Source organism: Capsicum annuum, chromosome 10 (genome assembly GCF_002878395.1).
Source record: "Capsicum annuum cultivar UCD-10X-F1 chromosome 10, UCD10Xv1.1, whole genome shotgun sequence".
NCBI classification, from domain to species: Eukaryota; Viridiplantae; Streptophyta; class Magnoliopsida; order Solanales; family Solanaceae; genus Capsicum; species Capsicum annuum.
The window spans coordinates 179911654-179973628 of record NC_061120.1 but is presented as its reverse complement, the minus strand read 5'-3'; the positions used below and the strand labels follow the sequence as shown (position 1 = coordinate 179973628).

The 61975-nt window shown below is 33.1% G+C and overlaps 2 protein-coding genes and 2 long non-coding RNA genes across 4 annotated transcripts; 2 read left to right on the top strand and 2 right to left on the bottom strand.

Annotated features, from left to right (window-relative positions):
• Positions 1-1482: 1482 nt before the first annotated feature.
• On the bottom strand, positions 1483-8469 carry LOC107843390. Its single transcript, XR_001666345.2, has 2 exons — positions 8070-8469; positions 1483-1724 (listed from the first exon to the last, which is right to left on the bottom strand). It is a non-coding gene; the product is annotated as an uncharacterized LOC107843390 (long non-coding RNA).
• An 8954-nt stretch (positions 8470-17423) lies between these two features.
• On the bottom strand, positions 17424-21465 carry LOC107844950. The gene is made up of 3 exons (XR_001666639.2): positions 21275-21465; positions 19673-19752; positions 17424-17667 (listed from the first exon to the last, which is right to left on the bottom strand). It is a non-coding gene; the product is annotated as an uncharacterized LOC107844950 (long non-coding RNA).
• A 1384-nt stretch (positions 21466-22849) lies between these two features.
• LOC107843389 (DEAD-box ATP-dependent RNA helicase 38) lies at positions 22850-30297 on the top strand. The gene is made up of 8 exons (XM_016687657.2): positions 22850-23348; positions 24052-24345; positions 25427-25654; positions 26069-26134; positions 27209-27625; positions 27801-27912; positions 28863-28948; positions 30016-30297. The coding sequence occupies exons 1-8, from the start codon at positions 23118-23120 to the stop codon at positions 30076-30078; spliced, it is 1497 nt and encodes a 498-aa protein (XP_016543143.1). The 5' UTR covers positions 22850-23117; the 3' UTR covers positions 30079-30297.
• Positions 30298-33265: 2968 nt separating this feature from the next.
• Positions 33266-34516, top strand: LOC107844942 (RING-H2 finger protein ATL52-like). The gene has a single exon (XM_016689263.2). It carries the CDS (start codon positions 33432-33434, stop codon positions 34188-34190), a length of 759 nt encoding a protein of 252 aa, XP_016544749.1. The 5' UTR covers positions 33266-33431; the 3' UTR covers positions 34191-34516.
• The last annotated feature ends 27459 nt before the right edge of the window (positions 34517-61975 follow it).

Genomic DNA, 61975 nt, shown 5'->3' with positions numbered 1-61975 from the left:
TATATTTTAGCTAGAAATCGAACCGTCATTCCTACGTCTGTAAACTCTAATCCCATTATTTACATTTGAATACATATGTTATGATCATTATCCTAGTGAGAATACTGCTAATAAGGAAAAAAAATTTATAGGAATCACTTAGAGCAAAGTTGAGCTAACAGTCTTTGATTCGGTCAAATTTTTGTATTTGATTCTACAAGGGTCAGTTTTAAACGTGTATAACTTTTGACATATATGGAATTTTTTAGCACAATACCCACCAAATGATAGATAATTGATTTAGCTTTTCAACTATACAATTTTTTTCTTAATCCAAAACTCGAGTAAAAAATTATGACCATTTTCGTGAGAAACGGTAAGGGATAGCGATAGCCCCGCGCCACTAGGGTTATTCCACCGGACTAGGGGTTGTTTGAAAGTTGTTTAAAACTTGTGCCCAAAACTTGTTTAAAAGTTTGAGTTATATGATTTGCAATTAGGGTTCATATCCAAGTTATCATGTTTTGAGTTTACGAAATTATAATGTGATTGAAGTATTAAAGTCCATACTTGTTCTCATCTAATTATGTCTTGACTTAAAATTTTTCTATTAGGATTTGAATACCATGAGTTTGATTTGAAACATTGATTAAAGATTTCCAATTGAATTTTAAGCATGATAATGTATTACAAGTTATATGAAAGAAAGTATGAGATTTAAGGCTTAAGTTTAAGGCTTAAGTTTAAAAGAAAAGTTTGATCTTTTGATTCAATGACAAGGCTTGAAATCCACAATTGTTTACCATACATATGATTTAAAGCAAAGAAAAGCATAATTGGTTTCCACAATACTAACCCTTATGCTATCTTAATGTGGATTTCCTAAAGTATGAGCATATAAGTTTTCTGGGAGTAGTATTTAGCACCGAGAAGGAAATGCGGATGAGCCTATCCATAACTCCTAGAAACTACAAGCCACCGTAGGTTTAAGTCCCAATATGGGTTAAGTTCAGTGATCACTAAGATTAAGATTCTATTCCTATGGCAAGGGTAGAACAGTTCCCCCCAACATGGGTAAAACGTTGGACTCCATGATAAATCACATGGTTTATGTCGGTTAGAAGAACCTCCCCAAATAAGAATAATAAGTAAAGCTTTTAGAAACTAAGTGTTATGGCTCACTAAGTTTATCCTTATACTTCATTACTCATGTTTATGATTTTTGCAGTCTCTATTTTATTCAATCTCAAGACGAGTCATTTACACTTAGCATGCATCATTGAAAGTGTATATGAATATTTATGTCACGATCCAAAATAGGATCATGACCGGCGGTAAGGAGGTTAAGACTCCAAAGCAAGCCTTGTCAGAATTCTATAGAAAATCGGATAAAATTTCCCCTGTTTTTGGGCCTATCAAGAAAATTCCCTAACCTTAAATCAACAATACAACAACTCAGCATCACAAACAATACATCAAAACACCAACACAATCCACCAAAAACCATCAAAACCCATTTACCATTAAATAACAATAAGAAATCCACTTCCAAACTATGAGAAGAAGTCGATAACTTCACCAAATCAAAATACTGAAATAATACTCAAACTCTACAGAAATGACTATAGAGCAACTCTAGGAGTTTCAAGGAAAAGAACATAAAATAAATAAATTATTGCCCACACGAACAAGTGCGAGACTCACAAGGAATATGCCACTCGAATACTCACCATCACTTGTGTACTCTGTAAAAACAATAGCGAGGAGTGAGACGCTAGCTCAATGAGTAATAACACTTAACCACAACCATTTTAGTAGGGACAAGTCATAAAACATCGTGAAATATATGCTCTTTCATAAAACAATAATGATAAACCGTATCACTTGTTTTGTGTAAACAAAATAAACTAAAAGTTCAGTAATAAATTCAATAAGCATCGTATAATATCAAATATTATATATTTGGGAGATTTTCAAGAATGAATCATGTAATCTGTGTGGTATTCTACGTTAAGAATAGCCAATAACAGTGGACCCCTCAGAAAGGAGTCAAATATCATATCAATAGGTCCCTACTCGAGGGAGATTAGTAACAGTATGCTAGTTCTACCTTTCCACTAGCGAGGGCTGTAACAGTAATCTGTAAATACAAGGTGCACTAGGTCTAATGATCCCGCCGTTAGCTACGGGATTCAAATCAAGGTCTACTCCCATTTATACTCTTTTGTAAATAGTAGATATTCATATAAAAGCATTTTTCAGAATAGTACATAACATTTAAAATTCATATCATGTTACATGTAAACTTGAATAAAACACATGTCAAGATACTTATTTTCAATATCATATCAAGTAAAGAACATGTCTCACGTGCAAATTTCAAGCATTCAATAACACTTGCTTTCATCGAAAACATGTATAAATATGTAATTTAAGAAATACAAATCTTGGGAAGCTACTACTCACAGTACACGTGTCGGAATACCAAAATTGTCACCTCAAACGCTTTGTATCACTTTCTGGGATCAAATCTTGAACCCAATAAGAACCTCTTAAGAATTTTCTTTTTTTCGTTGTTATAGCTGTGCAGAAATTTTGGGCGTTGGTTGCTGTTTTGTTGGTTGCTGCTGTTGTGCGATTTGCACATTTAAAGGCAGCTTCGCTGCCTATATGCAGCATAAAGGGCAAAGCCCTATATTCTTTTTCCCGTTTTCTTATTATAATTGCCTCATGGGCTTGACCCACTAAATTTTCTTCTATTTTTCTTTTTTTTAAAATGGGCTTAGCCTATTCTAATATCCCTTTATATTATTTTTTTCTTTTGCACTATAAATACTCATTAATTAGTGGAATAAGATATTACATTCTCACTGAAACAAGTTAGGATACTTGAGTTGCGTGTCATTTTCAGACTCTCAAGTAGCCTCTTCAATGATCTGGTTCTTTCATAAACTTTCACGGACACAAACTCTTTTGATCCTAACTTTCTTACTTGTCTATCAATAATCGTCATTGGTTCCTCTTCATAGGTTAAGTTCTTGTCCAACTGCAAGGTCGGTACTTCTAGCACACGAGAAGAATCTGATACACTTCCTTAGCATAGAGACATGGAACACCAGATGGATAAAAGACACCTCAAGAGGAAGTGTCAAATGATACGCCACTCCTCCTACACGCTCAAGTATCTCATAAGATCCTATATATCTCGAGCTCAATTTACCTCTTTTCCTGAACCACATCACACCTTTCATAGGAGGGAATCGCAGGAGATATATATATATATAATTGTGAATACTAAAGTTCTTTTCTTATTCACAAAGATTTTGAGCTGTGAGAAACCACAGTTTGATTAATTGGTCCTTGCCATTTGTCAATGGCGTCCCATAGCAAATTTGATCCCAACAAATTAGCATCTCCAACTTCAAACCATATAATAGGAGAGTGATATTGCTTAGAATACTAGGTTTTATATGAATCTATCTGCATGCTTGACAATAATCGTTGTAGGCCAGTTAAAATAAGGATAGATAAACATCCCAACTACCATATCGAAAATCAAGAATCCAAGTTCTTAGCATATCAGATTTGCATAGTATACTCAGAATGTTTGTATGCATCTGGATGAATTGAGGTAAGATCTACCCGAGCACTAAAGTTTCTTAAAAAGATTTTCAAAATCGTGAAATAAGCAGTGATTCTCCATTAGATATGATGATACTGGAACCATATGAATCAAACAATTTTGTTCATGTATTCCATATATTCTACTCCACCATAGTAGTCTTTATTGATAGAAGTGCGTTGATTTTTTTTGTTGGTCTACACTTATCTATACGGAGCATAATCAAAGGGTTTGAGGTTGTCAATTGCAAAATTCCCGGTAAGTCTTACCATTTCCACTTCAGCAACTCTATCTATTGTAGTGGGATTGCGAGTTGTTGATGCTCGGCCTTGGCCTATTGACAAGTCAAACAACTAGAAACAAAGTCACGCACATCCTTCTTAGACTTCTTTCCACCAATATAATGTATTCGTATCATTGTACAAAATAGAGAATTAGGAAGTGAAGTGTATTAAGAGTTATGTGATTCCTCCAAAACAATCAACCTCAACCCATCTGTGTATGCTACACGTAACTAGTTAATTGGAGAAAGCCATATCTTTTAATAGTCATATCCTTGTTTTTTGTCCGCTAGGACTTTATCTCGATATTTACATAATAGTTCATCCTCAAATTAAGTGTCCTTTAAGAGCTCTATCAATGAATACTTGGCCATAACTGCAGCTAACAATATCTATGAATTTTCATATCGGGTCTGACATATTTGCAGGACGTATATATATGTCAAATTTGCCATAAGTTCTACTCAATACATCAACCACAATATTGAACATAATGTTGATCTTTCCAGAATGGTACATAATAATAAAATCAGTCTTTGATTGATTCCATCTACCACCTCTGTTGTCGAAGATTCAATTCTCTCTGTTGGAAAAATACACTTAAATATTTTGTGGTCTGTAAGAATCTCATTAGTATAGTTGCATAAGTGGCACCTCTGAATCATTAGAGCAATCACTGTTGCGACCATCTTCATATTATGAGCAAGGTAGTTTTTAAAAAAAAAAACTCAAGGCTCGTTTAGATGTCTTGAATCCTAAACTACCATACATGAGAACACATCCTATTCGCACCCTCAAAGCATCAGAGAGCACTATGAATCCTCCCAAAACTGATGATAAGGCTAATACTTGTATGGTAGTCGAACATATCTTGAGCTTCTGGAAGCATCTACTCATATTCCTTCATCTGTTAAAATTTAACATTTTTTTCTATGTAGTTGGGTCAGTGGAGCTACAATTCTAGAGGAACACTATTCCAAGAAAATGCTGCACAATAGCATGTCAAACTCGGAAGTTACTATTTCGTGTAAGAGAAATAGGCTTGTGTCAGTTTTGAACTACTTATGTACCCTCAGGACCCGCCATGATCCCATCATTAGATACAACATACCTAAGCAATGCTATAGAGTCTGGCCAAAATTTGGACTCAGAGAGTTTAACGTGAAGGTGGTGTCTCAAAATGTTTGTACCACAATTCCACCTTATAAGATCTCTGTTCTACTCAACTATGAGAGTATACAGAAATATTACCATACACACTATTACAAATCTGTCTAGGATGGCTTGCACACACTCTACATTTAAGTCCACAATTGCATGTTGAGCATTGGGCCAGTCCGATAGACATCTCATAATGTTTGACTGAAGTATGAAGTTTGTCTTAGTAGTAATCATTTTCTTTGATAGTAAGCTGATAATAACCAAACTAAAAATCATTCTTGATTAGTGTATGACTTCCAGTAAGAAACAAGTATGACATCGATATGAGACAAGAAGAATCTATTATGACGTTACTTAGTTCAAAAGCAGGTAGTCAGAGCCTTCTTTTTTTTCTTCTTCTTGGGTTATGTCTTCTTTCTTCACGATCAATGAACACTACAATGATACTCTCAGTCTAATAAAACCTTTATTTAATATTTCCTATAATTATTTATTCAGTTTTCAACTCCCCTGATGTCATACATTATAGGGGTATTTTATGGGTTGCATGTCACACGCCAAATCAGTACAAAAATCCATTTATTGTACTAGTAGGTCTAGGTAAATATATAGGAAAGACATCACGAAAATCTGTCACTATCCTTACCATTTATACACTAGATACCTCATCGCTCGTGCTCTTTAGTAACTGTTGAACCTTCATAACTCAAATCAAATCCCCTAAGTTTCAACCTTGTACGAATCCCTGGTTCCTCTTTTGATAACTTTTCATATTTTCAACGTCTTTAGCAGTATCAACTAGCTTCCAGTAGGTAGAATTTTTGCACATGAGGTTGCTGTGTTGCCTAAAAGGCTAACCAACCCTTCAAAACTTCTAAACTTGAAATGCTTAGTAAGAAAATAAGGAGCATATCGAGGCTGTTGAGAAATTCTGGGGGTCATTTAAGCTACATTCTATCATCTGAATGATTTCTTTCATTTTTTTTTTGTTAACTAGCTATCAAGTTATATGCTTTCACGATCAAGAAACAAACAATCCACAAATAACTTAGGGAATCACATCGCGGCAATAGTGTTGCTCCTGCCAGCATCCTTAATAGTACAATATCATAACATGCATGGTAATTCGTCTGCAATGTCTAGCTCTACGAAGCTCACGGTAGAATGTTCCATAGCTCACAAAGCTTTAAGTATATTCACCCAAGAATATTTTAACGACCCTTCTGGAATTGTCATATATGAATTTTGGTGGCTTCAACCTCTAGATTTCTCCAAGGATACGTCTTGGTCCTCGACAATCTAAATCCATATAGGTGCCTTGGGATGCTCTTGGGCCCTATTATGTTGTCTGATTCCAAACTGTCCATCAAGCTCTATAGCTTTTCACATCGAGATAAACATCTCAACGATAAAAAGCTAACACCCTTATTGTTTGGACCAGTACTAATTCCACTGGTGGGCTATATTACATGTCTATTTTTTTTATTTGGGGGTTACAACTTCCTCATTGTGGCATAACAAACCCTTCCATGGCCCAGCCAATTTCAGGTCAGTTGCCCTTAGTTGGAAGAGACGATGAATTTTCAAAGATGATATTTTATAACTCCGAACCTCTGGTCTAGATCTTGCTATAGCATTATCAGTTTCAAATCGTATGGTAACTAGAAAAACAAGATAGATTCAACTATTAAACACTAATCGTCACACACATATGGAGGAATAAGAAAGAAAGGCACGACACATCCTATCACGTCCTCGCAAAATCACGATTATATAAATGGCCTGCAACATAACCATAATTGAGATTTTACTACTAACACGTGCTCCATTAGTCACAGGAATAACCTAGGTTCTCTGATACCAACTTTGTCACGACCCAAAATAGAATCATGACCGGCACTAAGAAGGTTAAGACTCCAAAGCAAGTCTTGTCAGAATTCTATAGAAAATCGGACAGAATTTTCCCTGTGTTTGGGCCTATCAAGAAAATTCCCTAATCTCAAATCAATAATACAACAACTCAACATCACAACCAATACATCAAAACACCAACACAATCCACCAAAAACCATCAACACTCATTCACCATAAAATAACAATACGAAATCCACCTCCAAACTATGAGAAAAAGTCGATAACTTCACCAAATCAAAATAATGAAATAATACTCAAACTCTAAAGAAATGAATATGGAGCGACTCTAAGAGTTTCAAGAAAAAGAACATAAAATAAATAAACTATTGCCCACACGAACAAGTATGAGGCTCACTAGGAAAATGCCACTTAAATCCTCTAACTAACAAAATCCTCACCGTCACCTGCATTCTCTATAAAAATAATAGCAAGGAGTGAGACACTAGCTCAGTGAATAATATCACTTAACCACAACCATTTTAGTGGGGACAAGTCATAAAACATCGTGAAATACATGCTCTTTCAGAAAAGAGTAACGATAAACCGTATGACTTATTTTGTGTAAACAAAATAAACTAAAAGTTCATTAATAAATTCAATAAGCATCATATTATATCAAATATTACATATTTGGGAGGTTTTCAAGAATGAATCATGTAATCAGTGTGGCATTCTACATCAAGAATAGCCAATAACAATCGACCCCTCAGAAAGAAGTCAATTATCATACCAGTAGGCCCTACTCGAGGGAAATCAGCAACTGTTTGCTAGTTCTACCTTCCCACTAGCGAGGGCTAAACAGTAATTAGTAAATACAAGATGCACCAGGTATAACGATCTCGCCGTCAGCTACAGGATTCAAATCAAGGTCTACTCTTATTTATACTCTTTTGTAAACAATAGATATTCATAACATTTAAAATTCATATTAAATCATGTTACATGTAAACTTGAATAAAACACATGTCAAGATACTTATTTTCAATATCATATCAAGTAAAAAACTTGACCCACATGCAAATTTTCAAGCATTCAATAACTCTTATTTTCAACAAAAACATGTAAAAATATGCAATTTAAGAAATACAAATTATGGGAAGGTTACTACTCACAGTATACATATCGAAATACCAAAATTGTCGCCTCAAATGCTTCGTATCACTTTCTTGGATCAAATCTTGAACCCAATAAGAACCTCTTAAGAATTTTCTTTTTTTCGTTGCTATAGCTGTGCAGAAGCAGACCCCACTAAGTGGGAATACACTGGGTTTGTATAGCTGTGCAGAAATTTTGCACGTTGGTTCCTGTTTTGTTGGTTGCTGCTGCTGTGCGATTTGCACGTTTAAATTCAGCATAAAGGGCAAAGCCCTATATTCTTTTTTGCCCTTTTCTTATTTTAAAGCAGCTGTGCTGCCTATATGCAGCATAAAGGGCAAGTCCTATATTATTTTTGCCCTTTTCTTATTTTAATTGCCTCATGGGCTTGAACCACTAAATTCTCTTTTTTTTCTTTTTTTTAAATGAGCTTAGCCTATTCTAATATCCCTTTATATTATTTTTTTCTTTTGTACTACAAATACTCATTAACGAGTGAAACGAGATATTACAATTTAATTATTATTACTTTTATGCATTTACTCCATATATTTATTATATTTCAAAAGTACTGATCACATATATGTTTATATGCTACATTATCTTATAATGTAGGTATCAATTATATACCACATGTCATAATCAGACAATTTGCAGCTTTCAGTCAGCAGGTGATGAGTTCTTATGATTTGAGAACTTGAGTCAACTATAGTTCTAGTAGCAATTTTATTCATTCATATTGATTAGGGATAGTTGGGAGTCACATCCCGGCTATCTATAGTCAATATTGGAAGAGGTTTTACAGACAGTCATTCAGAGTTGATGTATTTAATTTTAGTTTTGTTTGTATAACCAAAGTGTAAATGTTTTAAACAGTCTTTTATTAAAAATATTTAGCAAAGACATTTCTTCCGTTTATTTCTTCCAAATTTATGTAACATATTCAGTTGCTCACGAGTTATGCAAGTATCATGGGTTAGCACCGTGTGACGTCCATGGGTAGTCTCGAGGCGTTACAAAAAGTCAAGGCATTGAAATGAGATTTATAGCCAACACATTATGGCCTTGTACTATTCCGATTTCATGAGCGTTTTTTAGAATAAGCCCAATTCTCATAAAAAGTAGCCTACCTCCACACTCACATAAGTGAAATCTATCGACAGTGTTCCTATAATTTTAGCACCCCACTCATACAAGCTATAGATTTTTATTAAGAGTTTTTTTAAAAATCAACCTCCACAATCATTACAGGAACAAATGCACTCATACCATAGGGAGGGATAAAAAGTAGTGCATTTTTCACAAGAAGTCATCATGTGAATCATTTTTTCCATTGAACCTGGTTGTAGGATCTCTAGTCCCCAGGTTGGGTTTCCTCACATATAACTTAGGAATTTATAGGCTTCAAACCTATCCCCCTCTATATGTGCCAGACATTTTCTCTTGCTAAGGCCTTAGTTAATGGTCTACAAGATCATCACAAGATTTGACATAATCAACACTAATGGTACCATTTGTCAAATATGATCTCACATTACTGTGTTTTCTCCTTATAGGTCTGGATTTATCGTTGTAATAATAATTTTTAACTCTATCAATTGTAGTGGTGCTATCACAATGAATTAAAATAGGAGGAATTAGTTTTTCAAAATAAGGTGGTTGAAATAATCTCTCAACCAATTAGCTTCCTCACTAGCTGAAGCTAAAGCAACTAATTCAGCCTCCATAGTAGAGTTAGCAATAATAGTTTGTATTTTAAATTTCCAACAAATAGTATCATCACCCAAAGTAAAAATATAATTAGTAGTAGATAAGGAATCATCTGATAAAGTGTGTCAATCCGCATCACAAAATCCTTTAAGTACAACAAGATATTTTTTTATAGAGCAAACTACAAGTTTTTGTTCCAATTAAATATCTCATTACTCTCGTTATAGCATGTCATTGTTCGTTACCTGGCTTGCTAGTAAATCTGCTAAGTACACCTACTGTATATGCAATATTAGGCCTAGTACAATCAGTCGCATATCTCAAACTTCCAATTATGCGAGCATATTTATTTTGATTTATAACATCATTTTCACTTTCAACAGAAAAAAAGTGAACACTAGAATCAGAAGGAGTTACAACATGCTTGCAATCAAGGAAATTATATTTTTTTCAGACTTTTCTCAAGATAATGTCTGGTCTAGAAGATTTCATCACATGTCCTAGTAATTTCTATTTCTTGACAAAAGTTTGCCTCACAAAGATCTTTCATATCAAAATGTCTTTTAAGAATATTTTTAGTCTCTCCAATAACATTCATGTAAAAGCCAAAGATTAATAAATCATCAACATATAAGCAAATAATAACATGTGAATTTTTCTAAGACTTATGATATATGCACTTATCACACTCATTTGTTTTAAAGTTATTATCAATAATGCAGAAATCAAACTTTTATGTCATTGTTTTGGTGCATGTTTCAAGCCATATACGCATATAGTAAGTTTACACATATTACTTTCTTGGCCAACATCAACAAAACACTCAGATTGTTTCATGTAAATCTCCTCATTTAGGTCTCCATTTTAAAAAAATCTGCTTTTACATTTGTTTGATGAATTTATAAATAAAAAATTACCATAATAAGAATTAAAAGACTAGTGGATGTAATTCTAGTTATCGGAGAAAAAGTGTCAAAAAATCCAGGCCTTCTAGTTGCTTAAAACTTTTAGTCACTATCCAAGCCTTGTATTTATCAACAGATCTATTCAATTTTAACTTTTTATGTAAGACCTATTTACATCCAATTGTTTTACAACCCAGTGGTGAATCACCTGGTTTTCAAGTTTTATTGAAAATTAGTGATTTCATTTCATCATTTACAGCTTCTTTTGAAGCATAGTATCATGGATAAAACTTCTTTTAAAGTGAGAGGGTCATTTTCAACATTAAAAATATAATAATCAAGACCAAAATCTTTTTCTGATCTAGCTCTTTTACTTCTTCTTAACTCAAAATCGTCATTTTCTTTATTTTTCAAAATAAAAGTAGAAGAACAAGTTAGTGATAAAGTATTTTCTTTAGTCCTTTCACCTCCACTATTTTTAGAATCAAAAGCAAATTTATTTTCATGAAAAATAGCATCATCTGATTCTATTATTATACCTTCTTCAAGATTAAAAAATTTATTGGTTGTATTATTTGAAGTATAACCAAGAAAAGCACACGTGGTGTATAACCAAGAAAAGCACACGTGGTAGCTTTTTAATCCAACTTAGAGATTTTAGGATCCATTAACCTTACATAGGCTAAGCAACTTCAAACTCTTAGATATCCTAAATTTGGTTTATGACCTTTTCCAACTCAAAAGGTGTTAATTTGATCTTTTTATGAGGCATGCGATTCAATATATAACAAGCAATCAAAAGAGCTTCACCCCAAAAATTTAGAGGTGCACTTGACTCAATTAGAATGACATTAGTCAACTCAATCAAAGTTCTATTCTTTCATTCTGCTACATTGTTATATGTTGGAGAATAAGGAGGAATAGATTCATGAATTATACCCAATGATCTAACAAAAGAATTGAACTCATGTGACTTATATTCACGCTCTTTATCACTTCTAATTCTTTTTATTTTTCTGTTAAACTGATTTTCAACTTCATGGAAAAAAATTTTGAAATTCCCAAAAGCATCACTTTTATATTTCATTAAGTAAACATATATAAATTTAGACAAATCATCAATGAAAGTGATAAAATACTTATTTCATCCACGATATCTAATAAATCAGTTTTTCTCTAAACATGAAAATGAGGCTTTTTGTGATTTTGGATTTACTACAAGCCTCAAATTTTTTAAAATTATTTTTGATCATTGAAATTAATCCTAAACTACTCATGATTCACACATAACGATCATTAATATGATAAAAACGAGCATGCCAAAAATTGGAGAAGAAAGCATATAAACAGAAGTAGATGTTCTATTCATTTCTACATTCAACTTGAACATTCCATCACAAGCATATCCCTTTTCTACAAAAAATTATTTTTCACAATTACATATTGGATAAATTCAATAATCTATTTGAATCTTTGCTTTATTATAAAGAAAATTAGACATCAATTTTTTTCATGGAAGAAGTACAAAGTACATCTTTTAATATCAATACCCTTTCAGAAGTAAAACTCAACTCAAAATTTTCCTTTTCAAGCACTTTTTTTGTGTGAGAATCTCCAAGCATGATGATTTTAGGCTCTCCAAAAGGAGTATAAATTCTAAATGTGAGTCATATCACCATGCATCAACATTCTCCATCATGTTTACATCTATTATCCCTGTCACAAATGATTCTTCGGTAACTTTTGCTTGAGGTGAGACCCACATTTCCAAGATTTACAAAATTGAGCAATATGCTCACTCTTGCCACAGATAGAGCATAGTCCTTTTTCTTGAACATTTTAATTTTTTTCTTGGTTATTTTCACTATTATTATCCTTGGAATGTCTACCGTTAATTTTTCTTGAATTTTTTCTTCTTAGACTTCAAAGAAGTGTTTTTGTTAGTTTCAAGAGCAATATTATTTGAAGTAGATAAATTTACCTTTGATATGATATTATTCTCTTTTGTTTGCAAAAGTGGGTCTTGGCCCTTTGTCTCTTTTTTCATGCGGATTCTCATTATCAAAATCTCTAGAGAAGAAGTTTCCTTTTTCTTGTGGCACATATTTTTTTAAAATTCCTTCCAAGAAAGAGGAAGTTTATCTATTATGCCGCAAATAATAAAATTATCTCCAATTTTGACTTTCTTGGACCTAAGCTCTCCAACAATCATTATGAAGTCCTGAGCTTGGTCTATCATTGATTTATTGTCTACCATTTGAAAATGAAAAATCTGCTAAACAATATATTTTTTCGCTCCCGCCTCCTCGATATCATACTTACTTTACAATGTTTTTCAAATTTTCTTTCCAATAGAGTAAGTTCTATCATAATAATCATAAAAATTATCAGAAAGACAATTAAGTAAAAAATACCAACACTTGTAGGAGTCACCATCATACTTTTCAACTTTCTCTTGAAGAGAAATAAGTTCATCACCATTCATGAAAAAGTTATCTACTTTGTTTGGATTCTTCTCAGTTAACACATAAGAAACATTAAGAAGACTCAAGTAGAAAATTACTTTACTCTTCCACCTCTTAAAATGAGTACCGTTGAACCGAAATAGCTTGTTAAGATCTTCCATCTTGACATCCGTAATTTTTTCAATTGTTGCCATTAAATCTCCTTAAAATTGTTGGTGAAATTGTAATAAAATTTCTACTAACAAATACAAACAATGAAAATAAAAAATATCTTTTTCTTGGTTGAGGTGCGTATATCTCGCTCTCTTTAAGGAGATTTAAACTCATGCAACAAATGGTTTAATCAGACTAGTAATATTCTTCTTGACATGTCCCCTGCAGGATACAACAACCTTCTCACAAAGTATAACTCAACAAACTCTGGACAAGAGTTTAGTTCAAAGCTTCACCAAAAAGAACACCGCTTTCAATTAATAAACTCTTTTTTTTAACTTTTGTGCACTCTGTATTTTGTTGTACTTATAAAAATAATGCAACACTACACTATTTATAGGTGAGATATTCATCGTTGTAATCAATGGAAGAATAAATAAGAAGTTAAATAGAATAAAGGTTACAAGGTAATGATGCATAGTTACTACGGTACTATGCTTTGTTTTGATGATTTAACAAACTTGCAGAGGGACCAGATGAAGAACCAGATACCCATATTAGGCCGATCTCAGAAGGAATAAGAGAATCAGGTTCTCAAGGGAACAAGTTGTAACTATTCCTCAGATGGGTCTGATTTCGTAGGGCCCAGGTTGATATTATGATGTACTCATAACCTTGTTAATTGGTAACTTCTGAAGGAGATTTTTCTTAGTTCAGCATATGTATTTTAGTTGGTATAAGGACATAGAAGTACCAATCTGGTGTATGAAACTTGTGCTCTTAATGATTGACAAGCTGCATGTAGGGACCTGGTCCCTAAAGAGCGTAAGCATACAGTCAACTGTACATCCAAAAAGTCTTGTCCTACAACTGTTTGGTAGAATTTACAGGTGGTTGGTGGCACAACAATAACTTTCTAATCTCGACTAATGAAAAATATCCTAGATTTTTCCTCCTATTAGCTTCATATATATAGGTCATTATGTGGAAGAAAAAACTAATTTTTGCATAGTAAAATTTCTCATCTTCTTGCAAAGCCATCACAAAATTTCATAAGACAAAGCTCCAACAATCAAAAGACCAATTTGCTACAACAGAATATGTCTTTAGGTCTAGGTTGTTGAGTCTTTATATTTTGCTCTAACGTTGTAAACCTACTCCTCTTTTGAGAAGCTTGTGCGGATATTTTATTTTCTTTCTACTCTTGTAGATTTGAGTTGTGGGCTAAAGTTAGCCATTGTAGTATTAGGGGCTAGAGTTAGCCATGGTAGTACCGTTGTGGGATAGAGATAGCCTTGGTTGTCTTTACAATATAGTTATTATAGAGAGTGCTTACAATAGAGTTGTTGTAAGGGTGGGGGATTAAGAGTTTAATTCCTAGGTTGTAATCTAAAAGTTGCTCTTATTTTAGTGAAGTGGTTAAGAAATTCTACTGTGATTTTACTCCATTGAGAAAGAGGTTTTCACGTAAAATATCTTGTCTTCTTTACTTTTGTTCTTAGTCGTTGAACTTGGTGAGGGACCAAGTTCTTATACTGTGGTGAACTCATATTGAACATTTTCTGTTATTAAACTGGTAAGGGACCTGGTCCCTAGTATTGTGGTGGACGCACGCAAGTCATCACAATGGTGAAATAATGGATGAATTAAGAGTATGAAGTTATATGAATCTCACAAAAATGATGACTAAATTCATCCATCTAAACAAATAAGCTAATGCAACAACCTATAAATTACGTTATTGGCCTTTAAAAGCAACTAACTTCAAAATGTAATTGGCATAAAATATCTTAGTGAAAAAATAGTCAACTGTTTCATAGTGCTTTGCAAACGTTTGATGTAAATGGTGACAGATCACCCACTTTATTGGAGTAAAGAAACAGCCAATGATTGCTAGACTTTAAGGAATATAGACTTCAAAATCACTCCACATTTCAATATCATAATTTGGCTTCTTACTGCATGGTAATGAGGCATTAAAAAAAATTATTATTAATATTAAAATATCACAAAACTAGCAGAAAGTCTGATAGAAATAATTGCAGGTCCTTAAGTCCACACTGTAGGGAAAATAATTTTAAAAGATCAGTGCGATGAGGTAAGGAAACTCCAAGCTAAACCCACAATAGCGAGAGACTAAAATTAACAAATGAAAATAAATTGTAGAAAGAAAAAATATTTGAAGCAGTTAGTGTTGTTATTGTTATTTCAGCTAGTGTGATTCACAAGCTACGAAATGAAAACCAACAATTCCATCAAAGCAAAGAAACAAAACTCATAAATGTACTGAAAAATTGAGATGAAAAGGTATTCTCTATATATATGTGTGTGTGTTGATACATGACTTCACAAACACATCTATATCACCACCAACATAAAATTGAAAAACCCACAATATTACAAGAATAAAAGTAACAAATTTGGAGAGTATCAGAGCAAGAATTGTGTCAAAAAGAAATCAAATAAAATACAAAATAAATTGTTGCACGTATATTGAAGTAAAAACCTTGTTTCCAAATACTAAAAAGGTGAAGATCAAAAAGGTAAATTTTTCTTCCGTTTAATTACACCAAAATACATATGAACAGAGAAATTTCAAAAGAATTATGAAGTTGAGATTCAAAATAAGCTCATAATAATGAAAGACTAAAATTACCAAACTCAAAAAAGTTGATTCACTCGGAATAATACGACTTTTAAAGATATTTCTTCCGTTTAATTACATCAAAAATATATATGAACAAAAAAAAGTCAAAAGAATTATGAAGTTGGAATCTAAGGTAACCCTACAACAACGACAAATTAAGATTAACAAATTCAGAAAGTTGATTCACTCGGAATCATACAATTTATATAGATCAAAAAGGTAAAACTTTCTTTCATTTAATTACACCAAAACACAGATGAACAAAGAAAGTTCAAAGCTATTTATTATGTTTCTTTGATTCTAAATCAAAGATTAATTTCTATTCTGGAAAATTCAACAAATAGCATACTGAAAATGTAAAATTGGACAGCAAAAACACAAAATAACAAAAAAAAAATGGAGTTACAACCACCAGATTTCAAATGAAGGAATTTCAAGAAAAAAAAAGATAAAAAAAAACCACATATCTTTAGCTCGAAGAGGAGAAAGCTAAAAGATGAAAAGTAGAATATGAAAGAAACAATATGTGAAAAGCAAAAATTTTCATAATAGGAATAAACAGATACACAATCTCAATTTAACCAATTAGCAAACCATTAGACTACAAGTATTTTAAAGTCACAAATCACCTCATAGAATACCGTAGAGCATGTTTTCAAACTAATTATAGTAATATAATTACGATAAAAAATTTAAAGAATTATTACATGACAACTGAAACATCTTTGAAGTGGTAAAGCGGAGACTCAAAATACAAATTGATCAAACCAATTAAAGCCACAGAGATTCAGATTTTGGGCGGAAGACATCATCAGACCCCTCAACTTGACACCATCTTTCTTTTGGCACCTCAAGTGGACATTGTTCTTTTTAAGCACCTAAACCAACTACAAACTATGTCATTTTGGAACCTTTCATTGACATGACAAAGTGAGTGTTTTACAATCGCGTTTTGACACATGACAGTCTTATTTTAGTTCATTTTTTATTTAATTTTATCATCTTTTTCTTTATTTTTTCATCCCATTTTCTTCCATCATTTTTTCAAGCTAACTCTTTAAAAAAACTAATAAAATTGAGTTCTTAATTCAAAAATGGAGAGTAAAATATTGTATCAATATGATAATTAACTCTTAAAGAATATTATTAAAATATAATTTAATCTGCAAAGATTCACTTCCAAGCACCCATCTTGTAAAGTATCTATGTTTTCTTCCAAGCAACTCCAAATCGTATTTATGTTTTCTTTCGTTAAATAATTTTCTAACTGAACATTGGCCTCCTTCATATTGTTTTAGTCATATGTATGAAATTCGTGAAACTATTAATGAGGATCTATCATCCTTAGAGAATGAGGAGGTATGTTTATCATTCTTGAAAAAGTCAACCTCCATTAATGTCACGATCCAGACTAACGGATCGTGCAGGCACCTACGCTATTCTAAGTAGGTAGGAGAACCCTTATTACCCAACTAAAAATATGCGGAAGACTTTTGTTTTTAAGGAAATATAAAGTAAATTAAATACTAATAAACAAACTTTTTACAAATACTTCTTACAAATGTCCTTCACTATCCCAAGACTTGACCAGACATGTACAAGAGCTACCTATTACAACATAGACTGACAATGAAATAAATAATACAAAGACTCTAACATCTGCCAGGAAGAAAGTGCAGAAGTTAGTGCTGAATATTGTCATCCATCTAGTAACTGCAACTAACCTGCATCCAGTCTACACTCCAAGAAGGAATGTAGAAGAGAAAGGTCAGTACAACCACACGTACTGGTACGCATCATCGGCCGACTGGGTTAGTTCATATAATCATAAAATAGAATTACGAAAAATAAATCATAACATCTTTAATGGAATATAATTCAACTAAGGTTGTAATAATATTATTACTTTACCTATATAAGTTACAACATTCAACTACTTTTTCAACTCCATCAATATTACATTTATTACTAACATACTCTAGCCTCATTAGTTCACACCATCAACCACAATCCAACACTAATACATCACTATTCCTCTTTATCACCTTATCTTTTTCATTACTCATATTCATAGGAACAAACCCGCAATCATAGACAACCCACACAAAACTCTCGGGCTAACAACCAAATGCTCTATGATAATATTAAAAAATAATAACTAGCCATTCTGATAAGCTACGATTAAAACACGTATAAATGAAGCAAGTCAACCAACATATAAGTAAGTACAAAGTTTCACTTTTTCAAATACATATCACACAATCAAATACCCAATGAATCAATAATACAACAATAACAAATCAAACAGTGCTCACAAACAACCCACATAACCATCAAGAATATCAACCATACTGTAAACATCCACAGACTCAACACAAATATGTACACACATGCTATGGGACTTATTTTTGCCCAAATAGTCATGACCTACAGGGAATAATCTATGTTCATATACCATACCGATGTGGTACCCGATCCAACATATACATATCCATACTGGTACCCAATCCAACATATACGTATCTGTACCGACGTAGTACCCGATCCAATATATACATATCCACACCGGCATGGTACCCAATCCAACATATACATATCCGTACCAGTGTGGTACCCAATCCAAAATATACACATCCATACCGGCGTGGTACCTAATCCAAAATATACACATCCATACCGACGTGGTACCCGATCCAACATATACACATACATACCGGCATGGTACCCGATCTAATATATACATATCCGTACCGCCTTAGTACCCGATCCAATATATACATATCCGTACCGGCATGGTACCCGATCCAAAATACACATATTCGTACCAACGTGGTACCCGATCCAACATAAATAAGTATTATCGATATCTAATTTACACAACCTCACAACATACAACACAATGTACCAAGTTTATAAGTACACTTAAAGTCATAAGACAATTTCATCGAGTAAATTTTCAATAATCATTTATACACACATCAACAATCCAAACATCAACAATTTCAAGTATGTTCGAATACCAATCAACAAGTATTCATAGCATTACTTTAAGGAGTTATCATTATCAAACAAGCCTCTCATAGGCACAATTAATAAATCACCATTATCATCAATTTAGCCTCTCATGGGCATCTAATAGATATAGTATTTTAATCAATATCAAAACAAAAATATCATAAGATAAATCACAATTTAATTCTTATGAATACAAGTCACTATTGGAGCCTTAATTACTCATTATTTATTAAAAATATCATTATCTTCTTAAATACTGCAATTTGAGTTCTAACATCACCACCTATAACTAACACATTCACGCTTATCATTATCCTCTACCTTTTTCCACATAGTACAATCATCACACTAATTCAAGTCATCTATCCCTTAGATATTACTATGCTCATCAATATTCGATCTTAGCATGATTCTCCTCATCATATTGTTGCACAATACATACAACCTAATACCATTACAACTCAACTAGGTTCATCACTAGAACAACTAAAAAAATATCATGTTCATATACTACGTTTATAACAATCGCCTTTCGGGCACATAACACAAATATCATAAATATTACATAATCAATCAATAATATAGTTTTGGAGATTAAAGTTAAGTACTCGTGTCTTTATCCACCTCAACTCCATGCCCACGGGCCTAGACATGCTTTCTCCCATCAATTCTAAATTATGAAAATATAAAATAGCACAATCTTTTAGTCATTAAACATAGTCTACCTGGACGCCAAGCTTTTGGAAGAAGCAAACTGCAACAAGGATGCTCTTACTTTCTTTCATGGCTTGGAACATTCAATCATCTAAAAATCAAGCAATTATAAGAGTAATTAAATATTTACTCTTCAAACAAATATCTTTGGATTCAAACCCACTAATTCTACCCTTAATTCAAGGTCTACATCATTTTCCAAGGTCAGTTAGCCATTAATTAGCTCTTTCAAGCTTAACTCGTTTCCATTAATGGAGTTTTTATGCTAAAGATCTCATTTTTACAGAATTCAAGGTTCCTAACCATCAAAATTCATAATCTAGTTTATGAAATTCATGTTAGAAATCTTTAATTTACAATTTAGGATCAGCTCTACGTCATATTAAAAACACCCATGAGTATTTCCCAAAAGAATTCCACCATTAAAGTTTTTTCTAAGGATTCTAAGATGTTAAAGGATTAAAAGACGAAGAAAATAATGGAAAAATTTACCCCAACGAAGGAATTTCACCTTAAGCCTTGGAAAATCACCTCTCTAGGGTTGGAGAATGAAATTTGGGGGTTTTGGACTTAAAATACGGTTGAAGCTGATTTAAATACTATCAGAATTTTTGCTACAACGAAATCCAGTTTCAGCTCGGACAGTGCTCCGTAAAATAGGCATAACTTTTTACTCCAAATTCGTATTGAGGAACGGTTTATTGAGTTGGAAAGAGGACTCATAGATCTTTAATTTGATAGGTAATATTTTATGAGATATGATCGTTTGAAATTGAACCTAATAAAAATCTATAGTGAAACTGTATCGGAAAGAAAGTTTTAAACTTAACTTTATGTTAGAGATATTGTATGACCTTAATTAATAGCTAAAGAAATTTCAAACTAAGTTATTGATATTAGAACTCACGAATAATTAAAATTCATCAAGCTTAAGTCAATCTAGACACATCCGAAGGCTAAAATCCTCACCGAAAAAATTTGAGGTGTCATAATAAATAAAATATTGGCTATTTTAGACCCTAGTTAATATTGAGCAATAAAAATTAAGAATTTTTATGAATTTTTTATGAATAATTTAGTAACGACGAAATGGGTCGTTACAATTAATGGAGGTTAAGCTCAAAGAAGGTTGGGTGAAAAAAATATTTTTTTTTTGTAATTATTTGATAAAAAAATTATGTGTCATTAATTCATTGGACATCTTGTCATGTGTTTTGGTCTTTTTTTGTTTTTAGAAAAATATGGGTGCATATAATGATGTGTCAATTTAAAATGAGTTGGCACAAATCAATTGGTCGTTTTAATCCACTTTAGAAGCGCCTGCAATCCATGCTCCAGAGCTGGTGCCAAAATGACACAGTTTGTAGTTGATTTAGGTGTTTAAAATGAACGTTCACTTGAGGTGTCAAAGTGAAAGGTGATACCAAGTTGAGGGGCTAGTGATGTATTCCGCCCGGTCTTTGAGAAAAAATTCAAAGCAAAATTAAAATTGAAGAAAATAAAGCAAGAACATGAAAAAAATGATGCATGATTACGTACACTATTTTTTTTTTTGTTTTTTCAATTTAGATGTAAGAATAAAGAAAAATAGATAAAAGAAAATAGGGAAATACCTGTGAGCGAAAATCAACTTGGAAGTACAACAAGAGAAAGGTATAAAATGGATTAGAGTGTTTAGTTTATATGTTATTGTTTAGAACAGAGGAATTGAAAATGGAAAGAGGAAAAGAAAAGAAAGGAGAAGAAAGAAACGCAAAGCAAGAGAAAGCTCAAGTGTACTTTTTGTGACACGTAAAGGCACTTCAGGTAAATTAATAACACGTGTATATCATCATAAGCATGTTGAAATCTAGCCTTATCAGCTAAATCGAAATATCATCATAAGCGTGTTGGAATCTAGCCTTATCAACTAAATTGAAAAGACAAATATGTCCTTAGAGCATAAGCATGTTGAAATTAGTCCTTTCTAATGTAATAGTAATACTAGAATGCATTAATTTTCTGTGCATGATGTTATTTATTGAAATAAATTTTATATCTAGAAATAAAATTATAATTTAAAATAATGGGATGAGATTCCCCCAATAATACTAAATAGTTACTTCAGATTGTACCAAATACCATGTTATTTGGTAAAATGTAAAAATTAATTCATGCAATAATCATGTGTATTATTAGTATCTTATTTGGTTTAACTTGTGTATATCTAATGTTTGCACTAGTTATATACTCTTTTATATATATACTAATATCTCAAAAAAGGAGTAGCCCAAAGTACTAAAACTCCTGCTATGCACAGGATTTGAGAAAGAGTCCGACCATAAGAGGTCATTTTGTATGAGATATAAGGTATAATAGTCTCACGATGAAATATAGGATTATTTTTTCATGTTTGATTGGAGATATTAGTTAATTCCGAATTATAGTGATGGGATAAGTTATCTCATATATATGACAGGATAAATAATCTTAGAATAACGGATTTTAGAATAACTTTTTTCCAATCAAACGACATGTAAGGGTCTATTGTACGCAATCTTACTTTGCATTTCTGCAAGAGGCTGTCCCCAAAGCTTGAACAGGCGAGCATTTAACTTTATTGGTTACTCTAAGGCTCCTCTTTATTATTAACATCTCAAAATTTATGATATTAGTAATGCAATGAATGCTAATGTAAGCACTAACATAATTAAAAACACAATACCTCTTAAAACCTTTTAAACATTTTTTCGTAAAAAAATATATTGCATGGAATGCATGTTTCAAATCAAACGCTCCGTATAAAAAAAATTTCAACATAACTAATATAACAACAACAACAACAAACCCAGTGTATTCCCACCTAGTGGGGTCTGGGGGTAAGATGTACGCAGTCCATACCTCTATCTCTAAAGAAGTAGAAAGACTGTTTCTGATAGACCCCCGGCTCAAGTTACGAGATACCACACAAACTCATAGTAAAGCACAGAACTAGATTACATAACATAAATGCGGCACCCATAAGTATTAGAAAACAGAGGACAACACACAGATTCGTAATAAAACATGAAACACGAAATCATAACAAGAATAAAACCCCACCAAATAATTCCCTACACTAGCGACCCAAACCAGCCCTAGTCTTCTGCCCTAATATAATTATTATTAATGCACTATATTTTACATTATTTTTTACACTTTGTCAAACTAACCTGAACGTGTTTCTAGCTTTTTCCTGCTCTTGCAACAGACAGATGCAGAACTTTTTTTCATTAAACCCAAAACAATTATATTCTGCCATGATAATAATTTAAAAATAAAAAATCAAACAAACTAATGATAGTCGGCAATCGGCATCACCAAAATTAACCAAACAAACAAACAAAAAATTTAGCCGAAACTCATATAGGCTACAGCATAGTAATATATATTTACTCCCCGTTCTCCTTTTCACTTTCCCACTCCCTTTCTCTTCCAATGGCTGACAATTCTAGCACCACCGCCAACACCGTCAGTAGCACCGCCGCTTCTACGACGGCGGCAAACCCGCCGGAATCGAAAAGCTGGGCTGACCAAGCCGATGAGATCGATCAAGCCGAACAGCTGTCTTCCGCCGCCGCCGACATAGACATCGGATCTCTACATGTCGATGAGTCCAAAACAGTCAACTCCACTCTCTCCGACCCTGACGATTCTCGCATAGAAGCAGTGCGTTCGCTTTTCCTAGCTCTTATACTTCCTCCGTCTCAATTTATGCGGATTTCGAGATTCAAACAAGCCATAATTTTCCATATATCGTTTAAATATTTTGATTTGAAGATTTCGTGCCCGAATTCATATTAAAATGAAACTGATTGACTCTCGAAATTTGAACTATGACACATAAATTGGGATGGAGGAATTGGTTTTTTCTTGAACCAGCTGATTTTTTTTTATAATTGTAGCTGTAGGGTTTTGATGAATGAAATATAGGTCGGTCGCATCTGGTCATATTTCATTTAAATATTTTGCTTTGAAGATTTCATGTTCGAATTTAGGTCAAAATTAAACTGTTTGACTTTCAAAATTCGAACTGTGTCTTGTAAATTGATATAGACGAGTAATTTTTATTGAGTGAGCTGATTTAGGTATAGTTGTAGCTAAATTAGAGAGTAACAAAATTATGACTTGTTTGAATCTCAAAATCAAAACCGTGCCACATAAATTGGGACAAAGGGAATATTTTTTTATTGGACAAACTGATTTTTGTGGTAGTTGTAGCCAATTTAGGGTTTAACAAAATTATGACTTGTTTGGATCTCGAAATCAAAACAGTGCCACATAAATTGGGACAAAGGGAGTAATTTTTTATTGAATAAGCTGATTTTGTTATAGTTGTAGCTAAATTAGGGCTTTAATGAATGAAATATAGGTGACATCTGGAGACACTTTGTATAAATCAGCAAAGAGATTTGAGGATTTGAATTTATCTCCGGAGTTATTGAAGGGATTATATGTAGAGATGAAGTTTGAGCGTCCCAGCAAAATTCAGGAAGTTAGTTTGCCTATGATTCTTACGCCGCCGTATAAGAATTTGATTGCTCAGGCTCATAATGGTTCTGGTAAAACTACTTGCTTTGTGCTTGGGATGTTGAGTCGGGTTGATCCGAAACTTGCTGCTCCTCAAGCTCTTTGTATCTGTCCAACGAGAGAATTGGTTATTCAGGTTTGATAAAATACTAGTATCTTTTTTGTTCTTGATTTTTGTTTTCCGTATATAATGGTGGTGTGTATTCTAATATGTTTTAATATCGGTTGCTACACTTGTTATGTGCATTGTTATTTTGTTGTTCCTTTCCTCTTGTACCTCTTTGCTTTTTGAGCGGAGCAATGGTAGTGGTATAGTCTGCATACATCTTACCCTCAGCAGACCCCACTTGTGGGATTACACTGGGCATCATGTTGTTGTAATGGTGGTGTATTGCTATGACATGTTCGTTGTCGTTATTTCTTTCTCTATACTATTTTTTCTTTGAGCTAAGGGTCTATAGGAAACAGCCTCTCTGCCTCCAAAGTAGGGGTCTGTGTCCACTTTAACCTCCCCAAACTCGATCACACTAGGTATGTTGTATATAATGGTGGTGTATTGGTGTCCATCTTGTGCGCCCTTGCGACTTATACATAGGGTACCTGGACCTTCTTACTGCTAAAGAATTCCTCAACCCTGTTAAGGGTTGGGCAGATGGAAACAAATCAAGTAGCCTTTGTTGTTAGTTTTGGATCTAGATCTTTGACCATCATCATTGACCTAGGCACATCTTTGGGTGCAATAATAATGTTGGCATTGGAGAGTAAATTTCTTGCAGGACCAATTACTTCAACTTTAATGTATCAAATTTTTAGCTGTTAGAAAGTTTTGTGCAGCATTATGCGTGTCAGATTATGCATGTGTTTAGTTATTTATCTGCTTCACTAGATATGTATTTTTTCCCAGAAAGTTACGTGCTACACTACATATTACACTACATATATGTATTTTAGAATTTTTACTCATATTGCATGTTTATAATGTTCCTTGTAAGGTTATATCGTGTGTATGTTCCTGCATATAGTTTTTGAGATGGTTTCAGAGGTGATGTGAAATATTCATATTTAATTTGATTGTTTGCCATCTAGAGTGGTGGTTTAAGTTGTTCTTTTAATGGAAATTGTATAATCAAATGGAAAGTTGAGGAAAGAACGATCCTTTTTAGTGTTTTTTACATATCAAAGAAAAACTTGAGAAGGTTTGGTTTAAAATGCTGCAGAATATGGAAGTGCTAATGAAGATGGGGCAGTATACTGGCATTACATCAGAGCTAGCTATTCCGGCAGATACTACCAACTATATTCCGCTTGCAAAACGGCCACCCATTACAGCACAAGTGGTGATTGGCACACCTGGAACTATAGGCAAGTGGGTGTCGGCAAAGAAACTGGGAATGAGTTGCATGAAAATTCTTGTTTTTGATGAAGCGGACCACATGTTGGCAGAGGTAGTCAATTCTCTATCAGCTCTTGCTAGTGTTCCTTTGATTTTGCCCCTTCTGTTGATATTTATTGTTGTACATGTATTTTTCAAATTATTTAAATCACTTTTTTTTTTGGTGTTTGTTGGTGTAAAAAATGGATTTAGCCTTTGGTTTCTTAGATGGGCGGTAGTATTTGAGGATAATGCGCTAATTTTCTAGTTCCAAACTTCGTCTTTAGGGATTTTGCCCTAATTGTTAAAAAGTTGTGCTTTGTCCTTTTATAATAAGTTGTTCAGTCTCTCCAAAGATGTTGCAGCATCCGTGTTGGATCCTCCAAAAATGCACTACTTAATTACATTTTTGAAAAGTGTGAGCAATATAGCTTTTATCAATTCTCAGTATCTGATTGCTTATGGATGTTTCTTTTTGTGTGCACAGAGTGGTTTTCAGGATGATTCTGTAAGAATAATGAAGGCAATCGTTAAAGCCAACGCTGACTGCCAGGTTGGTTATAGTTTGGCCTTTGTGCTTTTTAGATTTTCAGGTCACCTGATGGTGGAATTTTCTTCGAGGTTTTTGCTGCTATGAATTGCTTAGTTTGTAATAAGTGTCTGAAAAGCTTTAGAAAACTTACATGCAAAGTTGATTCTGTCAAATGGTTGAGCCTTAGAGTGGCACATTACACTTTTACCTAATACAAAAGTTAAAGAGAAACTTTTGCGGCATACACAAATTTAGCATGTCAGAATCACAAAGCAAATTGTATACTTACTTTCCAATAATGATGGATCCCAGGACAACTTACACACACCTATGCTAATTTACCTACTTAGTAAATTGTTTTACCAAAGGCTTAGACAGATAGGAAAAGACCACCTCATTTTTCTGGCCTCTACTGGGGTTTATAAACCCAGGTCTCCCATTCACCATTCCAGCTTCAATGGTTGTTCGTTCACACCTTTGGTGCATCAAATTATTTTACAACAGTAGGTCCCAAACAAAGTTGAGGTCAGCTATATGAATGTCTGAAAGGATAAACAGCTCCTAGAAAATTATAGGATGCAAAGTAGAAGTGCTAGCATGAATAGAACATTTCCTCAAGTAACTGGTATGTCCTTGATGGAGCGTTTGCCAAATTCAATGATCCAAAACCGACCAATAAAATTTGCTTTGAAGTACAACTGACAATGCACATGGCAGTCGCAGTTGCAAAACAATAAACAGAAGCAAAATTGCTTTTAGTCTTTATCTCACTAGTATAAAGAAATAACGGCTTCTTCATATTTCCTCTGTATGTACGCATATGGGATAGGGAGTGGGAGTAGAACATCAAGCAATATCTAAATCTTCACCATTCTCTGGAGAGTACCGAGTATAGCCTGAGGCTTAAATTGAGGTGCTTTCATGGAGCTGCCTGGGTTTGTTTTTAGGTAAGAAAGGGCTGTGATGAAGGCTGTTAATGGGTCTGTGCTAATTTTTGTTTATAATACGTTCTTCCTGATAAGCGTCTCCCCATTGGATAATTCTTCAGGAAAAAAATTGATGTTGAACTTTTCTTTTCATCATCTTAATTTGCAGGTGCTTCTTTTTTCTGCAACGTTTGGGGAAAATGTCAAAGCATTTGTAACAAAAATTGTTAAAGATCTATTCGTGAAAGATTACAACCAAATGTTTGTGAAGAAAGAAGAACTTTCACTGGATTCAGTGAAGCAGTATAAAGTACATTGTCCAGATGAACTTTCAAAAGTCATGGTAATTAAAGACAAAATACTTGAACTAGGACAGAAGGTGGGGCAAACAATTATATTCGTTGGTACAAGAAACAGTGTAAGCATGCTGCATAAATCATTGGTTGACTATGGCTATGAAGTGACAACAATTCAAGGTAATCTTACGCAAGACCAGAGAGACAAAGTAATCAAGGAGTTCAGAGAAGGATTGACCCAAGTTCTTATATCAACTGATATTCTTGCTCGTGGATTTGACCAATCACAGGTAACTTTAGATTTGAGGCTTTCCAGTTGCCAGCCATATATTATTACATACAAATTTGTTTCTTCTGGATGTGAAACTTGTTGTTTAGCAATGGTATTTAATCTTTTCTTTCTTGATTTCTGTCTTGGTGGCTAATATTTAGAAAATCTTAAAAGCTATGAAAATCTGTCTGCAGGTTAATTTAGTGGTTAATTATGACCTCCCTGTGAGACATGGGAATAGATCAGAGCCAGATCAGGAGGTATACTTGCATCGGATTGGTAGAGCAGGGCGTTTTGGACGCAAAGGTAACGTGTTCCCACTTTTCTTATGCATGATTCCCAGCTATTGTCAGTCTCGTAGTTATCACTCTGACTGTTTATTTTATTATGATAACATGTTTTATTACAAATTATTTATTACTAGCAAAAGAGAGTTGCACGGTGTCCATCATAAGAAGTATGTTAGTGTCTGGTGCATTTCTCGAGCATTAAAAATTATATATATGATATGGAGGTGAAGAAATGAACAAAATAGACTCGAAATTAGTAACATATCAATAAATACAAATGGATGTATATTTAGCCTGTAAGTTTTGAAAAATTCGGTCTTGAAAAGGGGACTTTAGTCTTGAAAATTAATTGAAAGGTTGTAATCATTTTAGGAGCTCACCATGATGATGCCCCCTTTGTAATCATTTTAGGGGCTCACCATGACGAAATCCCTTTAAGAACATACAGAAACCTAAGGGAAAAAGCACTTCAAAATGTGTATTCTGAAAATTTCTAGATTGCTTTTGTTAGTGTGAAATTCCCTAGCTTACCAATTGAAATAAAGAACCTTTAACGTGATGAACTGCAATAAATTGACATTTGCAAAATAAACGCTCTCTTGTAGTAGCCAATGCTTATAGTGTCGTGTCATCTGGAAGTGAAAGACAAAGTGAAAGACAATGCTTATTTAAATACAGAGACCACTTGACAAGATAGCAACCTAGTAGTTTTCTAGTTTCATTAGGAGATGAACAAAATGGATGATACAATGTGCAAACCCTGCCAAATAGTTAAACGATGACTTGATATGTATTTGTTGCCCGAAGGAAAATAAATCAAGAGAGAACAGACAAGATGGTGGCTTGATGAAATAACAAACTAGTGCTGAGTCATTTTGTGATAAAAAGTGACTGCTAATGAGCCGTATATAAATGTTAAATAGGTTATGTACCATGGTGTAATATGACTTCCCTCGTGTTGAGCAGGTGCCATATTCAACTTGCTGTGTGGTGACCGAGATGATATGCTTATGTCAAAGATTGAGAATCATTTCAACCATCAAGTGACTGAGGCATGTATCTGCTTTTTACATTGCTTCGTTTCGGGCTCTGCTTTGTTTCTGATGTTTAGGATCCTGCCTACGATCTTTGTAGGATTAGGTCATATGTGCATATAGGTTCTTTGTATCTTGCTGCTTTTGTTCATGGCCATGGTCTTCTAAACGAAGGCTGGAAATAAAGGAGCACGATTAACTATAAACAGAGTTGGCAGTTTGTGGCCTTAAATTGCCCTCATTTAATTCAAGAGATTGAAAAAATCTACCTGTTTAGAATTTCGTTACTATGTGTGGGGTGGGGTGGATGGGTGGTTGCAGGTTTCTCACAATAGTAAAAACTACTGTATTCCAGTAGATACAGTTCCAAGTTAAATTTTAATGCAGATGCCATTTAAGATGAACAATACATTTAGCATTATGGTCGAATGCACTATTTGTAGTATGTCTGTTCACAGAAAAAAAAACCTGGCACATTTCTTGCCTAAAAAAAAGGAAAGGAAAAAGAGAAATCTTTCGGATAAAAGAAGGGCATAGTTCCTTTAAGGTGTTAAAGAATAGCTCTTTGTTGAACTGGGGTGGGGTGGGGTGGGGTGGGGTGTAATGGGTGGGGGTGGGGGATTCCTTTTTTTTGGTTTTTAGTAGAGTTGTTTATATGATACACATGTTGTGATCCGGAAATATTTTAAACTAGACAGTGTATTAGTACTTTGGTCAAAGTGGTGGTCAATCACCATGCTATTTGCTAATATATTTACAAAGACAGCATTCCGTATTTGCCTTCCCTTATTATTTGGCTGTTCAGGTTTTGGTTCCATGGGTTTGAATTTTAAGATCATTCAATGACCATGACTAGTCATGACTTGTAAAAGTGCTATTTGAGAAAATATATAGATTGCTTATGAGGTATGGTAAGACTCGAGAGAGAAATATTCAACTCAGTAGAATGCCAACATAATTGAGCTTTTAGTGGCTGGGAATTGGTGCATACTGCATGAATTATGTTGCAGTTTCTGTTTCAATATGGTATTATCCGTTGGAAACATTAGAGACTCCAGTTAAATTGTTTCATGTTCGATATGCAGATTCCCTCATGGAGGAGCGACGAAGATTTTGAGAATGCTCTGAAGAAAGCTGGTTTGCTCTAAAGCTGAGAAGAATCTGCTGCCTGTTGGTTAGCAGATCTACGGAGGTGGATGTGCTCGATAGATCATATTTATTGAGATGCTTCCTTGATTACCCTACTTTTAAGAACTACTGTTTTGATAGAAGCATCTATGTTTTACTAAAGTGGCGTCAGCAATATATTGTAAATTGATGGCATATTTTTAATGATAGTCTTTTCAGCGTGTGTTTTTTCTTCCTCATCTTGGTAAATTTGTTCGACTTTTGAGTAAAACCTTAGTCTTTTCAGCGTGTGTTTTTTCTTCCTCATCTTGGTAAATTTGTTCGACTTTTGAGTAAAACATTACTGGTAATGCTGGAAGTGACATTTGTACCACTGCTGTGGCCTAGAGTGCTCCTGAAAGGCAGAAGTTGCTATTATTGTTCTTCTAATTGATTGCTCTTCACTGGCCATTTTTAGCTGTCATTATCCTCATGTGTTTCACTGTTGCTCATTCGAGGAATTGATTACAGTAACTATCTTGAAGTTTGGAACTTCTGCTACTATTCCAAATTTTAAGCAGATATTTTTGTTCAAATATATGAACCACTTCCTATTCTAAGAGGCAAGTTTCTTCTTATAGTTCAATTTTTTTCGGCGACATATGTAGCAAGCTTAGCAGGACCTCTCTTCTTCCCATCAAATCCAGTAGTTTTAAAATAAGAGCAAAGTATATGACTGATATAAAGAAGAATCAAGTACTCCCTCCGTTTCAATTTAGTGGTATCATTCGACCTATTGAGGGAAGAATTTTTTTTATTTTTTTTTTGTTTTCTTTACTAATACTATACCCTTAAATGCTACTTTTGGTTTGTCTTTTCTTGTTAACTGGGACCTAATAAGAATAAAATGGAGATTGTACTATTCAATAGTTGTCCAATACTTTTTGAAACATATTTAAAAGGAAAATGTACCATATAAATTGAGACGAAGTAAAAAGAAAAATGAGTCATATACATTGAGATGGAGGAAAATGAGTCACATGAGGAAGTAATACTTGGTAAATAAAATCATGACAATAACAATCATTGTGTATGACCACGTGGCCATTGGATTAATTTCTGGAACAAATAGTCATGACTAAGATTATTTTCCTTGTTATGTGTGGTAGATGGATTGAGTGTTATTTTGTTACTATTTATTGTGCCTTATATTCCTATTACAATTATTCTTGTCTTGAGTCGAGGGTTTATCACAAATAATATCTTTGCTTCATCTATGAGATAGAGGCATGAATTGCATATACTCTAATCTCACTTTGTGGGAATACAATAAGTATGTTTGTCTATGCTCCCATTTTGATTAAACTACTTTTCCCGCATAGTTTGACGAAATTTTAGGCATGCAAGTTACAGCAAAGTTATGAGGAATTTATGTATAATTGTTATTATTATGTTTTTAAACTCTACTGCAAGGAGTGATAGCGGCAAGCAAGAAAGAGGAATGAATTCTCACCTGTGATTCAATCTAAAAAAGGGTATTGAGTAGGTCATCCAACTTTAAGCTAGTCAATTTATAATTTGACTCTTTAGTGTAAAATTTGAGCGAGTCTAACACGAGCTATAATTCGAGATCTAGATGTCTAATTAGTACATCTCTTAATGCTAATCTAATCCATATACAAACACACACTGGTTCTATACATCAAGATCAACTGACCTACTAGTAGAAAAACATCCAAAGATGACAAATTAAAAGGTCGCTAGCATTACATTCACATATATGATATTCTAGATGCATAAAATTAATAATTCTTAGAACTAACTGTCTCTTTATGTTCGTGTGGACATTAACTTCACTGTCTATCAGAGGTCTCATATTTAAGTTTTGAATATGAAAAAATTCCATTAGAAAATGATTCCTCCTTAAATAAATCTTACACGTTTGTATATATAGAAGATATATATAATTAAACTTTGAAATAACTCAGTTTATTGGAAATATTTACAACTACCCCACCTAAAAGTTACCTAATTTTTTTTTCTCTTTCCTTTTTTTTTTATCACTTTTTGTGAGGAATGAGGGGGAACCGGGGGAGGGGCATGATCAACAGATTAATAGTTGAGGAGATTAATAGTTCATTGACGTTTGTAGTTCTGGCACTATATCAATTTAATTTAATAAATAAATAGCCTAATGTGTGACTTTATTTTCAAACTTATAAAGGTTCATGATCCAATAATTGAAAATATTCATTTCTCGATTATCTTTCTCTGTTCTACACGTGATTTGAAGTTTAGTCATGAAATTAGTACTAAAATAATGGGCATTGTTGCATGAGAAAATATTAAGTACCGTTTAATAACATATAAAATCATTAACATTAAGTTGAACTATTCAACATATACTGTTTAGGTTTATCCCCCTTTGTTGGGTTTACTTGTTCGAGAACCCGTTAAGATTTGTTTGACATAATTCTCAAACTACGGATGTGGCAAAACAAAAACGTATAACATAAGGGTGTGTTTGGTACGAAGGAAAACGTTTTCTTGAAAAATTTGTAGAAAATAAATGATTTTCTTAATTATATTGTTTGGTAAGTAAGCCAAAACTAGTGAAAGGGTGGCGGAGGTAGTGACGAAGTCAGAAATTTCATCAAGAATGTTCAAGATTTAATAAATTTATATGAAAAATAATTTTTGACTTATATACGTCATATAATTTGCTATATATGTAGTATAATTTTTTGATAAACACGATATTCAACTAGCCACCCTAACTACATGTGGCTACGTGGGGGACGGCGGAGGTAGTGACGAAGTCAGAAATTTCAATAAGAGTGTTCAAGATTTAATAAATTTATATGAAAAATAATTTTTGACTTATATACGTCATATAATTTTCTATATACATCTATAGACATAGTATAATTTTTTGATAAACACGATATTCAACTAGCCACCCTTCACTACATGTGGCTACGTGGGGGGCAGCGGGGGGGAGGTGAGATGACTTGTTTTCCCTATTTTTCCATATTAGGAAACTCATTTTCTAAAAACCGAAAACCATTTTCTGCAAAATGTTATTATACAAACCAAACATATTCTTGCTTTTACTAGTTTACTATAATTACTTCATAAATGGATAATTAGAAGAAATTTAGGTCTTCAACTAACATACTATAAACTAGTTCCACTTTCATTCTTATCTCAGACCTTGTCACCCTCTCCTTAAAATCAGACATCTTATAAGATCACAACCAAATTATATTAATCATTCTTAATCACAAATTAAACCACCATGGAAAGCCTAATAGAACCTTCTATCTCAACTTCAACATATTTTTAGATCACAACCAAATTATAATCTTTCTTGATCATCACAAATTAAATCACCATGGACAGCCTAAGAGCACCTTCAATCTCAACTTCAACATATTTTTATGCCCCTCTAATTATCTCCATGATAGGCATAATTTCCTCAGCATTAGCATTATTAATATACCACTTGGTCTTAACCAAATATTGTCTTCTAAGAAGTAATTCATCACAAACATTAAACAGTATTCAAAGATCAACAAACCAAGAAGCTGAATTACCCATAGGAGTAGACAAAACAGTCTTGGAAAAAATCCCTATCATATCTTATAATGCAATTCATAAAAAGGGCAAATTATTTCGTGTAGATCAAACTGAGTGTGCTGTTTGCTTGGGTGAATTGGAAGATAAAGAATTGGTTCGATTGTTGCCTAATTGTCGACACGCTTTCCACGTACCGTGCATCGACAAGTGGTTCGTGGAGCACTCGAGTTGCCCCATTTGTCGTGCTCCAGTCACGGACATAGAGACACGTGTCATGTATTTATTGGATCTACTATCGGAGATTAACTTAAACGGAGAAAATGTTTCTTCTTCTACTACTACTTCAACTTTACAACCTCATGACGTGCTTCGACATTGTGTATCGATGATAATGTCTAAAGAGAGGAGATCAACAACATTGCCACCACAAAAAATTAGGAGATCATTGTCTATGGATTTCACTAATTATAATCACGAAGAAGATTATTCATCATTAAGGAGCAAATCGTCCAAGTTATTGAGATCATTGTCTCGGCTTGGTAGGGGAAAGGGAAACCAAATTATTCCCTACTGATCTTATGCGAGGCAAAAATTATTAATTAGGTGAGTTTCTCTTCATTTGTTCAAGTCTTGATGAACAGAATTACTCGATACCTATATTAATGGAGGTAACATATACCTATGAAATTAATTAAGGTATGCACAAGATTATTCGAACAATACAATACACACCAGATGATTCGAACATTACAATTGTCAAAATACATTATTCATTCTCTCTCATTTTCTAATTAAATAATACTCTGTCAAAATACATCATTCATTTTTTTTTTTGGTTGAGTTTTTACTCTGTTTTCTTTTTTAAACTCTTCTTCGTTTATCAAGGAAGTGTGTGAGCTTTTTTTTTTTTTAGCCTCCCAAATAATGGCAAATTCTGATTGATGCTTGTGATATTTAGCTAATCACTTTTAGTTGTTGATTAATTGAAATGTCTACGTCTAATATTATTGCTTGTGAATTTAATGAATTATCAATCATTATATAATTTATTATTCATGAGTTATGTTAGGTTTGTATTGTTACTTCGTATATAAGAGTGTTGATCGTTCTAAAAATAGTAAAAATGTATACTTTTTATTATATAAAGAAACCAAAAATTAAATTTTAATTAATTAATGATTAATATTTTACAATATTTTTTTGTGTTGAAATTGTCTCTCTTAGATTAAAAAAGATATGCTAATGTGTTTATAGGTTGAACAGACTCTTCCACCTAATATAGTCTTTTGGGTTGGTTCTACTACTCACTTTATAACAATTGATATCATAGCATGTCGGCCACAATACTTCTACCCAAAACTCAGAGTGATGGTTTGGTAGAGTATCATGAGTGATGAATTTGACCAAGAAGGGTGACAACCATAATCAACTAGTAGAGCACTAGGAATTATAGCTTGGATTCAAGAGGGGTGTCAGTCGTGACAAATTCGTCATACCGAATATCTCGGTCTTAATGCTACGAAAATTTATAGAAGCCCTTTCCTCAAAAGACTTCTGCAATCGACGAGAAAAACTTAACAAATCATATATTTAGTATCAAATGAATCAGTGGGTTATCACAATTTGTAATCGTATCCTCTTTGGAATGGGTTTATGTGATATGTGCGAGGCTAAAATTCTTTTTTTTTTTTTTTTTATGTTTCCTACTTACACGAGCTCATATACTTATTTTTCTATCAATCCGTCATATATATACCCCCGCCCTTCTCCGCCCTTTCGAAAAAAAACTAGTCGTGGCCAATTGTGCTGGATGGGTGTGAGGAGTGGTGGTCTGAATCAAATAAGTGATGCTAGTAGTGATCAATCATGCGAGGATGATTATTTGTGTAATATTTTTCTTTTGTTAATTAAAAAGAGAAAACTTAATGAGTGTAATCATATAAATTTAATTTGAATTAAATTCAAGATATATTAGTGCAAACAAAATATTATGGATTAATATGATTGAGTTAATTATTGTGAAAATTATCCATACCATTTTAGGAAGGTTTATTGCATGTTATAACTTTACTTTTTCATAATTGCAAGTTGTAGCAGTTTTGATAAATTATACTTTATTAAAAACTCAAAAGTACTCCTACATCTCTCCTCTTTTTACTCTTCTTCCAAAATATAATGCAATCTCCATCAAATTTTGTGGTAAAAAAATGAACAATTGATTTCCACCATTCTCACTGTTAGTTTCTTACTTTTAGGGTGAAAAAGAAATTCCATGTTTATCTCTCTGTGGTCTAGATAATACCTCCAACAATTATACATCTATTCATCTATAATCTCTACATTTGAATTTTTTTATCAATTGATCCCTAGCTGTTTCAATTTTTATGTTTGATTTTGTGCTTATCTATTTTATTTTTCTTGTGTGATTCAGTTTTGTGTCTTTTCTCATTAATTTTCATCGAATCATGTTTCAAATTCTTAAGTTTGATTTTATTCCTACAAGAGCTTAAGATGTATAGATTGTGTTGTATAAAAAATATTTATGAATGATAATAAATCAAATTTATGTGAACACAAGAATACCCGTACTTATTTCTATTTCATATAATTAAGGAAAAACATTATCAAAAATATTATTCATTAAACAAAGAATTATCGTGTATAAAGTGGTATAAAAATTATGAGGATCAATTTGTATATTCATTTCATACATTAAATTATTTTAAAACATGTAAAAATATAGAGAACTTATTAACAGTTATAAAAATATTCACACCAATTTTCACCCCAAAAAATAGGTGTAATTTCAGACCTTATTAACAGTTATAATAGACTTATTGATGACATGAACACCAACTTTTATATTTATTTCATATACTAAATTATTTAATAATGTATAAAAATTGAAAAAAAATTAACTTTTATATTAATTTTAGACCCTAAAAATTGCTACAATTTTCAACCCAATTAATAATCACAATAAATTTGTCAAGACATGAACGTCAGTTTGTACATGTTTTTTTTTCATGTGAATGATTATAGAATAAATTAATGTATTGATTCATATCAATAACACAATAATACACAAAATAAAAAGTTTGCATACTAAAATGGCTTTAACACGAACATAAACTTTTTTACACCATATTTCATACTACAAGTACCTAAATATATACAACACTCTATGCCAACTTTGTACCTCAATTTAACCATAATATTTTTTTCTTTGAATATAAATCAAAAATAATACCATCGAAATGTACCATTAAGCCTTCCACTTTTCATAAAAACAACACATAATACATTCGCATAGAATTAACAAAATAAACTAACAACTAATTTATGTATAAAATTAACAAAATTTTTTATCATATATTTGTGCAGTAAGGCTATGATATTTTGTATGACATCCAAGATCATATATATTTATGATTTTGGACGAAAATGAAGAAGTTTATTCTTCAAGAAGAAGATGAAGTTTAATATGTTTGAATTATGAAAGATTAGAAAAAGAAAAAAAATTGAGAGAGATATATGGAGATGGTTAATATCCTATTTTTAGTTGTCAACATTTTTTATGGGATGTTGTTTTTCTTTATTTTCTTTTTAAAGAAAAAAAAAAGAAAAACGTTTTTATCCCTTTTTATATTGTGCCTCAATAAGTATATGTTTGCTGATTGTTGAAGAACTAAGAAGAATAACAGATTCAATTTGAAAAAGGAAAGAAAAAGTTTCAAGAGAGAAATTAGGGGTCATTAATATCTTTTTGTTAACTGATGTCTTTTTGTAAGGATAGATTTTTTATTTTTTAAAAAAATTATTTTTTCTTTTATTATTTTATTTAAAAAGTTGCTATTTATTGCAATCTAAAAAATATTGTTATGATTTGCAATTAAAAATAATATGAATTTAATTGATGGTTCAATTTTAATTGGGCTTATCCATTAATTTGGGCTACAAATGATTAAGATCACTTTGATAAGCCTAAGATAGCTAGAGGCCCAATTTGAGGCCACACGTCAAATGATATGGCATGCCAAGGCAAGTGAAGGAGCCGATTGAATCATTCCACATGTCAAAAGGATGTAACATGCCTAGCCAAATTCAAGGTCAATAAAAATTCGACACAAGTAAGTTGACCTGTTTTAACCAATCAAATATGGTCATATCACTTCAACCTGATTACTATTCATGACTCTTTCATTTCCACAATATAAATAGGGGTCTCATAATTTAGAAAAGGAACCACGAATTCTAATAAGAAGCAAGAGTGAACTCATGGATTAAACGCCATAAATTTCTCTATAATCCCTAAGTTCAAGTATTCAATCATCAAGTTCATCAAGATTCAAGATCAAGACCACCAGATTCAAGATCAAGCTCAAAAGCTCTTGAATTCAAGTGCAAGTCAAGATCAAGTCAATAAAGATTCAAGATCAAGACCACGAGATTCAAGATCAAGCTCAAAAGTCCTTGAAATCAAGTACAAGTCAAGATCAATTTCATCAAATTCACAAGTCGAGATTAAGTTCATCAAATTCAAATCCCCAAGTCAAGATCAAATTCACTATATTCAAGATCAAGTTCAAAGACCTTTGATTTTATATTTAAAAAGGAAAATTAGAGGATTCATAGAGATCGTAACACTCACATATTGAAATCAAATAAAATAATTATTGCGATATTTTTTATCTCGATTATTATATTTTCTAGACCCAAATTTATTATCAATAAATTTTAACCCGCCCAGTGGGATAAACTCTACCACTCATCTTAGCTTTTCCAAAATCACAGTTCAAGAATACTGAAATGACTTCCACGAAGGTCAACTCCCAATCTACTGCCTCTAAGGCTACTGATTCCAAGTTCTCCACCGAGGTAGAAAGTATCCTTGGTGTTACTTTTGGAAGCTTTGAAGCTGTCACAATGAGCAAGCCCAGCATGATGGGGCAACAAACACACTAAGTGTCATCCGTATCAACTCTAGTTTTCGAATCTTCAGGCCCAAAAAGAACAAGGTCCCCTACAAGTACTTCAAAAGAAGGAAACAGTATGGCAGAAAGAAAAAGAAGACTCTAGCTCTACTTGATCTCTCTTATTAAAAAAACTCTAGCATAAAGAATGATGGTCATTCAATTAAAGTATCATCTCCACTTACCCTGTGTGAGCTGAGCACTTCAAAGATTAACTTATGTGAAAATTTGTGCCATTCTCCGACATCTCCAATAATTATGTAAGTAATAGTAACTGATGCCTCATCTAAGTAGGAGCATCTTGCAAACCAAACAAAGGTGATTAAAGGTCTAACCAAATTTATGAAAAATCAAGACACTCAGATTGATAATTTGGTGGATAGAATGGAAGGCTTAATAGACAGAGATTCTATCCATGCACCAGGAAAGACTCCAAAAGTTCATGAGATACAACATTCTACAAAACAGGCACCACTTACTAAGGAGGTGTCAGCCTCTTTTGAAGGAATGATCCCAATTGAGCAATTGAAAGATTTCATCAAAAGGGCCTTTAGAGATAAGTACGAGATTGCCGCCATGTTTTTTCTAACATACACCAAACACTATACGGCTAAAATTGAGAGCTTTAAGATGTCTGGCGGCTATCAACCCCTCAAATTTCAACAACTTGAGGGCAAAGGAAATCCAACGCAATATGTACCTTACTTTGTTGATATATATAGCAATACTAGAACCTACGGTAACTATCTTGTTAAGCAATTTGTCTGCTCTCTAAAGAAAACCGCCTTCGATTGGTACACGTACTTGGAGACCAATTCCATCGATAGTTGGGAGCAACTGAAGCATGAGTACTTGATCACTTCTATATCACCAGGTGTATAGTAAGCATGGTATAGCTCACAAATACTCATTAAAGAAAGGATGAGATGTTTATTGACAGTGAGCATGATAGAGCTCATAAATACTCATCAAAAAAGGATGAGCTGGTTATTGACTTCATTAATCGATGGAGAAATGCATGCCTAAACTTTAAAGATAGGCTCAGTGAAGCTTACACAATACGGATGTGTATCTGTGGGATGCACTAGGAGATTCTTTATATCTTATAAGGAATCAATCCAAAATCCTTTAAAGATTTGGCTACCCATGCTCACGACATGGATTTGAGCATGTCTTCTATCGAAAAAGAAGTAACGCTTATCCATGACCCTCGAAAGGGACGACAAATAGGAACCCAAAAATATGGAGCAATTTTGTTCCTAAAAGCAATAACAAAGAGTCCATAAATGTCAATGTATCTCATGTAAAGTTCACCATAAGGTGATTTAGAAGCAAAGCATGAAAGTAACTTCTTTTTTCAAGCACATCCAAATTAGAAGTTAACTTTAAAGGAGATGCAAGAAAAAGAATATCCCTTCCTTAATTCTGAACTTTCTACAAATTTTGATGAACTTCTCGAGAATAATCTCATTGATATGTCAGAAATAAAACAACTTGATGAAGTTGGAAAAATTAATAACCTAATTATTGTAAGTATCATAAGATTGTGGGTCACCCTTCGGAGAAATATTTCATCTTCAAGGATAAAATTATGCAACTAGCTAATGAGAAGAAGATTGTCCTTAAATGATGAGAAAGTCAGTTCTAATTAAATTTTCATGACTTTTTGCTAGGTCAATCCAGTCCAAATATGTAACTTCAAAGAGCATAATGAGAAGCTATTGGAGTATAAAAAATCTCCAATTAATGAAGGTTGGATTTTGGTGACTAAATGGAAACGCAACAAGATGAGTATATGAAAGAAGTCATCCGCGTAGCCAACTATAAGAAGGATGTTGAGAAAATCAAGGAAACAAAAATTAGTTGAGCTTTTGAAAAAGGCGAAGGTAATTAAGCATCATCACTAAGAACCACAGTGTTTTGTGACCTTGGAAGAATTCTTTCCGAGTTGATTTTGTGCAAAGACCGCTCAAGACAACCTTAAGGAATCTTGTTTCAATTTTGGTAAAGGAAAAACAAAGGATGAAAGCCTATCCATGGAACCTCATTTATCTTCTGAGAAGCTCACTAAACTTCTTCTTCAAGAAGCACATGTATGTGATTAAATAATCATATCTATATATGCTGATCTCCTATTTGGTGAAATAATACACAACCATCCGTTGTATATGGTAGGTCATGTTTTAGATAAGGATTTAAATAGAATCCTGATAGACGAGGGGTCTAGAATCAACATCTTATTTATTCACACAATGAAGGAACTTGACATCACAACTGATGAGCTTACTGAAAGCTATTTGATGATCCAAGAGTTCAATCAAGGGGGTCATAAGGCCATAGGATCCATAAGTTAGAGATAAAAATGAATGATTTGCGATCAAATGTATTGATACATGTAACCAATGCCAAAAATTCATACAATATATTACTTGGTAGGCCTTGGATGCACGAGAATAGAATTGTTTCATCTTTCTACTACTAGTGGTTGAAGTATCTTAAAGATGGAGTGGATCGAAATCTAGCTGTTGATCACTTCACTGGAGCTGAATCACACTCATAAATATAAAAGTTCTACTTGAAGAATTATGTTGTGAAGGAGAAAAATATTAATGATGTCACAACAACCAAGTGTGATAATCTTGCACCTAAGAAGGTTGAGGTGGTTGTTAAAAAGGTTTCCACTAAAAAGCCTTTCTCTACTTTGAATAAAAGGAGCATCCCATGCTAAAAAAAAGGCAACCCCTGTACTGTGTTATGTACCAAAGGTAAAGAAGGAGGAAGGTCACTCATCCAATATCCAAGATAATGTACTAGGAAGGATAACTCTTTTAATCAAGCGAATCGATCCAATAAACTTTTCTGCAAAGCTACTAGAAGAATTTATGGCTCAAAATCCACCGAGAGATATGATACTCCCTACGAAGTGTATGAAAGAAGGCTTTGATCCAAACACTTACCAGTTATTTGTAAAGACTGGATAAAATATTACTGAGTCATTAAAGTTGGGAAAACTCCCATTAGAAACTACTACCAGGTAAGCACATGAAGGCTTAGGATATATGCCATCACCGCCAGTTTGCATCTCCATTAGAAGGAAAGTTAGCAACTACATCGCTATGGAAGTGGAGTCCACTGCTTCCAACGAAAAGCCTTTTCTATTTGGTCGACTTGAAAAATCTACCATAAGAACTTCTGTGTTCCAGAGGTTGGGTCCACTGAAGAAGAAGATCAACAAGCATCGAAAAAGTTATCAAGGCACGATAATGCACTCTTCACCTAGAATCTAGAAGGATTTCCAATTTTTTTCCTTCTAGAATGAGGCTACAAAAAAAACTTATGATTTCATGTGGAAAAGTGCTAAAGACAAGGACTCCTATTGTGGCTTATACCAAGGAACGTGAGAAAGATGAAGAAAATCTAGGTTCTTTATATCATAGTACAACCCAGAGTTAGTACGGCACCTCATCTCAAATGAAGGTTGATGAAGATTTAGAATATATTTCCCGGTGTTTCCATATATATATCAATGACAATGATCCTCAAGAAAAGGAAGATTATAACGATCTAAAAATTTGATGAAATATGTGAAATTTATGATTTTGTGTGATTTGATTATTTTACCCTCCCGTAGTTGTATTATGGTATTTTTGAGGTGTGGGCGTGATGGGCATAGTTTTCGATGCATTTTGGTACCATTTATGCAATATTGTGATTTTTTATGCTTCGAGAGTCTTATTTTGGACTTACGAGAATATCTTTTGATCCATGTGACAGATAGCCGAACGACTACGTTAGCAGCCCTAGAATATTAATTTTATGCTGGGTAGACCTTTGGTTTCGGTCTCGGTGCACCCAAACTCATTTTGACCTACTGGTCGAAAAATTAAAAAGATGGATGTGCGATCCATATTTGGTCGAAATGACCTCGAATGGAAAATCCATCTTCACCAGCAGATCCAAAATATCGATTTTAGGGCGGTAAGATGTTTGATGTAATTTTACAAATTTTAAATCTCATTTTAGCCCTCGGTTTAGAAAATTGAAATTTTGGGTTTTGAGGGTCAACTTTTTAAAACGATGTTTTTTGAAAATCTGACTTTGCCTATGAGTTCAAAACGTTGAATTTAGTGTAGTGACATAGTTTGTTTTCATATATCATACTCCAAACGAATTTCGAACACCCCATTGAAGTCCGGGTTGGACTTAAAAGGATGAAAAATTTGGTGCATAACAGATTTTTTGCTATAAAAATAGTTTTCCCCCCTTTTTTGGTCTATTTTATTCTTTTTCATCTTGACTCTTGAGAGTTAAACCCTAAAATAGTATGAGGGTTTAAAAGTGAAGTTTGTGTGAGCTTGGAAAGCTCTATTAATATTTATCTCTTGATTTTACTATGGATTTAAGGTAAGAATTTACCTTTTTTTAGTAATTTCTTGATAAATTTCTCAAAACCCTAAAAATCTTTGGACTTGATTTTAAACCTCAATTTCACTTTTTTTCACTTGAATAATGTTTTTGTCTTATAATTACTAGTTTTTCATCAGTTTAACCTTCAAAACAAATCTAATTCTTGATTTTAACCCGGATTTCAAAGATTTTACCCGATAAAGCTCAAAGATGTTTTTTCTTCGATTTGAACCTCATTTTTTACTCGATTTAACTTGAGTTTTCATCTGTAGGTTTCTGAAAATATTAAAAATATATTTTTGCAGTAAAGTTTTAATTTTGCCCTTTATTTCAGAAACCCACTTCGGGGGTCCGTTTTGATCCCAAACCAAAAGTAGTCAAAATGGGTGTCGTTGGTTTTTTTGTTTGACCCATAAATTTCATATTTGATGTTTTTAATGAAGCTTGAAATTGTTCGTGAAAAGTAAGGTCGTGAGTTCGAAGTGTAGCGGAGCGATTTTGGCTTTTGAGGTAGGTTATAGCTTAACTCTTTCAAACTGAGCTGAATAATAAATGATGATACAAAATATATGTTAAGGGTGGGAACTAATCATGAAAAATGTCTGTCTATATGTTGTGCTCGTGTGAGAGCCTATATGTGATGTAATCGTCGAAATTGAGATATTATGTGATATGTGTGACCGTGTGGGGTCCTATATGATATTAATAGCCTTGATTACATGTGAATAATTGTATTGTATTATGTAATACCTCGTACTATTCTTAGCTCTGTTCAGCTTTCAGTTGCATGCATAAGGGGCGTAAGGCCTAAAAATTTCACGAAGAGCTGGGGACTTAGTCATTTTCAAGACCCCAAAACTTTGAGGATTTTATTTTTGGTCTTTCTGACCCCGAGATGTTGGTTTTTAAGTTGATTCATGTTCATGGGTGTAAGAAGTGTGTCTCAAAGAAGTTTTGGATTTTTCGGACAAGGTTTGGGGCTTGTTTAGATCACGGAACCAGAGGGTCACCACAATAAGGCCGCGACACGACAATAATCCCAAACTTATGTTTACCGCATCGTGGTGAGTGAATTATATGACCACGATTAGACCACGTTGCGGTAACGTTATTGCATCCAATTTTTTATTTAAATGGTTATGGGGCAATTGGGTCTTTTCCCCTTCAACCAGTTGTTCATAACACGACTTGAGCATCAGTTAGGGAATAATTTTGCCCTTCTTCTTCAATTTTTCTCTCAAGAAAACTCTCTTGTTCTTCCAAGAACAAGAATTCAATTCCTTTTTCCCCAAGAAATAAATAATTCAGGTTCCCCAAGTTCAAGAACCTTTAAGAAAACATCAAGAATAACATTTTTTCTTTAAAGTTAAAAGTTTAAGGTATGTGGGGTGTTCATTCATAGGTCCCTTTCACCCATGGAGCCCAAAAATTAAATTTTCAATCATATAATGAATTTTTCTATTATTATGGTATTTTATATTGCTTAATATGGGTTTAATTCATGTTTTCATCGTGATTTTAATTCAATTCAACCCATGTATGATTTCATGCAAGATTTTGAATTGCTCATGCTATGAATTTGAGTTTTCCATGCTTTATTCAAGTGAATTCCATGATAAATACTAAATTTATGATTCTTAACAAACATTCTCATGTTTAAATTCATGATCCCCACTTGTTTGATGGAATGTATATGCTTATGATTTTTGAACCATGATCCGTTACTACAGTTTTAAGCTTGTTATTACATTCAGTGATCATTCCGTGCTGGTGGGTTATGAATACCTGATACCTAAGTGTTTTTATAAGAATTCAGATTATTTCAGTAATGATTTAGTTAAACCATGAATTCTATTATTTACTTAGTTGATGTAATCATGATAAGCACTATAAGTTATGAAATCATGTTCAGTTAAGCTTAGTTCAGTTCAATTCCAGTGTAAGTTCAGTTGGGAGTAGAATTTAGCACTGAGCAAACTCAGGGATGAGGGCTCACCTGACACTAGAGGTTATGACCCTTAGTAACAATTCCCGAGTTACAGAACTATATAGCCAGCGTAGGTTAGAGATGTATACCTGCCAGTTGAGGGTTGACAAGGTGTTTACCTACCAATTGAGGGTGGCGCATATCTCATTGGAGCACATACCAGCTGAGGGTGACTCATTAGTTCTTCGGGACACCAGTTTAGTGGATCCACACAGCCAGTGTTAGTACCCGTGGTACGAAACTGATACCCTTCCAACTAGGGTTACAGGTTGGACCCCGATTAGCTCAGAGTGGGGCATGTCAGTTATATGATACCTCCCACAGTCTCAGTATAGTATTCAGTGTATATTCAGTTTAGGTTTGCTTGACCAAAGCCTACATATTTACAGTTACTCAGTTATACAGATTTCAGTCTTACAGTTTACAGATTATTTCAGAAATATATATATGTTTGGTCTTACATCCTCAGATATTACAATTTTTATGCATTCATGATTAGTTATTTTATGTTGTTCAGTTAGTCCTTATCTCATATGACTAGTACCCCATGCATTTCATCCAGACCTCATCTCATATACCAGTACATTCACAGTACTGACCACATACTCTTCTTTGCGCTATCATGTCTTATACCATAGGTTTGAAGGATTAATTTTTTTACCATAGTTAGACAACCAGCGCTACTCAGCAGCTGTAGTGGTGAGTCTTCATCTATTGAGGATAAATTATCTCTTTATTAGTACATCAGTATTTTATTATGTTCAGTCAGTCGGAGTTAGTTGGGGGCCTGTCCTATCAAATCCTTAATCAGTTAGAGGTTTTCAAATAGTCAGTTAGACATTTATTTATTTTATCAGTCTTCTCAGTATTATCAGTTGTTTTAAGTTGACGGTTAGATTTCAGTATTTCATTAGATGTTTCATACTTGTGGCTGAACCACATTTTTAGTATTCAAATTTGCATTACTTTAGTAGTTTATCTTCTGGACACCTGTATGATTATTATTTTATTTAGTGCTTACAGCAGGTACCAGTTCATGGGTTAGCTTGTGGTCACTTATGACCGTAAGCACCGTTGTCGCGGCTAAGGGATAGCCTCTAGTAGTGACATGTTGTTACAATTCTTAATGTGGTACCATTGGTGTATTTTGATTATATTCATACTCTATTGGCATATGTGACATGTGGAAATTCATGGATGAATGAAAATAATAAGTAAATATTGGCTCGCATGGTTGTGAAACTGTATCATTGTAGTTGGTTGTGGATATATATCATGTGGTTGGTTGTAGAAATACTCATTATTATTGGTTGTGAGAATTTCTCATAACATACTCATTCATGAAACATTGGTACCACCGTGGCAATACCTGAGTAACATTGACAACATCCTTTTTAAAAACCCTCATCGAGGAATGTGTCGGAGAGGAGATACTGTAACACCTTATAAAACCCTTTTCGAGGGATATGCCTAAAATGATATATAACATATGTGGATTGTATAAGGGTTGACGAACCCTTCATGGGTCCTGCGTTAGGAGGCTTACCTCCGTAGGTATATATGGGGATTGTACAACGATCCCGGAGGTTGAGCAGCGACCTCATGCATCATCATCTTTATATACATTGTACTTACTTGATTGTGTTTATATTGTGTTGTATTTCCATATTGAATTGCCCTTTATGTAATTGTCTTATCTTCTTTTACTGATATTTGATGATCTTATATATGCATGATCTCCCTTGTTCTACTTATATATGATATAATGCATACTTGTGTTCTATATGGTTTTGATGTTGCAATATATATGATATATTAGAATTTTTAGTGCAAGCGGTGTGGGCTACCATTGTGGAATATTTTCTAATTGCAGGTGACGTACCCTTAGTGTATATTTTGTATGCTTTGTTTACTGCTTTGCTTGGTCGGCCTATGATACCTACTGAGTACAATTGGACCCCTCATGCCTACTGTACCCTTTTGGTGCAGGTCCTAGTTCGAGTGTGCCTCAGCTTGCTTGACTCAGGCGATTGTTGGAGCTTCTAAGGTAGCGGTTGGACATTCATGCATTCGGAGTTCACCTCTATCTTTCTATATTATTTATGTCTTTATTAGTATTCAAAGACAAATATTATTTCTTTGTGATTATTTTTCTGATGTATTTAACTCCTGGGTTGTATTAGTAGTTCTTACACTATTGATACCTGGTTTTAGGCATGATTGGTATTTTGGATAAGTTCTTTCTGCATTATTATGATTACTTATATGGTTCGACTTCGTTCTAGAAGCCTTATTTTGGGATATTTCTATTTTTTCCTCTTTTTGTATCAGTTTGGGTCATAGGCTTATTTGTTAAGGTACGCCGCGACAAGTGCCATCATGACCCTCATTTTTGGGTCGTGACAAAAATGCTGGAGATGCTCCATTGAAAGGTATCTATTATTTTGACTCAGATGAAGACACAACAAATAAGTCTACAAAATGAGTCACCCGAGTAGCCAACTAGAAGAAGGATGACGAGGAAATGAAGAAAGCAAAAATTAGTTGAGATTCTGAAAATGGCAAAGGTAGTGGAGCATTATCACCAAGAACCACGACATCCTGTGACCTTGGGAGAGTTCTTACCATGTTAGCTCTGCACAAATACTGCTCAAGTCAGCCTTGAAACATCTTGTTTCAATACTGGAAATGAGAAATAAAAGATAAAATTTTATCCATGGGACCTCCCCCGTCTTTTGTAAAGCTCACTGAACCTCTTCTCCATAAAGCATATTTAAAGATGATGATCTTTTATTTAGTAAAATAATATACAACCCTCCCTTGTACATGGTGGTCATGTTCTACATAAGGAGATAAATAGAATCCTGATGACGAAAGGTGTAGAATTAACATCTTGCCTATTCATACAATGAATGAACTTGGCATCATGACATATAAACTTATTAAAAGCCATTTGATAATCCAAGGGTTCAATCAAGGGTGTCAGAGAGACATATGATCCATCAAGTTAGAGATCTAAATGGATGATTTATGATCAAATATATTAATGCAAGTAAGCGATGCAAAGACTTCAAATGCCATATTGCTTGGTAGATCTTAGGTGAACGAGAACAAAATTATTTCATCCTCCCACTTCTAGTGCTTGAATTATCTTGAAGACAGAGTGAAAATAAAGATAGTTGCTAATGGTAAGTCATTCACTGAAGTTGAACCACACTTTGAAAATGCAAAATTCTACTTGAAGAATTATGTTGTGGAGAAGAAAATGATTGATAACATCACAACAATTAAGTAAGATGATATTACAGCTAAGAAGGTTGAGATGGTTGTCAAAAAAATCTCCATTAATAAGTCTCTCTCTACTTCGAATAAAGGCAATATAACATCATCAAAAAAGAAGAAAACTCTGTGCTCCACTATGTACCAAAGGTGAAGAAGGTCATCCATCTGACGTCCAAGATAATGTACTCAGGGGATAACTCTTTCAATCAAGTTAATCGATGCAATAAAATTGTCTTCAATGCTACTTGAAGAATTTTTGGCTCAACATCCCTCGCGAGATATGATACTCCATATGAAACGTACAAAAGAAGTCTTTGATCTAAATGCTTACAAGTTATTTGTTAAGGTTGGATACAATCCTAAAGAGTCATCAAAGTTAGGGAAACTCCCATAAGAAGCTACTTTCAGGCAAGTGCGTGAAGGACTGGGGTACACACAAATCGCTAGTTTGTATCTCCATAAGAAAGGAAGTTAGCAACTACATCACTGTGGAAGAGAAGTCCATTGATTCCAATAGAAATCCTTTTATATTTGATTGACTTGGAAACTCTACAACAAGAAATTTTATGTTCAAGAGGTTGGGTCCACTAAAAATAAGAAGATCAACAAGCATTGAAAAAGTTATCAAGGCACGATAATGTACTCTTCTCCTAGAATCTAGAAGGATTTCTAAAGTTTGATTCCTTCTATAATGAGGCTACCAAAAAACTTAAGGTTTTTTGTGATGAGGTGCTAAAGTCAAGGACTCATACTGTTGTTTATACCAAGAAATGTGAAGAAGATAAAGAAAGTGTATGCTCTTCATATCATATTACAACTCAGAGTGAGAATGATACCTCATCTCAAATGAAGATTGATAAAAAGTTGGATGATGTTTCGTGGTATTACTATATATCTGTCAATGACAACGATCCTCAAGAGGATAAAATACTGGAGATGCTCAGCTGGAACTTGAAGGAGTGAAAACCAAGATAGATCCCTTAAAAAAAGATAATTTTTGCACTAAGGAAGACCCATGACCAACTTATTTTAGCACGTGTGTAGAAATATATGAAGAAATTGCTTATTTGGACACGCTTAAAGATTATAGGGATATTTGTTCTTTAAGTTATAAGAGATGTCTAGCTTATTTACATAAGTAGTGGTCCATCAGTTGGTGGTCATGAATGATGCTCATCTTATTAAGCAGGCTTGAAGGCTCTGTAAATCGTATTTGGTTCTATTATTTAAAAATAAAGTCAATAAACTCATCAACACTGGATTATTTGAGAAATTAAGTTCCCCATATGGATACAAGCATGGTTCCTATGCGGAAGAAGAGTAGCCAAATTTGAGTTTGTGTTGACTTTAGGGATCTCAATAATGCATGCTCTACGGATGAATTCCAGTCTCATTATAGAGTTACTGACTGATGCTACCACTATTTATGGGGCAATATACTTCATAGATGGTTTCTTCAGCTATAACCAAATTTTCATGGCACCAAATGATGAATAGTTCACTATATTTAGCATGTCCAAAGGTACTTATTTCTACAAGGTGATGCCTTTTGGTTGGAAGAATGTTGGTGCCACTTATGAAAGGGCTACGTAAAATATCTTTAATGACTTACTAATTCAAAGTTCAGTGCCTCAATATAACAAGATCTTTCACAGCTAAGTAATAATGGCAAGATCAATTTCGAATCCAAGAATAACAACAATGCATATGCGAAGACACAGAATTACACAACTAACTTCTCATTCCTTTCTACCTGTTTTTGGCCTAGTCTAGAAGGAGGAGCGACCACTTGAAAGACTTCAGAATGGTATTTGGGTTGCTTTGGTGATATCAACTTAGGATGAATTCATTGTTTTGTACCTTTGGAGTTACTTTTGGAAACTTCCTTGGCTTCATTATACAACACCGAGAAATTAAAATTGATTAGGCCCAAGTTGATGCGATTTTGAATATTTTTTAGCCTCAAAATAATTATGATTTAAAAAGTCTCTAAGGAAAGCTAGCATATTTAAGGAGGTTTATCTCAAATATGGCAGGAAAATCAACTATTTAGTCATCTCATGAAGAAGGGTGCCCCTTTCAAATTGGACCAAGCTTGTACTAAGGCCTTTGAAAGTATAAAATCATATGTGATGAAGCCTCCAGTTCTTGTGGAACCTATACCTAGAAAACTATTAATACTCTAAATTATAACATAAGAAACATCAGTGAGAGTACTATTGGATCAAGAAAATAGCGAAGGAAAAGAGAACTCCCTTTACTACCTGAGTAGGATGATAACACCAAATGAGCTGAACTATTCTCCATTCAAAAGAATTATGATTGGCATTGGTATACTCAATCTATATGATGAAGCACTACTTTTAAGCTCATGTTTTTTTCCTTATGTCTAGGGAAAATCCCATCAAGTTTGTGATGTAAAAACCAGTCCTTAACGACCGACTTGTAAGGTGGTAGCTTCAGTTTCAACAGTTTAAAATTGTGTACATCCCTCAAAAGGTCGAAAAAGGAAAAGTATTAGCTGATTTCTTGGCAGACGACTCGATAATCGATGATTGGGAACTAAACGATAAACTTCTCAATGAGGATGCAATAGTCATTAAAGTTTGACCCCCAGGAAAGATGTACTTTGATGGTGTAATACATCGAGGTGGAGTTGGCGATGGCGTGGTGTTTGTCACTCCATAAGGAAAAGTCATCCCATACACCTTTACCTTGACAAATCATTTCTCCAACAATATTATTGAATATCAAGCTCTAATACTTGAGCTAAAAATGGTTTTCGACATGAAGCAACTCTAATTACAAGTCTTTGGTATCGCTTAATTGGTGATTAGTAGCCCCTAGAAGGCTATGAAGTAAAAAAAGCCCGAGCTAAGCTCATATCATGATTATGCTTAGAAGTTGATATGATATCTTAGAAAATTAACCCTCCAACAAGTGCCAAGGAAGGAAAATAAGAAAGCTAATACCTTGGATTCTTTAGATTTTATGCTAACACTTCTAAATCAGACATAGGTTACTGTCTACCAAGAATGGGTAGTGCCACCTTCAAATGAGGACGAATTATAAATAATCAGGTTGAGCATCTCGTCACTGTGTTAGAAGCCATGAAGGAAGATTGGCGACAACCTATCATTGACTACTTGTGTTATGGGATACTTTTTGAGGATATAAAGATAAGGACAGATATCCTTCAACTTGAACCATGTTTTCTTTACTACAAGGGACACGTTGTACCGAAGATCACTTGAAGGAGTACTCTTGTAATATTTGAGAGAGGAAAAAACAATTTAAGCTTTGCAAGAATCACACTCTGAAGTATGTGGATCATATCAGTTTGGACCAAAGATCCACTTTCACATAAAAAGAATGAGATATATTAGCCAACGATGGTGAAAAATTGCTTGGATTATGCTAGAAAATACAAAGCTTGTCAGTTTTATACAAACTTCATACATCAGCCTTTTAAAAGGAAACACTCGACTATTTCATCTTGGCCATTCGACGCTTGGGGATTGGATATTATTGGACCATTGCCAAAGTCCTTTGGTGGACACTTTTACATCTTGGTTGCGATAGATTACTTCTCAAAATGGGTTAAAGTTGTTGCTCTCAAAGAAGTGAAGAAGGAGAAAGTTGTAAGATTCTACCACTTTGTGATTTCTCATTACATAATAATTGATAACGGCAAGCCATTTGATAATAAGTTAATGTACAAGATTTGTGATCTCTTTGGTTTTAAGCAGCGTAAATCTTCTATATACCATGCTAATACTAATGGTCTAGCCAAAACATTTAATAAGATTCTGTGCAACCTGTTAAATAAAAATATTTCTAAGTTCAAAAGAGATTGACATTAATGAATATAAGAAGCTTTGTGGCTATATAGGATGACATATCGTACACCGACACAAGAAACCCTATATTCACTGGTTTTGGAGTTGAAGCAGTCCTACCATTTGAGCATCAAATAAATTCATTAAGAATTGTTATTCAAGAAGGGCTCAATAAAATAGAAAATCCACAACTGTGTCTAGCAGAGGTAGAAGCTCTTAATGAGAAGAGGCTAGAGCCTCAACAAACTCTTGAATGTTATCAAGCCCGTCTATCTCATACTTTCAACAAAATGGTTTGCTTGTGGAGATTTCAAGTTGGAGATCAAGTCCTTGTAGTGAGGAGGCCCATTATCACTTCTCATAATTTTAGGGAAAATTCACCTAGAAGTGGGATGGACCAAGCATATTCAAATGGCTCTTACAAGCTTATCAATGCAAATGGCGTGAAAATTATTGATACTATCCTTGAATAAAGATGACACTCTTTAAGGAATGAGCTTAAACTGCATGTCACTCCTGGACCGTAAGAGTATAGACTGTGTACGACTTAAAAAAAGTGTGCTAAGTTGAAAACCTCAAAAAAGGTGGCCTAGGGAAAAGTTAGGACACAAAAAAATACATATTTTAAAAAAAAATCATTCTTCTAGAACGAAGTTGTAACCTGATCCTCCTCACCAAGGTATGTAGAAATTTATAATTTCATTCTAAGTTCAGTTGCATGGGTGTCAAAAATATATATTCTTACTTGATATGTCACATGAAAGTCAGAAGTCTACAAGTACTCTTCTTATCAAACTTTGGATTGCACCAAGTATTGATGACTCGATGTGGGCAAACCCCTATATAAAATAAATTTATTCAATAGGATTTGAAGTGCCCACAATATACTAAGCCAACAGATTGAATTTGAAAATCTGCAAAGTTCATTGGGTGAAGTCTTTCAAATCCCTCGAGTCATCAAGTTTATAGGCTGAGGTCTAAAAACTATCATGTCTGTAAGCTGAAGTCTTATAATTAATAAAGTTTGTAAGTTGGAATCTTCAAATACCAAAAAAAGTGGTAAGAGTCAACATGGCAAGTGTTATCGTCAAGAGAGAAGGGGAATCTCCATTATTTATTCATCTTCTCATTATCATGTAACATATGTTAAGTTTGAATTGTCGAAACTTTCAACCCTAGGATAAAGAACAAGTTCAGGTTGTAAAGTATAATAAAAACTACAAAAGTGAATAATGTAATATGAAACAAAAAAGAAACTTTTTATTACCACAAAATCATATAACGTATCAATGAAGAAAATAAATGAAGAAAAAGAGAGAAGTCTAATCTAGACATAATTTGTAATTGATTAAGTCTTGACGCATAGCTTGCTAGTGCTCCTTATTCTACTCTAAAACATGCATTAAATTCTTTGGCTGCAACTGAAATCCCTAGTTTGACTTCTTTGGCTTTATTCTCGGGTGCTGCTAAAAGGCCTTCCAAACCTCTGCCATTTTATGCAACTTTTCTATTCTCTTCTTCACTTGCATTAGTAATTAATGAAGGGAAGATACTTATCTAACCTTCTTGTGTTGTTAAAGCATTCCATTTGAGAGACATACTCATGCTACTAGAAATAACTTTGTTCTTGTGGCTTCCACGTCCATGTCATGAAGAGTTGATCTTGCTTTGTCATATGAAGTATCAAGGTCAAAGAAGGTGTTCAATAACTTTCTTAAAGGAAAAATATCTATGTCCTTGTAATCTATTTCCTTGATAAATACTTGAAACTTACCTTCAAGGGAATAAGTATAGTCTATATCACTCCTAGAAATTTTATCTTGAATTACGACCCAAAGAGAAGAGATACATTTTCCTAAGCATCTAGGACGCCCTTCTTTCTATCAAATATAAACATAGAAGCTGATAGAGGTTTGAATTTATTAGAAAACAAGGTTGATTTAACCTTGTCACAAAAATAAAGGGTTTCTCTCTTTTCGCTTTAGTCGTAGGTGGTTTCATTAGATCTGAACCAGATATAGACTCACCACTATACTATATTTCCTAGTTAAAATGTTGCAACATTATTCGACTACACAAGAAAATAAGGGATAAATGATTAATAAACTTTAGTAAGATTAAAGTAAAGGACATAATTATACCTCTTTGATAAGAGTTGTTATAGTCCTCGAAGGATCGTTCGTATCATCAGGAATTTCAATTACAAGTGGGCAGGTATTTCTCATATTTTTAGAATATGTTTTTACTCTTTTTTAACAATGGTCCATACAACTACTCTCACTCTCATCTTAAGGCTATCTTTTAGAAACATGGGTAGTTTAAATAGGTGTCTCCTCTTTCGATATCATTGAAGGTGGTTGAGACCTCTCTTTTCTGTGTTGCTCAGGTAACTTGGCATCCAAAGAAGGAGAAGCATCAGTAGTAAGGACTTCATTTATATGAATTTCATTGAAGCCCTCCATGTGTGGCGGTATCCGACCTAACAATATTCACTAAAGTCAACAAGTGATAGCCCAATGATTTTTCTTCCAGCAAGTCTGATAGTTAGTTCCAAAGAACTCCTCGGCATTAGGTTTGATTGAAGGAAAATTTGCTCATGAAGTAGATCGGCTCATCATACAAATTTTCTAGAAAGCTAGTCCCTTATCTAAAGAGTCTTTACAAATTTCATTCTTTATGATACCAAGAATATTTTGATAAAATTCAAACTAATAATTGAAGCGATGTGGACTATATGGCTTGATGATAAATGGACGTTTACACCTGAGTATGGATAGCTAAAATAAATACTCATGAAGTAGCTTGACTCTAACTCCGAGTGTGTTATCATTATCCATGTAAATGTAAGGGTACACTTTATCCAGCAAGGTAGAGGTCCAATTCATATTCTCCCCGCTATGAATGCATTTTTTCTTATCATTTTTGTAAAAGTATTTTTCATCACCCTCTCTTGAGTATACCACCATAGTGGGAACTAATGTCCTACTGGGAAAGAATAATGAGTCTTGAAATAATAAGCAATACAACCATACACATAGTGAATAGGAAAATAGACTCTGGTTCGATCAATTATGCTGAAAAAGAGATTTTATTTAGGCCATTGTACATGCTAGCCAACACTATAATCACAAAGCCAACCATCGACCCAGTCTCCATCATGATTGCCATCTTAAAAGTCCCTGTATGAATAAAGTCACCCTCCTTATTTGGAAAGACAAAAAGACACAACCAACAAGATAAGAAAGTTGTTAGATATGTGTTATTTCATTTTTCATGCTTCACTCAATTCTTAGAACATACTTTTTCCTCAGCATGTGACCATCTTAGTGTATCAGGTAAACCCCCTCTAGCATTATGTATCAATTCAGTTTGAGCAAAATTCTTTTCCTAGATCGATGGGGCAGGTTCTTAACTTGAAGTTTTGTTGCACTAGAACTTTATCCACTTGCTAAGTAATATTTCTTGGTTAGCACCCTAAAAATGACGAAGGGATGTAAACAAGTATTTTAAAGTTTCAGAAATGTATCTTACCTTATTTTCATCTAATCCTGTAAGTTCTTTGGCCTCATGCACTACTTTATCATAAAAAATATCTAAAATTGACAAGCCTCCTAGAATATGCATATCACATAGAGAAATAGATAAGTCTCTAACAAACGTAAGAAGTGTGTTCGTTTTAGGGCATTAAGATTCACAAAATTCTTGAAAAATATCTGAATTATGGTCATAAGTAAAAAAGTAGATGCATAAATGACATCATAAATTTGTGTCATACCTAGAATTTCTTGACTCTTGCCAAGTATATCTTCAGTCCACTCTTAATATCCAGGAATATGACGATACTCTCCTTCGATTGTTATTGTATATCACTAATATCTCTCTCTTTGAATTATGCAATGACCCAAGATTTAAAGGGAAGTTGTGATGTTAGCATGGTGGTGATCCGATGCTTGAAGGAAGAATAATTTGAATGATTGGCTGGAAGAATGGCTTCGCACCAAATTTTAAATCTCTATAAAAATGGATTCTTCAAAGAAGGTCACAAACTCACATAATGACCAACCAATGGAGTATGATTCAAGAATCTGGTCTACTCAACCCCACCTTCAGTTTTAACTACAAGATACCTGAATTTATTGAAGGGGCATATGTAGTGTCTGAAAATAACCATTTCTTCAAACTGAAAAGAATGAAAGAAATTATTAGGGATAAATCCTTTGCATACAATTATAGGTATATAAATCTTAACAAAGTAAACTCTTTACCATTCTTTGGGAGGGAATGAGTATTATTCCCTTTGTGTCGTATGATTACCTTTTGAGTTTACTTTTTATAGGGTGAGAATGAGTATTCATATCTTTGCATCGTAAGATTAACATAGAAATTATATTTTTAGGGAGGGATGAGTATCCACCCTGTAAGCATAAGATTACCATTAAAATTATCTTTCTTAGAAAAAAAATGAGTATTCATCCTCGTGGTCGTAAGATTATCATTAAAATTACCTTTCTTAGGGTGAGAATGAGTACTCATACCTATGCATCATAAGGTTACCATTAAAATTACCTTTTACTAGAGAGGAAATGAGTATCCATCCCTATCGACCGTAAGATTACCATTAAAATTATCTTTTCTAAGGATAAGAACGAGTATCCATCCGTATGCGCTATAAGATTATCATCTTCTTGAGGGGAGAATTATCTTGAGAAAGAACTTATCATTCCAATCTATAAAATAAAAAGATACATAGAACAAACAAATCATAAAAGAATATAGAAAAAAATTATCTCGCAGCTGATTGCGAGCCGGGATCGGGACTACTGCCAGGAGAGGCCTCATAAATCTGTGCAAAAAAAAGGTGACATAAGGTATTTATAGACACAGTTCTTTAATCCTAAATAAATTGAGAAAGGATGGTATAAGTACTGGTAAAAGGTATAAAAGATTAAGGTTGTGTCATACACTAAATAGGGCTAGGAAAGTAAGGCGGTATTAGTCTCCTAATGATGCACAAAATCAAGGAAAAAAGAAGACCAATGTTGTTAGTATGGATAAAACAAGAAAAGAAAAAGGGGTGACTTAACATTAGCACTTGCAAAAGTCAAACCTTCCCATTTTTTTCTTTATAACTAACACATGAACAAAAAAGAAATGAAACAAAGAAATTTCTGTTATATAATATGAATGTCATGTGACATATATGTGTGTGTATATCATTAATGAGAGATAATAGTCAGTAGCTAAATTGAACTTGAACACCAAGACTTACTTATTCAAATTGGATTTGAATATCAAAGTTACTTGTTGAAATTGAATTTGAACACCAAAGTTAGTTGGCCAAATTGTCAACTTGATGTCAAGCTTAACAAGCTTAGAGAGCAATTTTGGTAGTTTATAAATACTGATCTTTTTGTATAGTTTTATATATAGATCCAATTAGTAAGCAAAAGTACTACTAAAATTCTCTAAAGCTGCATCCTTTCTTTAAGTTTGATATTGATGTTTTTTTTATTACACATTATCAACACAAGACTCTATCATTAAAACTCTGCAAAATTGATCTTGATGGTGAATCTTATCTCGTAACAGTTGGTTAAATTTCAACTCTATAATAATTCTAAAAGTGAAATCCTTTTATTGTTCATAAGATAGGTATTCTATTAAAGAATATTCGTTGAGTCCTTTGAACTTAAATATAAATATATCCACCATATATAATCATATTGTATTTCTAGAAAACTAATGATGCACGTGTTGTTTTATTTGAATATCGTCTCATGAAATTCAAAAACTTGTCTTTGCAAACAGAATTTGTAGATTTGATTTATTTTACTAATTTTTTTATCTTGATTCTTAAAATACCATGAGGTACATGACTAATGAGATGAATTTTTCCTTTCTCATTTTTTGTTTATAATTTATATATAACCTGACATATTATATTCTATTATATATAAGGTAAAAACCTATGTAACTTTACAGTAATGTATACTATCATCCTATATCAATTTTATAACTAATTTATATTTACTAATTAATGATCTAGAATAATAGGTGATAAGCTATTATAATTTGAGTGGACAAGACGATGATTCAAACCTTATCACACTAAAAGGGTAAGATGTTGGATTAGAGTCCTAATATACCAAGATGATTAAATGTTGGACTTAAGTTTCATCAATTTCTGGCCTAAGACACCTTTATATGAATAAGACATTGAATTTGAATCTCAATACACCATATTGATAATATAATGATGACAAAGTTAAAATTTTGATGAAAAATCATGAATATGTCCCATTGAATATGCTTCATTCCCCCTGAAGTGAATGTGGTAACAATGCATAATATGTCTGAGCGAAGACATGTAATTGAATTTATGACTATGAATATGAGCGTAGCAAATGACAAACTATTTTGTTATATTATATGTATGCCTCGATTTTCTCATGAAGGAGCAATATCTTAAAAGAGATTTTAAGCTATCATAATTTGATAAGTTTAAGGCACAATTATATTTCATTCTTGATAAATGAGAATTTTGATTGTTACAACTACAGATCCATTCTTTGGGTTGAATGTGATAGGAGTAACACCTCTAGAAGAGGTAAAATAATTGAGAAGAAATATTATGCAACATACTCCAAAATAGTAAATCTGAAAATTTATTCATATTATAGTAAATCTAAAATTTACTAAGTAAAAATATATGTCATGATAAACTTGAAATTTACAGTACAAAATAAGTTTATAAGTTGGCATGAATGATTTTGTCATCCGGAAGATGTGCACATTGAATATTACACAACATATATACTAAAGAATTAGAAGATTCTTTGAAGAACATTATGACTTCTCAAATGATCCTTCAAAAGGTGAAGGTAATTTTTGCCATTAATGGTCATGATATAAAATATCATTGGGCACATGATTGTCGTGCGAACTAATTTGGTATAAATTTTATAAATTCTCCATCAAAATAAAGGAATATTAGGTAATGGTGCACTAGACCTTTCAAAGATGTTGAGGTATGTCATGTAAATATAATAAACTTCATGGCGTGAGAATGAGATTCTAATGAAAATTTATGAAGCATATACATATGATTATAGTTCATTCCTTCCAGAGAGTAGGACTTGTGATAAGCATCGTTGATGCTCGACCATTCTTAAAAGTGAATTTGTTAAGAAGTGACCAAAATTATGAATAAGAACATGCTCCTGCATAGTTGGATAGATGCCATATCTCACCTTTGAGAAAAATTTAAAAAAAATAAAGAAAAACTTATTTTGAGACAAACAGTCATTAATCGCGTACTTGGAGTATGTCATAAATATTTTAGGACATTTATAATGAATTACCAAAGGATAGAAGTAAGAAACAAGTCTTTTCTATATAATATTTTAGAATTATGACCGTAATTATATGATTTTCTCCTTGAAGGAGATGTTCACCATATGAATGATCTGTGAAATATGTGGTAGTACACAAAATTAATTAGGAGCTCCAAAAGAGCTTAAGTGTTGCTATCTGGAGGAATGAAACAGTTCATAATATTGGGATTGTAGTAAGTTCCGAAAGAAACTTATTAAGTTTCAAAGATACTGGATAAAAATAAATTATATTGAGACTACAAATAATGAAAAGATGTTATATCTTCGTATTACTAAAATCGAAGCAGGTTATAAATATTTATGTAAAAGATGACCCGCCCTTTTTCTTCTATTTATAATACGCAAATATGAACATGATGACAGAATCACATGCAATAGCAAATTACAAGTTTACTGAAATAAATACCAGTTGGCATGGTGATTGACCATATCGATTTAAATATAATGCAAAAATAATTAAGAATTCATATGGTTATATATTGAAGAAATAAAAAGCTCTTCACAAAGTCTCTTGTACTGCTTGTTCTAGTAATGAATTGATCATTGTACCAACTAAGATTGTAATTATATTTTCTATATTTTTAGAACATAAAAAAAGGTGAATATGAGTCCGTCCGCCTTCCATGCGGATTAATTTCTATCATATAGTTTAATAGATGCATCTATGAAATAGTCACATGTGTTTTTCTATTAACATGCAATTTGATTTTTGTGCAAAGTTGTTTGCTCGAATTGTTAAATTAAGAGCACAATTTGAAATAATAAATTATAGTGATAATGCTGATTGATTTAGTAGAAATTGTATGCCTCCAATTATAGTTAAATCATTGATTATGAGAACAAATCTCCCACAAGAAATTTAATATGATATGTGCCATTAAAAATATAGCAGCATTTGTATGCATTAAGCCAACAAGGTTTCCCTATTATTATTGATTTGGGGTCAGAAATCAAATAATTTTCATCTGTAAACTTGAATATATAATATATGATTCAATTGTTCCACCACAACGCACAAAGATGAATCCCAAAATAAGGTTGGGATAAATGTTACATTTCCTCACATTAGAAAGAGAGATGATTAACAACTAAAAATTATATGTAAAATAAATTATCCAGATCCTCATAAAAAATATATATGTGAACTTGAGTTCAAGAGATAAGTCATTTGCAAACTATTGAAAATTAATTGTTTGATGTGTTTACTAAATCTATATGATAATTCAACCGTAAATGCTTCAATGAAAAGTCTATAAAAGGACAGAGTCTATAGCAGGCCTGAAGTGTGATAGATCAATCAGTTTTAAAGGTAAAACTCCTTAAAGAAGGAAAAGAGCAAATGATAAAGATGGTAATGATAATGAGGCAAGTGCTTTGAAAGAGCACCGACATAACACTTCATAAGACCTTGTCAAAGGTTCAGGTACCTGAATGAAAATGAATATGAAGAGATCTTGAAGAGTTATGTCTTGTTAGAATCGTTATCAAACAACCATCGATGATATCTTTGACATAATATAATGCTGAACATTATAAATAGTATCAAGGATCTTGAATAAAAATCTGTCAAAGAGTATGAACAAATAAATTTTTTATCAAATAAAAGTACGTAATTCAAGTAGTTTGTTTCATTTGAAAAGTGAATATTTAAACTTTTGGTCCAAAAACCAAAGTTATAATGCTAGTGGGGTACAAATGAGTTATTATACAAAAAGTAAAATTCATAAGATATAAAGTATGACTTGTGCCTTGGGACATAAAGGTTTCACAAAGTTCCTGACATTATTATAGGAGAAGTGTTCTCCCGTGGTGGATGAAATGAAATTTGTTTCAATCTGACAATACTGAAAAGCTTGAATATGTATAATGAGCTATTGTCATGTCTATCTAGATGACAAAGGTTAAATGAATTTCCTTGAAGGATTTAAAATGTTATAAAATGATTCCATTAAATGTACTAATGATTGTAAGATCGTTTAACTTGAAAACAGATCAATTTTAATCTCATGAAAATCATTAGACAGTGTCATATTTTAGTATAGTTGATGCACTTATGAATTGTGGAGCATTATATGTAAGAGTAAAGTGATATTTTAATAGATATGAGTATAATACACATTGTATTTTTTCTTAACCGAGGTTTTTTCCCATAAATTTTTCTGACACAATTTTTAATGAGGCAGTTAACAATGTGCATTACCAAATGTGTACTCAAAGTATTTGATAAATGAAATATTTGTGCATCAATGAACATACACTAAAAAGGTATTTATATGATCCACATGAAATTCAATCTCAAATGGGCTATTTACTTAGCTATGGAGATACAACTACATCATGACATCCGATGAAGCAAATGATAGTTTTCACTTCTTCAAATCTTACAGAAACAATAATCATTCATGCAGTAAGATGGGAGTGTGTTTGGTTAAGATCAATAACTAACATATTCAAGAAATATGTGAATTTTTTCAAAA

Bases quoted from the DNA above. Each gene is read 5' to 3' on its own strand.
- LOC107843389 (XM_016687657.2), top strand. From the start codon at position 23,118: ATGGCTGACAATTCTAGCACCACCGCCAACACCGTCAGTAGCACCGCC. The intron at 23,349-24,051 runs GTGCGTTCGCTT...AATGAAATATAG, and splicing joins ACGATTCTCGCATAGAAGCA to GTGACATCTGGAGACACTTT. The intron at 24,346-25,426 runs GTTTGATAAAAT...AAAATGCTGCAG, and splicing joins CGAGAGAATTGGTTATTCAG to AATATGGAAGTGCTAATGAA.
- LOC107844942 (XM_016689263.2), top strand. From the start codon at position 33,432: ATGGACAGCCTAAGAGCACCTTCAATCTCAACTTCAACATATTTTTAT.